Source organism: Pelophylax lessonae (assembly GCF_965119305.1).
Source record: "Pelophylax lessonae genome assembly, chromosome: 6".
NCBI classification, from domain to species: Eukaryota; Metazoa; Chordata; class Amphibia; order Anura; family Ranidae; genus Pelophylax; species Pelophylax lessonae.
Genome location: NC_138773.1, coordinates 170,461,480 through 170,533,568, shown reverse-complemented (window position 1 = coordinate 170,533,568; position 72,089 = coordinate 170,461,480). Strand labels below are relative to the sequence as shown.

The window sequence follows — 72,089 nt, the reverse complement described above, 5'->3', positions numbered from 1 at the left end:
GAAAGCACCTGAGTTAAATATATGAGTGTCACAGCAAAGGGTCTGAATACTTAGGACCATGTGATATTTCAGTTTTTCTTTTTTAATAAATCTGCAACAATGTCAACAATTCTGTGTTTTTCTGTCAGTATGGGGTGCTATGTGTACATTCATGAGGAAGAAGAATGAACCTAAATGATTTTAGCAAATGGCTGCAATATAACAAAGAGTGAAAAATTTAAGGGGGTCTGAATACTTTCTGTACCCACTGTATGTTTGGGGGTTTTATGTTATCTTCAGGCCTAAAATTATTTTTTTTTTAAATTTGCAAAAAACGCAAAAACAGCTCTGGCCGTAAAAGGGTTAAAAGATAAATTTACCTTCAGAAAAATGTTACATGTTCCACCCATAAGAAAGCTGGCTCCTAGGTTCAAAGCAAATTTGTCAAGCCCTGGGTTAGCAGGTGGGTTATGGTTAAAAAAAGAAACCTCAGTTTTTGTTTTGGTTGTGTCCTTGTGTCTTTTTGGGCTGACTTTGCTTCACATCCTGTCCCAAAGCACAACAGGAAGTGAGAGAATCTCTCTCCAAAGTAAAGCTGGCCATTAGAGATGGGCTCAGGCGTGTTCGGGATCCCAACTGCCCGATCCCGCCAGGAAGCCGACACCGCACATGGCTAATCACAGGCATTGAGACATTTCCTGATCTGTGCAGCTGTGGACCGGCTAATTTCTCACTGCTTGTGATTCGCCGTGTGCGGTGTCGGCTTCCTGGCAGGTGGGATCTCGAACCCATTCCTACTGGCCATACACCGATTTAATCCTTTGGGGGTTTGGGGAATCCTCCATCCACCTTATTTGTGTGGCTCGAGGAATCTGGTTGAAAAAAAAAAACACAACAGTGTATGGCCAGTTTTAGAGAAACCCTATCTTGAAAAGTTATCATCAGAACAAGTGTCCGCATTGGAAGATCATTACTGTTTGCTGACAACCCAAAATGAAAATTGTATAATCTCCCTCACTTTCAGTCCCAGTGACAATGTTAGCCAGGCAAAAAGATACTAGTACCTATCGGTGGGCACCTCTCCTGCCGCCAATAAAAGTAATCCCACGCCGAATCGGCCGCTGGGACCACTTTTATACTAAAGAGGACCCCTGGCCATGTAGAGTAATACTGGGGTTATGGCAGCTATTTAACAACAAAGTCGCAATGTAAATACACGGTGCGCGGTGCGGAAGTGGTTAAAGTGTTACCAAACCCACAACAGTAAAATCAGTCTGTATATGGAGTAAAGCATGCTTTGGTTAATCCTCGTCATTGTGTAAAAAGGCTTTTTGATCCTGTCTTCTCTGATTCTCCCCTTCTCTTACTGTTTCCAATCCATCTGCTGATAGAACAGAGCCCTTGGAGGCACTCTGCACATGCTCAGTTTTGATTGTATTGCTATAGTTTTTTTTTTTTTGGGAGGGTGCATGTGATCAGCACAGGACTAATCAGCACTGTCCACACGGTGGGTCAGGGGTCATGCAGCCTCATAGGACAGTCAGAGTAGAATGAAAACTTCTCTGAAAAGCTTTAAACAGTGCTCAGCCAGACACTGATAGAAGTCACAAGACTGCTATATACTGCTGATGAGAAAAGGTATTTAGCCATTTGTATTTACTAAAATAATTGCATTTCCATGTTCTGTGTACTGTGGGAGACCAGATATAGTGAATGCAGAGTCCTGGGTTTAGTAACACTTTGAGGTCATTTTGAGATTACATCTCCAAGACCACTGTATGCTATCTCTAACATGGGGCACCTTCTGTTTGGATCAGTGGGGGATCTCTCCACTGATCACCAGCTGATCGGAACAGAGCGGGTAGATGACAGGTCCATGTCCACTCAGTTTCTGCAGAATGTATATGGACAGAGCCCACTCTGCTCTATGGACAGTGGAGTCTGTTTACACCGACTACCCGTCAATCCAATCCACCTACACGGAGTAGAACGGATTCCCTTCAATTTGGTTTTAGCAAACAGGATTGGAGGTAGGCGAGTGTAAATGGACAAAGGTCCGTTTACACCCGCCAGTCCATAGTGGTGAATAAACCGTCCAATAAGGTTTGCCTGAAAAACTGACAGGTGGACAGGATTGGAACAGTTGTGGGAAAAGGGCCTAAGATTAAGCACTGGCAGGAAACTGCCATTACATTATCTCTCCTACCAAGAAAAAGCTTCTTTGTGTCCTGTCTGGCATTACGTTTGTGTTTTTATGGAGACCTCACCTCCTTCACATGAGACATTAGCCCCATGGACTGTACAATGAGTGTCTTATTTTATGTTCATTGGAAAGGCGGCCACTAAGATGCTTAGTGCTGTGTGTGTATGGGGTTTACCTTCCATCAAAATGAATGGGCCACACATCGAAGATGTTCACCTCCAGCTAAGGTTTACTGCAATGGCAGCAGACTGCGCACTCCCACCCAAAGCCACATCCCCCAACATGTTTCACCCTTGCAGGAGGCATGGCTGGGGTTTATGCCCCAAACCAAGGCTGTAGCAAAGAAACAATTATTTTAGGCGGTTATATATAGTCCAGGGTGAACAAAGTAGGCTATGCAGCATGGACATACGTTATCTCTTCTCGGGCAGCAAAATGTAAATAATTTTCATTTAAAAAGTGTCCCAAATGTTATTACTTTATACAATATATGATGGTAAGAAATGTGTGATATCCTTTTTTATCATGGCTCCTGACAGCATGTCTAGCTGCATTTACACCACTCTCTTTCCTGATATCACTTGGGTTAGTACGCTTCCTATGCTATCCTATGCTTTCAGCACACGTGTCGGATTTGCATGGGGAAATGTTTGCATACAACCCTAGAAGAGAACCAGGAATGACGTTATGCTATATTGGTGAGATTGAAACTTTATTGCATCAGGTGTAAATGCGTGCGCAAAATTGAGCACATTTTTCAATACAGGCAAACTTTTGCAATTCGCAACTTAGTGAATCTGGCTGTATGTGCATGCAAGTGTGTTGTGTGTACGGGAGGGATTTTTTTTTTTGTTTCTTTACATTTTACTGATTTTTACTGCTTTGGAGTTCTTTTTTTTAATGTAACTTTGGTAATAAAATGTACAAGTGCTGCGCAAAGTTAAGAATTGACAGATCAGATGAAAATTAATGTGAATTGCAAAAATAAAAAACCTATATGTATCCGTGATAAAGTGCATATATAGTACAATATCTGTTGTATGATAACTAAACATCAAAATTATAGATGAATAAATAAAAATTGTTGATAAATATATATAAAAATCCGTGAATATATTGAAAAACAGTCCCAATCACCAGTGCTCAAATTACAAATTGACAATCCGGAAAATGAAGTATGTGGATTGGTTTGTCAGACGCATCACCTCCACTCTTGTGACCCCCCCCCCCCCCTGTCATAGTGTGACCTCGTAATTAAGCTTGGTCAGTAACAGCATGAAACTCCAAGCTCAATTGCCAGGTCACAATCTATGAGGTTAGCACCCACCTAACAGGGGGGGGGGGGTCAGTCACAAGAGTGGAGGTGATGCATCTGACAAACCAATCCACATACTTCAGTTTACGGATTGTCAATTTGTAATTTGAGCACTGGTGATTGGGACTGTTTTTCAATATATTCACGGATTTTTATATATATTTATCAACATTTATCTATAATTTTGATGTTAAGTTATCATACAACAGATATTGTACTATAAATGCACTTTATCACAGATACATATAGGTTTTTATTTTTTTACAATTCACATTGATTTTCATCTGATCTGTCAATTTTTATCTTTGCACAGTACTTATACATTTTATTACCATTTATTTACACTTACCGAAAGGAGAGTGAGTAGTGTAAGCAGCATAGCCCATTGTTCCTAACAGTAGCTTACTACTAATAAGAATACTTATTTTATTTAATGTAACTTTATTACTATCACAAAAGAACTGACACACAGGATAAGGAAAGATCTGTTCTATAGCTGGCTATACACTAGTAGATTTTCAAACAAATGTTCATATGAATATTTGTATGAACATTTGTAAAAATAATTCTTTGTACATTTGATAATTGTGGTTAAAAAAAAATACTTCAAAAAATACTTCAAAACTTAATTTGCTTTTAACATTAGATTTTGGAATAATTGTAATTTCCGTAATGAAAACACCATTAGCTGTTAGAAATGTGTACATGTGAGAAATTTCCATCACTGTGGTCAAAAAACAAATACTGAGTTAACCTCACTAACCATTAGAAAATCAAACCAACATTCTTAAAACAAAAAGTTTTGAATGAAATTCTAGAAGTACAAAGCCAGCCTATGTCTCCCATGTGTGCTGATGCAGATGTAACCCTCAGTCTCCTCCTCCCCTGTCACTTAGAGGTGCACCGACCTTGAATATGGAAACTATAGTTAGGATAAAAAATGTGGTCTGTGTGTGAAATTGGTATTCTACATTTCCAAATCAGATTCATAAATCAATGTTTACTTCTGAACAATTAGACAATGTTGAAAGACAGAACTCTTTTTTAATCTTACCATTGCCGATTTCAAGTCCATAGTTTCACTCCTCTTTAATATCAGCGTATTAAAAAACGTCAAATCGGGTTTTATTTTGAATGAGTCCATTAGGGCAACAAGGGTAGCTTCTGACTGCAGTTCTGGTTTTATCACTTCAGCCATTAGTGTGAATGTTTTTATTGAAGGATTGACATTGTTTTCCTTCATCTTCTGAATAAATCCCTCCAGGTCACCAATCAGTGCAAATCTATCATAGGGGGTACCGACATTTGTCAGTGATACTACCGAATCAGTGTTTAGGTGAAGATCTAAAAGGTTTGGCACGTTACTGACAGCAAAAGATGGCTTGATGGCAACCTGAGATGTGTTTTCCACATCTTCCTGACCCCCGATAGATAACAAGTCTGTTACAGTACTCTGATGATGCCTTGAACCATGGTGCAGAGGTAGCCGTGCATGGAAAACAGCTTTATTCGATTCTTGTTTTGTTTTGGTTCCCCTGGTTGTCTCATCTTCCTGAGATTTTCCTGCGCTTAACATCAACACATTCAAATCCTTGGAATTTTGCAGTATATTTAACACTTCATTCGGCTTTCCAATGCCACAGTCTCTGGTGGCACGAAGAATCAAGTTATAGGTGTATATATCTGGCTTTATACCCAAGTGCAGCATTTGTCTCCATACCTGTTAGACGGAGATAAATAGTAATAGATAAAAAAAAGCTGCATAACTTTTTAACCAGTTGCCTACCTTTGGCACGTCCATAAAATCCCCTCCTCTGTACACAAGGAGTCTCCTGTACGTCCCGGAGACTGCCTGCAGTTTATTATCTCCCCTGCTCCCTCCCGTGCACAGCTTCATGAGACCCGGTGTCTAGAAAGATGAGCTTCCAATCCTACGGTTAGGAGCCAGTCAGATGCCTTCCTCATTGAATGATCACTGTGACAGCCAATCACAGTGATAATTCTGTGTAACATTTGTAAATAACAAAGTAACATACTTGTTTTCTTATCTCCTCGGTTCCCTGTCAGACAGCGATTTGTGAGTGAGAGAGCAGCAGCTAACATAGAAGAATGTTTATTGTGTGCACAGGGAATTACTAAAATCTTAATTAACCAGGACATGCCCTTATTTTATTACTTAACCTATTCATTTCAGTAGATCACCCTGTATAAGCACTATATAAAAGTTTCGCCTCCAGGTCCATGTTTCTATTTTAAATTATTTGTTGGAAAAAAAAAAAAAAAAAAAAATATATATATATATATATATATATATATATATATATATTATAAAACACATATATACATTGTTATCTTTAGGGGTTTAGTGTTAAAAAATATGTGGTTTATGGTATATCTGTTTAATTTTTAATCAGTGAGAACGAATGAGACAAATCAAATATATGCAAAAAAACAAACAAAAAACGTTATTTCTTTTGTAAATAATTTTAACACGATTTGTACCAAAAATGTAATTGAATGTTGCAGTAAACAGAACAAGCGGTAGAATAAAATGAATATGTTTTCCCCACAGTATTGGTACTTGTGTTCAAAATATTACTGATCAAATTTCAAAAACATTTTTTTTTTCCTTAAAATGCAAAACATTTTTAAAAATTCTCAGAGGACCTTCGGATCACAAGAAAGCCCTGTTTGCCCCCCCAAAAACAATATATGTATCATAAGTCATTACAAAGTTATAGACTCGTGAACAGACATATAACAGAAATGTGAAAATACGGTCTGGTCCATAGGGGGTAAACACCTGTGAGACCCAAAGTGGTTAAAATAAACATTTAACCCCATATGTGACTTCAAAACCTCACTCTCATTTTATCAGAGGTGCGGGCTATACACCATTCTTGGCCGAGCTGCTGCAGTGAAAGCACAAGGCTGTTTGCCCCATGATACCACACCAGATGACCCAGTGGTGGGGACACATTGGTCACTGCACCTGTAACAGTCTGTGCGTTTTTCAGTGCAGCTCTCCAAAGTAGAATGTACTGCCAACATTTCAATTTGCTGTACTCGGCTTTGTTTTAATTTGTTCTTCTACCACTGACACAAGAATGTAGTCTAAAACTTTGATGCACTTTATAAGACTAAGTCTCCATTCACACTGGTACGACTTGTCAGGCGTCGCGTCCCATAGTGTAGTACAGGACCGGTTCTAATAGGAGCGACACAAGTCGCTCCGACTTAGAAAAAGGGTCCTGTAATACTTCGGGGCGACCTGGAGCGACTTGCATAGACATTCATTTTATGTCGTGCCGAAGTCGCGGTGCACGCGACTTCACAGGTCGCCCCCTAAGTCGGATTGCCGTAGTGTGAGCCGAGACTTAACAAACGTGTAATTATAGTAAGGTCTTGAGATGACTTCTTAGTTTCAAAATATCACCATTATCAGTGTTGTAACAATTTCAAGTATCAGGCTGTATTCACACAGCAACAAAGCCCGACCAGAGCGATTGACAGAACTTTATTTGAAGTGTACAAAAAGTACAGCAGTGCGATACGCTTTGTTGCTGTACACTGCCATGCGATTCGTCATGGTGCTCTGTGATAAAATGCAGCATGTTTGCCTTTTTTTTTGCAGCACAGCCCTAGGCTGTGTTGCAGTGTGAATGGGACAAATAGGAAAACATTGATCCTGTGTGTCCATGTGGTAAAATGTCTAACTGCATAGTGTGAATTCACCCTTACTATTTACATAGATCACAGGGACCTGAAGTGAGTGTGATATCTGTCCAGTGACAGTGATTACAGATCCTTGCTGATCTTGTAGAAAACAAAAATACAGTAAACCCCTGTTATATCGCGGTTCAGTTTTTGCGGTCCCGGTATATTGCGTTTTTTTTCTGTAAGACCTATTAATATTATTTTACGAATTAAATCATTGGTAATTAAATATTTTTGTGTTTTCCATTGCTCTGTCTCTCAGTATCTTTTATGTGTTTAAATGGGTTTCTATTGTTTTAAAAGTGTGTTTAAAGACCTTAAAATGCTTTTAAAAGTACAGGCAGTCCCCAAGTTACGAACACCCTACTTACGAACGGATGTCAATTTCAGTCACTTGTGCTCCACGCTGGTCACAGTTACCGCTGAGCAGCCATCTTGCACCGCCAGACACATTACACACTGCAGTAGTGTATGTATTGCATGGCCCAAAGAGCCCCAGATAACATGACTGCACGCCCAGAAGCACCCGAAACATCCCACATCCCTGCACAGGCTGAAGTTGCACTTAAAAATGCACTGTTTCAACTTACAAACAAATTTGACTTAAGAACAAACCTACAGTCCCTATTGTATTTGTAACCCGGGGACCGCCTGTACAGTGAAAGTTGTAAAAACATGCCTACAGTGTATTTAAATAGGGTTTTTCTATTGCGCGGATTTTCACTTTTCGGGGGTGGGTCCGGAATGTAACCCCCGCGATGGAGGGGGGTTTTCTGTATATACTTTTGTAAAATCTGTGATCATTTGCTGATAGAAATCAATACTAACTCACTTACCAGAGCCCTAAACCAGTATTAACACTTATGCAGGGTAGTTTTTTTCTTCACATGTAAACACAATTTAAGCATTTTACAAGCTTTGTGCGAGCATTTTTGGAAGTGTATCAAGCTTCAGGCATTTGTTTCCTGGGCTGGGCAAGGGGAAGAGAGCAGTTCCGGAGAAGAAGAGCACTTCAAGCTCAAAAATATGTGTTGCATGCATGTTTACAGGCACTTCTATTTACCACTTGCCGACCTGCCCACAATGATTTTACTACGGGCGGGTGGCATGTACAGGCACAATCATGCACCTGTACCTTGACAGCTGCACATACGCACTGCCATCGGACACAGTGGATCATAGTGCTCAGTACCCTACAGCTGTGAGTGGCAGGGTAATGTGATTGCTATGACCAATCATAGCAATCACAATAACAATGTACACAAACGGTCATGAATGGATTTCCATTCATGAACAGCTTGTTTACAGTTGTGATCTGTGATTGGCCAACAGCAATCGCATGGTATTTGGCTACCTGTACCATGTGATTAGCTGTAGCTGATCACAGATCACAACCATAAACAAGCTGTTCATGAATGGAAATCCATTCATGACCGTTTGTGTACATTGTTTTATACTTCCTCACAGAGTAGTAGAGCGTCACTATGGCACTGAACTAATCTGATGAAAGTATGTAAAGAAAAAAAATAAACAGTAGAAAGAAAAAAAATATATATTTAAAAAATAAATAAAAACAAATTATTATTTTTTTTTTTTAAAACATACTGTCACCAGTCAGTATCCCTGATCATCGCCACATCAGTCATATAATGACACTGTACTGCACTGGTGACCATATTTAAAAAAAAATGTATTTAATTTGTTAATTTTCCAAAAAATTGGAACTTGTGACAAAAAAATAAAAAATCACAACTTCAAAAAACTCACCATGGCTCTTACTAAATATATTGGACTGTCTACTTCCCAAAAAGGGGTCATTTGAGGGGTTTTTGTACTGTTCTGGCATTTGAAGGGCCTCAGGAAATGAAAGACAGTTAATACATCAGGGCTGATGAATTTTCAAAGATATATACCATGGTTTGTAGATGCTTTAACTTTCACACAAACAAATTAAAGCGGAGTTCCGGGCACAGATGTCATTTTTTGATGAACATACCCCCGGGACAGTCAGGGCTAACACATTCCACAATGGCTAGCCTCTGATCTGTCCCGGTTCGCACTTACCTTTTAGAAGAAATACTTACTTAGAAAATTTCTTCCACAGCGTTTCCATCTCTCTTGTGGGCAGCTGAAGCCGGCGCGGTCCTCTTCTGCGTCTTCTTCCGCGTCTTCTTCTCCCAGAATGCGCCGCACCGGCCCCTCTCGTCACTTCCGGCGCAGCGCCGCATTCCTAAACAGCTTCTGGGCATGCCCAGAAGCTGTTTAGCAGGGGAATGCGGCGTCGCCCGGAAGTGACGAGCGGGGCCGGTGCGGCGCATTGATTCCTGGGAGCGATGACGTTTAGCTCCCAGGAATCATCGCAGCGCAGGAAGTGACGGGGTGAGCCGCGGCTCCGAGGGAGGAAGCAGTCAGAGGTGAGTATTTACGATCTTCAATAAAAAGGTGAGTAAACAAAAAAAATAAAAATAACTATCCAATTCCTTTTCAGGTCAGGTCTACCTAGCGGAGGGGCACAAAAAAAAAAATCGTTTTTGTGCCCGGAACTCCGCTTTAAAGTGGTTGAAATTCCGCTCATATACTTAGTGAAGTTTTACTTGTTTATCTGCAGTCTTCTCTTTTCTACAGCCGATCAAATGTGCAGAATTGTGATAAAATTCTTCATCATCTGTCAGTATCACAGAGGAGGGGGCGGAGAGCTGCAGTTACAGTGTGAGAGAGCTGATTGGAGGAAAGGGACCCCCCCTCCCCCTCTTCACCCCTACCCACATGGCACAAGAACAAAGAAAGTATACAGGGCTGTGTTCTGAATAGACAAGCTGTGTGCTGAGCTCTTCTCCCCCCGTCACAAATGTATCTCATGTGTCCGGAAAACTTCTGATACATGCTGATAACAGAGGAACAAAGCACCATAGAGAAACACTTAGGGCCGGTTTACACTAGGGCGACACAACTTCGGGCGGCTTGCAACGACTGCACATAATGGAAGTCAATGCAAGTCGCGCCGATGTCGCCCCGAAGTAGTGCAGGAACCTTTTTCTAAGTCGGAGCGACTTGAGTTGCTCCTATTAGAACGGTTCCAATTGCACAGCATGGTCCGCTACTTGTCAGGCGACCAAGTCGTCTGACAAGTCGGAACAGTGTGAACCGGCACTTAGAGTGTTGGGGAGAGACACTACAGATATATGTATGATGTTTACCACTTTAATATACACTTATTGGGATTTTTTTTATCACCGAAGACATGTGGCAGAATACATTTTGGCCTATATTTATGAAGAAATTTGATTTTATTGGATATGTTTTATAACAGAAAGTTGAAAATATCGGCTTTCTACTTTCTGTAGAAAGTTTCCTCTGCTGAGTGCCAACCATAGCAAGCTGTTTGCTTTGGGGGCACTCATGTGGACTTGGCCCCTCCCCCTTCGCTGGCTGTGATTGACAGCAGCAGGAGCATGGCTCCACCTGCTGTGTCGGAGCCAATGCTCTTGTGCACATCACTGGATCCAGATAGGACTGAGAGAGAGCTTCATGCTGAAGGTTTTGTACTTTAATGCATTAAGGGAAAAAACATTCAGGCTTTTAAACCACTTTAATGTTTTAACTACAGTGATCTATTCTGGAGATTTAGAATACGTAATAAAATATAAACACTATTTTACAATAGGCACCACATTATACATCATATCACTCCTCAAATGACTCCACCAATATAGAAAAAAAGCTTTGATCGCTGTACCTGTAAAGAAAAACGGAACCCCAGCTGTTCATCCTTTACACAGGCCATAAAGAGAATATTGAAAGCGTCAGGACTTGTAATGCTACATTTCTGTACAATTTCCTAGAGAACAAATAAAAAAATATATATATTAGCTTGTAGGATTTACGAACCCAGAGACCTGATATAATTATTGCCTGATTGACCTGATAATAGTTCGGGAGTATCAGTACCACTAGGGGTCACCACCTAACTGTGCTGACAATACCAAGCCAAATTAATTAAGGAAAAAAAAAATGTATTATTCAGGATATATTTCAAAGTTGTGTCAGAGTGCGTAAATATGTACATCTGGCAATTTACCTGTGCTGGCCAGTGCAATTTTGCTGACAAAATCATTTTCTGGATCCTGAGAGAACCACACCACTGGACAGCCACCTTCACATCACATAGGCAGTATTATGGGCTCCCAAAAGAGGAACCTGCCTCCCATACACAGAAGAAGATAGAAGACTTCAGACCGGAACATCACATGATCATTTAGATTTTTGTTTGCCAACCATAAGAGGGGAAACCTGAATTTCAGCAATTTACTATTTAAGTAGCCATTTCTCATTTAACCGATATGGAATGTTAAACAATCACAGCATGAGTAACACTTGGCACAAGGGCCTGCTCTGCTGGAATAGTCATAAAAAAAGGGAAGGGAGAAAGAGTAACTACTCACCAAGCTTGGTAGGTGTGGTGGATAAGGCCTACAAATCATGCTATTTATTGAATTATGACCACTGACTTACCTGAAAAATTTCCAAGCCACTTTGCAGTCCAGAACACACCGAGTAAGCTTTCAGTAGACTCCTATATGTAATTGGATTGAGCTGAATATTTTTATCCATTAGTTCTTTTCGCAGTTTAACAGCATACTGTAGACCTGAGTCCTTCCACGGTGATTCAGCGCATGCATTAAAAAGAGCCGTATAGGTGGCATCAGTGGGTATCAGACCTCTCTTCTTCATCTACCATTTAAAAAAAAATAAAACATTTTTTTTAATAAAAGTCTATACACATACAGGCACTTAACATAATAACTACAGCCTACAATATATCAGTCCTGAAAAAGGGTCCAGTGTTTTTTTGATGTATTTAACTGCCATATTACGTAGATAAGCAAAACCTTTGTGAATTATAGAACAGCCTCAGGCATTGCTTACTTGTAATTGCCTAAACTGACCCCAAAGAAGGAAGGAGAATGGACCCCATATTTTTCCATCTGTTTTCCACTAATATTAAAACCGGAATGCAACATAAAAATGGGATTTTTGACTTACTGTAAAATCCATTTCTCTGATGTTCATTGACAGACACAGCTCCTGATCTTATTAACCATTGGGTTATACTGCCCCTACTAGGCAGAAAAAATAGGCTACGCCTATGGGCAGTCCCAGGGGGTATACTCCCTCTCTCTGCTATAGGTACTCAGTTTTGTTACAAGCAGTGTCAGAAGATTTACAACTCCACAGAGGGGTCGGTGCCGTGTCCGTCAATCAACATCAGAGATTTTACTGTAACCATTGGGATGTCCCAAAGCAGGAGCCCCCACCAGGTACAGCCGATCGTCTGGTTGCCGGCGGCGCATCCCCCGCCCCCATCACCAGCATAGCACCCTGCCCCCAACCCAGGAGGTGGACCAGACCACCCCCACAGCCCCAGCATAAGTGGAGGGGCCCTGACAGGAAGGAGGGGAGCCCGGGGGTCCAACCGTTTAATGGAGGGGCCCACATCCACCCCAAAACCCTCCAGGGGGAGAGGGGGGACAGCTACTCACCATACCAGGAACCAGGCGGACACCGCTCCAGACAGGACCCCTCGCCATCGCAATGGCGGGGTCAGCCAAGAGGAATGCTGTAACTCGGGCCGAGACCCAGTCGTAGGTGACCTCGCGAAGCATTTAACTCGCAGGCCAGCCCCCATCCAGTGAGGCTATGTCACGGCCCATCTAGCACAGGGCTGAGGTCTGCGCGTGCTCGCTGGCCACTGGATCTAGATTTTCCAGCCCATCGCCCAGTCCGGCAGCTGATTGTAAATCTCACAGGAAAAAAAACAGTAGAAAAAAAATCTATCCAAAAAGAAAAAAATTGCCAGGACCAGAGATCCCAGTAAGGGACTAGGTCCTTACTCCTGACTAGGCAGAAAAAAAACTAACTCTACCTATAGCAGAGAGAAGGATTATACACCCTGGGACTGCCCATAGGCATAGCCAGATTTTTTTTTGCCTAGTGTCCTACTCCTGTAGGGGGCAGTATAACCCAATGGCTAAGAAGATCAGGAGCTGTGTCCGTCAATGAACAAAAGAGAAAAGAACTGCAGAATACTTTAATCTTTTTAACTCCTTCATGGCCAGAGGTGACTTAAGCTTAGATGCCTAATATAAATTTAGCAGCTTTAGTAAACACTGGGTAACTTGACAACAACTCTTTGACTAACTTGCAAAACCAAATTATTTTTACCCAGTTTTTTTGGGTCTTTATTTGGTACACTATTTTAATAAATACCCTGCTGTGCTAGTTTTTTTATTTTAAAGTTACAAATGTACATAGAGAATGGTACAGTGCCATCTGCAGACTTCAGAGGCTTGTTTGAAAACTGACTTAAAAGAGATGTACGATTTTACGTTTTTCCAGAATCATACTTACCTAGGTGGATGCAGCATCGGTCTGAACGACGCCGATCACTCCGTTCTCACAGCTCCGTGAGCAGAGCGCTGCTCTGCCCCCTCCTCGATCACTAGAGTGCTGTGGAGGGGATGGAGCGGCCGGCTCAGGCTATCAGAGGCTCACTGAGAGGCTTAGCAGGGTGTTGGACCTGGAATCTGGCGGATCCCGACTCAGTGGTCGTGATGATGCGGAGCCTGGACCAACTTCTGTGACGTCAGCAAAGAGTAGGCTTCAGCCCGCTGTCTGCTGAAAATGGGTCCACAGGAGTGCAGAGAAAACTGTACTCCTGTGATCCATAGGAGATGTACAGCCAAATGATCTTTGGCTGTACATCTCCTTTAAGCCTAGCATACCGGCCAAAATTCAGCAGCCAGCCAGCTCCTGATTAGCGCTCTCAGTCAATGGTTGAGAACGCTGACCAGTGTTTTTGGGGGGGCATCCCACTGTTAGAACACAATAGGACAGCAGGGGAGATCGCTGTACTAACTTAGGATTGTTAGTACAATGGCTCCGACCGGAGCGGTCGGGTTTTTTCCGTTCAACCAAGCAAAAAAAAAAACTAGTGGTGTGTACCAGACTTTACAGTGATTGGCTGTCATGGTTATTACATTATGAGGAACCACGCTGATTCGTGTTTACATCTGTTGTTCTCATACCTGTGGCTGTCAGTGATAACAAGGTCTGAGAACTAGGAGCACACATAGATGCCCATACTCAATTTATCTTAGGCCCCTTTCACACAGGCGTTCCGTTTTCTTCATCCATTCCGTCAGGATTTTTTTGTTAGAAAATCGGATGAAAAAAACGTAAGTTTTTACATTGGTTGTGTACATTCGTTTTCTAATGAATTCCGAGTTTTAGAACAATTAGAGTTTAAATCGGTCGAAAATTGACTGGTTGGAATTCATTTTGAAAAAATAGCTGGTTGTTTCAGCTGCCGCATCCTTAGCAACCGATAGGTAAAAAAACAAAAAAAAAAAAAAAAACAGTGTGGGGTCCCCCCAAATCCATACAAGGCCCTTCGGGGGTTCCTTCCCCCATGTTGAGAGCATGTGACCTGGTATGGTTTCCTGGCCGACTGGTCTTATTGCTCGGATAAGGGTCTGATATGGATTTTGGGACAGCATTTTCTTATTAAATTTTGGTGTGGGGTTCCCATTAAAATCCATACCAGACCCCAAGAGCCTGGTATGGATTTAGGGGAAACTCCACGTTTTATTTTTTACAAATTTTTTATTGCTGGCAATTATTTTTACATTTTCCGTTTTTTTAAATGGAAGAAAGTCCTATTTTTCTTTCATTTAAAAAATGGAAGCAGACCTAAATGAATGTCAAGGGACAAACGGTCAGCTTCTGCATCTGTTGTTAGAAGCTGGCACCAGCTGGCGTCCTAACAACCGATGACTCATTAGCTGTCAGCGGTGTTCCCTGCTGACCGCTGACAGCTAATGAGTCATCGGTTGTTAGGACGCCAGCAGGTGCCAGCTCCTAACAACAGATGCAAAAGCTGACCGTTTCTCTCTTGACATTCATTTAGGTCTGCTTCCATTTTTTTAATGAAAGAAAAATAGGACTTTCTTCCATTTAAAATAAACAGATGTTTCAAAAGGCGGATGATGATCGGCTTGCCCATAGAAATAGATGGGTGTCCGGAGTAAAAACAGGATGCCCATGTGAAAGGGGCCTTACACTTCTATGATCAAATATAGACCTGATTTTTTTTTTTTCTTTTGGATAGTTTACAAAACAGATCATTTAATTATGTAAAATGTATTTCTATGTACACAGCCTAAATCAGCAAAAACTACAGCAGTGTTTAGTTACCATATGCTACGTACATTTGAATATAACTGAAATGCTTTTTTAACATATCCAACTCTCCCACATCCTCCAATCAGTATAGTGTAGTTATATTCTTCAGGTTGCAATCGCTCCTCTTGTAACATCTGTACTTCAAAGAGCTCCAGGGCTTCTGCCAACTGAAGGAAAAAAAAAACACAAACAATTTACCAAACATAAGAAAATGACAATCTAGGACTGAAATTCCAGACTAAGACCCCATGCACACTGGACATTTCGCAAACTCCCCTAGAAGCCTTGCCTCCTGGAAGCAGAAAAATAGCCTGACACTTGTTAAAGTGTCTAAAGCTTTTACAGGCCTCAAGAGTTAGATGTTAAATCATTTCATCGACCTGAATAATAATTTGGGAGCAGCTTTAAAAACATCCAGTGTGCATGAGGCCCAAACAGGAGCATACATGTTATAAAGGAAAAACTAGATAGAACGTCCAGCAACTATGCAGTGCAAGTGCATTCAGCTCATATCCAATCAGGTAGGTCCTCACATTTTATAGTTAGTAACTCTAAAGGAAACTTCAATCTGGTAGAGAGAGAGCTCCTGTGATGGGGGGGCGAGCAGTAATGACAATGTCTTAGCAATGTCCTAGCAACGAGACAAGATGGAGAGATGCCATCACTGGGAGTTTTTCAGCCAGGCCTCAGGAGGTATGCAAGACAATAACAAGAGAAGGGCACACCGACCTCCAGAACACTTCTCTACTGCTGGATAGCGTTATGGCATCCACAAAGACCTGGTATGGCTTACGCGTTTTGAGGGAGAACCCTCATCCTCAGAGCCAAAATTGCCACTTATCCATCATATACTCCCAGGATGCTCTATACCCAGTCTGCACCGCCCCGCCCCGGGAGGGGCAAAGGTCAGGGATAAGTGTAGGTGTGAACAGATTGGGGTGCGTGCCCCAGTGTGCAAGTTCATGCAATAGATGGTGCAGAAGCGTCTATTGCATGAACTTGCACACTGGGGTACGTATCCCAATCTGTTTACACCTACACTTATCCCGGACCTTTGCCCATCCCGGGGCGGTGTGGGCGGTGCAGACTGGCTATATAACATCCTGGGAGTATATGGTGGATCATTGGCAATTTTGGCTCTGAGGATACGGGTTCTCCCTCGAAATGCGTAAGCCATACCAGGTCTTTGTAGACGCCATCACGCTATCCAGCAGTAGAGAAGTGTTCTGGAGGTCGGTGCGCCCTTCTCTTGTTATTGTCTTACAGTGTTTTTTGGATAGCTTTGGTCCTGAGGGGGCAGCAAGACCACCTTATCTGTGCCTAAAAAAAACACCTAGAACATTCACCTTCCCGCATACCACTTGAGTACAGGAGAGATACTGTTCTCAGGAGGTATGTAAATGGCCTACACCTAAATCAAGGGCATCAGTCCACTTTAGTCAAATTTTTTTTTTAATCTACAAGTACTCACATAGGCAGTTTTTTGGTAAACGTGAACTAACCTTTTAAGGAGCAATTGCAGGCAACAGGAATGTGTCATTGAGCTACTTATAGTAAGGTAGAACTACAGGTAAAACCTTTTTTTCCCCCATTTAGGATAGGGTAAGGGAAGGTTATACACATATCAGATTTTTTATTTTTTTTTTACTATCGGTGTCCCATTGCGGTGTTTTCCCTTCACTTCCTGTCCCATAGCCAAACAGGAAGTGAGGGGAGATCCCAGAAAACTAAGGGAAACCCTTGGGGACTCTCATGTCAGCAGAACCAGTGTCCCCACTGGAAGATATTACCTCTATTACTTTTCTGGGGACAGCCCAAAATTTGGGATTTTCCTTTACTTTCACTTTCAATGAGAATCAGGACAAATATAGAGGGTAAATCTTCCTAACGGGAGCCCAGACAGCAATAAAAACTGACAGGTGTTCTAATCCATATTCACTCTATCCAAAACTAAAAAAAAAAAAAGTGTTGCTTTTAGCTATACTTTAAATGCTGCAACAGTGCTAGAATCTAAAAGTTAAAAGGTGGTTGTAAACCTCAGACATGAAATATGAGCAAATCATATTCTTCTATAGTGTGTACACAGTTAAGAGTACGAAGTGTCATTTCTGTATGCTGCGTTCTTCCTCTGCTATCAGCGTGAATAATTTCTGACAAGTTTTCATGACACCAAGAGAAAAAAAGGGGACAGGGGAGGGAGCTCCAGCTGAGTTCCTGTGTGAAGGGGGTGTGTCCCTTACCTCCAATAAGCTCTCAGAGCTCTCCTGACTGAGCTCTGCAGTGTGTCATTTCAGCTCTCTGCCCCCTGCCTTCTGACAGCAGAGAAATCCGCAGATAAACAGGCACAATGTATGTGGGGGGGGGGGGGGGGGGGTCGGTTTCATCTCTCTGTATCACCTGAGGCCAGTCACTTCACTGAGTATATGTAAGGATTTACAACCATTATAATTTCATTTACTTTACTGGCTGTCTATTGCGAGTTCTTTTTGGATACATGTATTACATGATGGGGGGGGATGGTGAATATACAGTGCTGCAAAGAAGCATTGAATATTCTGTGCCTTAACCTAGATTTGGCGATAGATCTCTGCAGTTGTGCTAAAAGCAGACTTGCCTAGTTACCAACAAACCTACTCTTTCCATTCTAGCAATGTTTATGCATCTTCAGCCGTGAAGTGCTGTGTGTAGACAGCCAATTCATGTCTATAGGGATGCAGCGGCTGCACGGACACAGCCACTCGTCCCAACCTCCCAATCTGACAGCTATGTAGATGCACGTGAGCCGCCCTGCACACACTGAAGCCACATAAATAAAGTGCTTATTCACAGACTACGGGTGTCAGCATCCATCTGAATGAGACCTTTATGATACAAAATGGGGAATAGACAGCACGAGACAGATGTTGCCTATTTTCTTTTTTCTTTAAAGATTCGGCCCCCCTTCACACTGGTGCAATTTCAGGTGTGACATGCGATTTGCAAATCACACTGTAAGTTGAATCTAATGTCTTTCAATGGCACCATCTTAATAGTTGAAGTAGGCTGATTTGAAAAATAGTTCCTGCACTATCATTGGTTAATGCATGTGTGACTTGCATTGCCATCTGTGCATAAATTTGCACAGATGTCAGCAAGCCGTAGATGAAACCGCACTGTCCTGTGGCTTTGAAATCAGGCTGAAGTAGCGCCAGTTCAAAGCCGCATTCAGTGTGAACAGGGGCTCATTCCAGTTCTGTTGTGAAAATAAAACAATCCCCTCTGGGTGATCAATGTACACTGCACAAAAATATTAAAGGAACACTTTGAAAACACATCAGATTGGAATGGGGAAAAATATCCTGCTGGATATCTATACTGATATGGACTGGGTAACGTGTTAGGAATGAAAGGATGCCACATCGTTTGATGGAAATAAAAATAATCAACCTACAGAGGGTTATATTCAAAGACACCCCAAAAATAAAAGTGAAAAATTATGCTGCAGGATAATTAATTTTGCTGTAATTTCATTGCAGCAGCAACTCAAAATGGTACTCAGTAGATTGTATGGCCCCAGCGTGCTTGTATGCATGCCTGACAGGGTTAGGGCATGCTCATAATGAGACGTCAGATGATGTCCTGGGGTATTTTTTCCTAGATCTAGACCAGGGCATTACTCAGCTCCTGAACAGACTGATGTGCAACCTGGTGGAGTCAGATGGACCTAAACATAATGTCCTAGGCGTGTTCTATTGGATTTAAGTCAGGCGAGCTGGGGGGGCCATTCAATGGTATCAATTCCTTAATCCTCCAGGAGCTGGCTGCATACTCTCGCCACATGAGGCCGGGCATTGTCTTGCACCAGGAGGAACACAGGACCCACTGCACCAGCGTAGGGTCTGACAATGGGTCCAAGGATTTCATCCCAATACCTAATGGCAGTCAGGGTGCCATTGTCTAGCCTGTAGAGGTCAGTGCGTCCCTCCATTGATATGCCTCCCCAGACCATCACTGACCCACCACCAAACCGATCATGCTGAACAATGTTACAGGCAGCATTACGTTCTCCATGGCTTCTCCAGACTCTTTCATGTCTGTCACATGTGCTCAGTGTGAAACTGCTCTCATCTGTGAAAAGCACAGGGCGCCAGTGGCAGACCTGCCAATTCTGGTGTTCAATGGCAAATGCCAATCGAGCTCCACAGTGCTGGGCAGTGAGCACAGGGCCCAGTAGAGGACCTCAGGACTTTGGGCCACCCTCATGAAGACTGTTTCTGATTGTTTGGTTAGAGACATTCACACCAGTGGCCTGCTGGAGGTCATTTTGTAGGGCTCTGGCAGTGCTCATCATGTTCCTCCTTGCACAAAGGACCAGCTATTGGTCCTGCTGATGGGTTAAGGGTTCTACCGCCCTGTCCAGCTCTCCTAGAGTAACTGCCTGTCTCCTGGAATCTCCTCCATGCTCTTGAGTGCTGGGAGAGACAGCAAATCTTCTGGCAATGGCACGTATTGATATGCCAGCCCGGAGGAGTTGGACTGCCTGTGCAACCTCTATAGGGTCCAGGTATCAACTCATGCTACCAGTAGTGACACTGACCCTGGCAAAATGAAAAACTAGAAAAAAACAGTCAGAAAAGATGAGTAAGGGGAAAAAAGTCAGTGGCCTCCACCTGTAAAACCATTCCTGTTTTGGAGGTTGTCTCATTGTTGCCCATCTACTTCACCTGTTGGTAATTTCATTAACACCAAAGCAGCTGAAACTGATTAACAACCCCCTCTGCTACTTAACTGACCAGGTCAAAATCCCAGGAGTTTAATTGACTTGATGCTGTACTCTGATTAAAAAGTGTTCTTTTAATTTCTTTGAGCAGTGTATATTGCAGAGAGTTTAACAAAATTTATAAAGCTGTTTGTTGTGTGCAGGGTGAATCCGAATGGGAGTGACTTTTTCATGATTAATTATCTGATGCACTTGCAGTGTTCTAATGAGAAATTGGTAGGGTCTGCATCCCTTTAGAAGTCATTAACCCTTTGGGAGTATCTCACCAAAACTGACATGTTTGTTGCAGAGGATGCCTAAAATCTGATTTGTATCTTAGTGTAGACTTCTGGGAAAATCAGTAAGCCAATCACACAAGCAGGGAATTACATTTCTGGGGGTGGTCCATATATCAATGGTATACAGAATGCCTCCAGGTTGCCAAAATGCATTACATTTTATTTTAATTGACAGTGGCTGCAGTTTGAAAAGGAAAAATAATTTTTACTATCATTCAATTACAATAGGGTTTTTTTTACCAATTGTATAGGCTCTATTGTTCTTGTTATTTTTCCCTACAGAACTGGATTTACATCACTTCAAACTTCCTTTCCCTTCTCCCCCACCCCTCAACCCCCCCCCCACCTTTTTTTTTTTTTCTCTCTTCCCTTCTTAGCTTCCCTATTTTCACTTTTGCTCCCTTAGGGCCCTTTCACACGGCCGCTCCGTATGTCCGCAAATCATCCTATTTTTTTGCGGATGATTTACGGACATAATGAATGTCAATGGCATTGCGGATGTCAGCGGAATACCATCCGCTGACATCCGATTTTCTTCCTTTCAGTTCTGTTCCGTTTTTTGGAACAGAACCCTATTTTTGTTCCGTTCAAAAAACGGAAAGGAAGCAAAATCGGATGTCAGTGCTGTCATCCGCTGACATCCGCAATGCCATAGACTTACATTATGTCTGCATATCATCCGCAAACGGATGGGATGATATGCGGACATACGGAGCGGATGACACAAGTGTCATCCACTCTGTGAAAAAAAAAAAAAAAAGGACCGGAGCGGAGAATAAAAACTGATCGCCCGTGTGAAAGAGCCCTTACAGAATAGATAAAGGGAGTGGGCAGCTCCATACCTCTCTTTATGTGGTTTATTTTTTAGACTATGTATGGAAAAGCTAAATCCATACTGGAAATAATCTTGGTAATGTGTCCTTGGCGTGTATGTCTCTTCACCACTGACCGTATATCGTACTTGCTTATGTTGATGTCTATATATTATTAAAGTGATGTTCTGGATCTGCCTTTTCCTAGTTTCAATAAATAAAAGATTTAAGAAAAAAAGTGGCGTTAGGGTCCTTTGACACGGGCATTTTGCCCGGCGGACTCTGTTTTGCTCAGCGTGGATCGATCTGCCGATCCCCGCTGAGCAGGCGGATGACAGGTCCATCTCCGCTTACTTTGCAGACGGAGATTGGATGAAAAATGGACCGCCAGTCCGTTTTCATCCGATCCTCCAGATGGATGGAAAATAAGGTTTCCATCCGTCTGGATTTCACGGACAGAATCGGATCGGATAGCAGCTGGTGTCAGTGGACATATCACCCCTGACATCCACTGCTCCACAGAGGAGCATGGAGCATCCGATCAGGTCCGCCTGTCAGTTTTTTTAGGCGGACCTGATCAGTTGCTCCATGCACCCCAATGGAGCAGCGGATGTCAGTGGTGACATCTCCGCTGACACCCGCTGCTATCCGATCCTATCAGCCTAAAAAACTAACAGACGGACCTGATCGAAAACCTATGTGAAAGGGGCCTTACTCTTTTAATATTTTTAAGGTTTTCAGTTAGCAAGAAAACATAAAACAGGCAAATGACAGTTACCTTTCCCTCTTTGATTAGGGACTTGCACCTTAAGAAGTACCAGTATGGGGTGTTGGCTTTTCCTCTGTACTTCTTCTGCGTTCTCTTTGCCTTTCTGTCGTCTTCTTTATCCTCCTCATACTGCATGTTCTGAATGTCCGGGGAGGATTTTCTAAAAGATGTTTTTACAGAATACCTTTCTGACAATCTCCCAAAATGTACATCTTCCTCTGGTTGTTCAGTCCCGGCTTTTATATTATCAGAATAATTTCTAGTCCTTAAATGTGTCCCCTGCTGACATAATACAAGGCAGTGCTTTACACAAGTCCCTTGGTGAAGGACAGAGATTTGTCTGTATGCAGCCTGGACATGTAAGGGACATCCTGAAGCCAAAGAACGCAGCGGGAATTTAGCCAGTGCCTGCAGCATGATGAGGATAAACCTTGAATTCTTCACTTCATGTAACCTACAGTATGAAAAACATAAATTACAGCATACTCATACCCTCTCCCTATCTCTATATGGGCAGAAAATGTATAGAATGTATTCTCTGTTACTGCTACTGTACAGGGATTGGATATCAGTTTATTAGGAGTTCTATTTATAAAATCATTTCTATGAGCCAGTCAGGCAGGTGAGGATTTAAAGTGTACACCCTAGAAATGTCACCAAAGAACATGGTTCAGAACTAGTCAGGACCAGCCATGAAAGGAGAGTTGGGTTAGAGATTTCCCATCGCCTAGGGCTGAGGGCTTGTTGGCCCCGTTGGGAAAAACTTGAATATCACTTCATAAGAAAACCCATCTGTCACTGATCTGAGGAACAGAATCTATTCATAGTATGGAAAACACAGAGACAAACGTTTCCCTCAGTCAATGCCCATCAGAAGATCCAGGAATATATTCTATAGAATTTCATGTCAATCTTCACACTTTCAGCGTTGCCCTTCCCCCTCCCATCTACCAGGTTTTCCTGCTGCTCAGTGAAATACATGCTCCACGCCACTCCTCTGTACAGTATGTTACATGCTCCACTCAGTATACTGTGCTGTACATTACTATCTATCTCTACACTGTACTGTATTTACACAGTCTGATCTGTACATTGTGCTTAATGTTACACACTCTGCAGTGTACACTGTGCTGTACATTACACACTCCGCAGTGTACACTGTGCTGTACGTTACACACTCTTCAGGGTACACTGTGCTGTACATTACACACTCTTCAGGGTACACTGTGCTGTACATGACACACTCTGCAGTGTACACTGTGCTGTACATTACACACTCTTCAGGGTACACTGTGCTGTACATTACACACTGTGCTGTACATGGCACACTCCACAGTGTACACTGTGCTGTACATTACACACTGTGCTGTACATGTCACACTCCACTGTGTACACTGTGCTGTACATTACACACTGTGCTGTACATTACACACTCCGCAGTGTACACTGTGCTGTACATTACACACTGTGCTGTACATTACACACTCCGCAGTGTACACTGTGCTGTACATTACACACTGTGCTGTACATGGCACACTCCACAGTGTACACTGTGCTGTACATTACACACTGTGCTGTACATGGCACACTCCACAGTGTACACTGTGCTGTACATTACACACTGTGCTGTACATGGCACACTCCACAGTGTACACTGTGCTGTACATTAAACACTCCGCAGTGTACACTGTGTTGTACATTACATACTCAGCAGTGTACACTGTGCTGTACATTACACACTCCGCAGTGTACACTGTGCTGTACATTACACACTCCGCTGTACATGACACACTCCGCAGTGTACACTCTGCTGTACATGGCACACTCCGCAGTGTACACTCTGCTGTACATTACACACTGTGCTGTACATTATACACTCCGCAGTGTACACTGTGCTGTACATTACACACTCCGCAGTGTACACTGTGCTGTACATTACACACTGTGCTGTACACGGCACACTTCACAGTGTACACTGTGCTGTACATTACACACTGTGCTGTACATGGCACACTTCACAGTGTACACTGTGCTGTACATTACACACTGTGCTGTACATGGCACACTCCGCAGTGTACACTCTGCTGTACATTACACACTCCGCAGTGTACACTGTGCTGTACATTACACACTGTGCTGTACATGGCACACTCCGCAGTGTACACTCTGCTGTACATTACACACTCCGCAGTGTACACTCTGCTGTACATTACACACTGTGCTGTACATTACACACTCCGCAGTGTACACTCTGCTGTACATTACACACTGTGCTGTACATGGCACACTCCACAGTGTACACTGTGCTGTACATTACACACTCTGCAGTGTACACTGTGCTGTACATGACACACTCTGCAGTGTACACTGTGCTGTACATTACACACTCTGCAGTGTACACTGTGCTGTACATGACACACTCTGCAGTGTACACTGTGCTGTACATTACACACTCTGCAGTGTACACTGTGCTGTACATTAAACACTCTTTAGCGTACACCGTCACACAGCAGCACATAGTGCAGAGTTAAGCACACAGTGAGTGTCCGCTATCCTGGAGCACAGCCCTCCATACCTGTCCGTCACACATGGACATCACTGATCCCCAGCCGTCCTCTGACACTCCATATTACCCGGCATGCTCCTCTCCGCCGTGTGGCCGCCACTTCCTTCTTCCCAGCGTGCCTCGCGGCCCCTCGCTCAGCCTCCTTCCGGCAGCGGTTCTGATGGTTGGATTGTGTGTGTGGTTGGAGCTGCTCTCCGGGGAAGATGCAGGAGCTTATCGCCTGTGTGGATCATCTCCGCTTCGACCTGGAGCTGGCTGTGGAGCAACAACTGGGGGCCCAGCCGCTCCCCTTCCCCGGCATGGACAGTGAGTGGCTGTAGTGTGTATGTCTGATCCTGTCATCGGAGGGCGCTCTCCTATACTGACCTGTGTCTTCCCTTCCCCCATCTCTATCTATAGGGGTCTACCTATCATTAGATCTGTGCATTGTCTGTATGAAAACTTTGTAATAAAGGAACAAGCACTGGCCTTGTCTTTGGTTTCATGTGTCCTCCTGTTTGCTACATTCTCTTAGTGTAGAATTCAGAAAGCCCACTTTTTTCATTTTGCATGATGTGAGGGAGGTTTACCCCCCCCTTTTTTTTTGCTGTGTATGTCCCATTGAGGGGGATCTCTCTTCACTTCCTGTCTTTGAGACACAACAGGAAATGAGAAAAAATCCCCCCCAGCCACATTCACACTGGCAGGGTGTTCAGGAGGTGGTTTTGTTTTCTGTTTTCCGATCCCAAGAGTGATTTTTATATTGTAGTATCGTGCCACAACCAGGTGCCCCTGGGTTGGCACCCGGCTGGTTCCATGATTACAGCACACTCCATGGAGCAATGAGACCCCATTATAGGAGGGTGCCCTGGTGAAATGGCGGATGACACCGCTAAAGATTCACTCCAGTCGGAGATATCATCACCAGCACACAGTGTTCAGATAAACGGGGGGGGGGGGGGGCTTCTAAATGTCACTGCTTTCTGCTGGCGGCATTGATCGTCCCGACTGTTCTTTACAATACCTTTTTTATTAACCACCCATTTCTGACACTTGTTTACAAGCTAAAATCAGTATACACTTTTTTTTTTTTTAATAAAAATGAAAACAGTAAAGTTAGCCCCATTTTTTTCTATAATGTGAAAGATAATGGTACGCTGAGTAAATAGAGTTTAAGGCTAGAATTATTGCTCTAGTTCTAGCGATCATGGCAATACTTCACATGTGTGATTTGAACACTGTTTACATATGTGGGCGCGTTTTGCGTATGCATTCGCTTCTGCGCATGAGCTCGGAGGGACGAGGCACCTTCATTTTTTTTCTCCTATTTATTTTACCTTTTATTGATACACTGTCCTTCTCTTTTTTTTTTTTTTTTTTTTTTTTTTTTTTTAACAAGAAAACATTTTTTTTATCACTTTTATTCCTATTACAAGGAATGTAAACACCCCTTGTAATAGAAATAAGTAGGGATGCACCGGATATCGGCACCGATATGGCCATTATAGCTGGATTGGGGATCAGTAACATTGACCGATCCAAGGGCCGGTCCGTTTTTTGCTGAGTAACAGCTCAGCCATCCCTTACTTGGTGCAGTAGTAGTATGGGATGGAAGCCGCTACTTCCTGTAAAAGTCCGGCTCACAGGCGGAGTGATATCAGATGCACTCCGCCTGTGAATGGAGGAGCCGTACACATGAAGCAGCGGCTTTGCTCTGTACTGCAGCCGCATGCTTTGTGTGTAGCTCCGGATCGGTTCCGGTATCGGTATTGGCGATTTCACAACGCCAGATATCGGTAGGACCAAAAAATTCGGATCGGTGCATCCCTGGAAATAAGCAGGACAGGTCTTCTTTAATGTGAGATCTGGGGTCAAAAAAACCTCACATCTCACATCTACCCTTAAAGGCAAAAAAAAAAAAAAAATGTCATTCTTTTTTAAATAATTTTCTGCAGGAAAAAAAATGGGCCCTTTAAAGCCGTTGGGAGGAAGCGACGTATGACGTCACTCTGGTCCTCCAAGGCCATAGAGCCTAGTGGGTGCCAGCTTGCCCTCACTCTTCTTCCTGCCTGAGACATGATTGGATCAGTTTCCCCGCTACCAACGGCTCCGGTAAGTGGGGAAAATGACCGGGAAGCATTCCCGCCACCCATAAGTGTTCCCGCGGCAAATCCATTGCTGGGACCACTTTTATGTGAAAGAGGACCGCCCGCCCTGTTGTCCCCGTTAGATTTTCTCTCCATTATTTTTCAGGGGACAACCTAATATTTTGAGATTTCCTTTACTTTTGCTTTCAATGATAACGGTAAACGGGACAAATAGAGAGAGGGAATCTATCGGGGCACAGACAGCAATAGAAACGGGCAGGTGTTCTAATCCATCTCCACTCTATCCAAAACTAGAAAAAAAAAATTTGCCTTTAGTTATACTTTTAAGCATAGGCAATATACATACAGACAAGGGATATCCTGTGTTCATCTTCTAGTATTGTATATTAATAACACAAAGGTACAGTTGTCCGGCCTTTTCAGGAATAGAAGTAAGAAATGTTTACCACCCTATATAGATAACACCAAGCTATACAGTGGAATAACTTCCTTACAGGAGGTCTCCAACTTACAAGCTGACCTCAATGCACTGTTTCATTGGGCAACTATGTGGCAAATGAGGTTTAATGTTGATTAATGTAAAGTTATGCACTTGGGGGCTAAGAATTTGCATGCATCATACATACTAGGGGGAGTAGAACTGGGGGAATCCATAGTGGAGAGGGATCTGGGTGTTCTGGTAGATCATAAGCTTAATAATGGCATGCAATGCCAAGCTGCGGTTTGCAAAGCAAGTAAAGTCCTTTCTTGTATTAACAGAGGCATGGAATCCAGAGAGAGAGATATCATTTTGCCCCTGTACAAATCATTAGTAAGACCTCATCTGGAATATGCAGTTCCGTTTTGGGCACCAGTTCTCAAAAAGGATATCTGGGAAGTGGAGAAAGTGCAGAGAAGGGCAACCAAACTGTTAAGAGGCATGGAGGAGCTCAGCTATGATAAAAGATTAGAGGAACTGAATTTATTCTCTCTTGCGAATAGGGGATTAAGGAGGGGATCTAATCAACATGTACAAATATGTAAGGGATCCATATAGTGAACTTGGTGTTATTCGCTTTAAAGGTCATCACAGAAGACAAGGGGGCACTCTTTACGTCTAGAGGAAAAAGGATTTCATTTTCAAATACAGAAAGGTTTCTTCACAGTAAGGCCCATTTCACACTTGTACCACTCCAAAGTTGCCCTGACTTTGGAGTGCAACTTTGACGCAACTTAGATACGACTTTGGCTTTGACCAGTTTTAATGGACAACTGTTGCATACAAGTTGCATTGTATAACATTCAGGTATGATTTTCATGCAACTTCTGAGGGTTAACATTGAAGTCTATGGCCCTCAAGTTGCATGAAAGTCGGACCAAAGTACTGCATGAACTACTTGAAGTTGCTGTGATTTTAAGTTGTGCATATATGAATGGGTATTATTGGAAAACATGGGGAACGACATGTTGTGCAACTCTGATGTCCAAAGTTGCACAAACGTGAAAGGGGCCTAAGAGCTGTGAAAATGTGGAATAGACTCCCTCCAGAGGTGGTTCTGGCTAGCTCACTAGATTGTTTTAAAAAAAAAAAAAAGGCCTGGATTCTTTCCTAGGTGTATATAATATAAATGGGTTCTAATATTTATAGGTAAAGTTGATCCAGGGAATATCCGATTGCCTCTCGGTGGATCAGGAAGGATTTTTTCCCCTGCTGTAGCAAATTGGATCATGCTTTGCTGGGGTTTTTCGCCTTCCTCTGGATCAACTGCGGGTATAGGATTGTGTATATGGGATTGTATGGTTGTGTGTGTGTGTGGTGTGTGTTTTTTTTTTTTTGTTTTTTTTTTATTGGTCAAAGTAGATGGACTTGTCTTTTTTTTTTTTTTTTTTTTTTTCAACCTGATTAACTATGTAACCATATACGGGTTATGATTGTGACATCAGTTAAGATAAGTGCAATATTCCAGAATGAGAGCCCTTTTCCTATTCAATGACATGGAAACTTGGGACAATCAGAATATGTCGGTTATCAGTGCTCTCCACTTGCCATGTTAACAGGTTACCACTGGCTTATACCTTTTCCTTAATAGTTGTCAGCAGTACAGCACATTTTTCTTGAAGACAAGCCACGTCTGCTAACAACCAAAGTACAGCAAATGGTGTAGAGCAGGGGTCTTCAAACTACGGCCCTCCAGCTGTTGCAGAACTACACATCCCAGGAGACATTGTAAAACTCTGACATTCATAAACATGACTAGGCATGATGGGAATTGTAGTTCCTGACCAAATGGAAGGCCATAGTTTGAAGACCCCTGGTGTAGAGACATCAGAAAATTGTACAAAAAAATCCCACTTTCAAAACGATCATAGGATAATCTGATCGTCGGTACACAACTTTTGAGAGCCGATCACGATAGTTCATCCAATTATCAAGCACAAAATTTTTTCTCGCATGATTTTCATGTAATAAGTACAGTTGTTGTTGAAAAATACAATACATTACATCACTTAAGAGTTTTTATTCTGTCGTACGAGAATTTTCGTCACTTCTGTAAACTTAATTTTCAATGTGAGACTAGCATGCGAGAAAAAAGAAAACGGGCGCTCACTCATCTGATAAACTCATTGTGCATGGGCACGTTGAGGCCCCTTTCACATGAAGGGTCCAATTAGGTTCACCAGTCAGTTTTTGCGGCGGACTTGATCGGACCTTTCATCCACGCCTATGAACAGGCGGTTGTAAACAGTCTACCTCCAATCTGATCAGCTCCGCTAAAAAAACAGAAGACGTCCCCCTCCGTCTATGGAAATCGGATTGGAGGGCAGTTGCGTGTACACGAACAGCAGTGCCCTTTTACTCCTGGCTGCCCATAGAGTGGCCATATGGATGGACCTGTCATCAGACCGCTCTGCTCTAATCAGCAGCAGATCTCTTGCTGAGCAAATCGAAATCCACCTCATGTGAAAGGGACCTTCGACAAGGACCATTAAAAAAGTAAATGGAGAAGTTGGGGGGAAGTAGAGGAAAGAAAAGATGCCAGGGGATGAGTTCTTCACAGTGGAGGCAAGCTTCATCAATTTGTCACACAAGGATCTATCCAAATCTCTTGGAAGATAATATTGTATCCATGGAGACCAAATCTGCTCAACTTTACAGGACGTATCATTAAGAATTGTTGCCATTTTCTTTATAAATCCGATACCACGTAATGTTTTTGTTTCACTAGAGCAGTCTTTGGAGTGGAAGACCTCCACACATTTGCCAGGGTTTGTTTCATAACGTTAGGCGATGGAATTGTTTATTGGTACATAGGTGGTTTCCCATTCAGCATTGCTTTCATTGGCAACTTTCTGTCCTGCCTGTTTTATCTGAATGTGGTGTGCTGGTGATATCTAGGATTGACATCCGGTTATTGCAGGGTTGTTCTGATTTAATGGGCACATAAAATGGGATATACTAAGTTTGATTTGAAGCTCTACAAAGCATCACAGCAATATGAATAGACCTGAGTGGCTGCCATGTTTTTTTAGGTGGGCAGTTGAAAGGTTGGGGCAGTAAAAAGACAGAATAACCACACAGCCAGGCACCTTCCTGCATTTATTATGGACATGTCCAGAAATTCAGACCTATTGGATACAAATAATAAACTTCCTAGATGACCACATTGGGTTCACCTCTCCAACTAGACCCCAAACCATGCCTACTTGGTCTACTACCAGATATCAATGCAGATACGTTTTTTTGTCATATTCCTGCACAAAACTCTTTTCAGTGCCCAGAAGCTTATAGCGAGATCATGGATGCAAGTCCACCCCCCTACCACACAGGCTTGGATAACAGACGTAAACTCTACCCTCCCTTACAAAAAGATGATATATCACCATAGAGGCTGTCCAACCAAATACATTGGGGTCTGGAACTCCCGCAGGATGCAATTACTGGTGCTCCATCATATCAATATACCATGATAACCGGTCACTGCATTTTGATAGGATTGAATGTTATTTGTCCATGAATTTAATTGTTTTCTTTGCCCTGAAGTCACCAATGAAAATATCGTATCACTATGGTTGTAATACTGTCGAATGTTAATTTTTTGTATGCTCCTCCTGTATTATTCGCATTGTACTGTTATTATGCTTTCATTACAAATAAAGTTGGTTTTCAAGGAAAAAAGACAGAATAACCACCTGGTTTTACTGCCCTTTTGCTGTCTGTGTGAACTAAGCCTTAAAGCTCATTTACACTTTTGGTTGGGAAGGAGAGGGGTGGTAAAAACAGCCGTGTTTAGTTAGGCTGCATTCGCCCTCCCACTCCTTCCTAATGGGCCATATACACTATACAATTGCCAAAATATTTTTTCCCTTTAGATTTACCAAAACCATATACCGTGTATACTAGTGTATAAGCCGACCTGAGTATAAGCCGAGGCCCCTACTTTTACCACAAAAAGATGGGAAAAATGATTGACTCGAGTATAAGCCTAGGGTGAGAATGCAGGGTGGCTGGCATGGTACAGGAGAATGCAGGGTGGCTGGCATGGTACAGGAGAATGCAGGGTGGCTGGTATGGTACAGGAGAATGCAGGGTGGCTGGTATGGTACAGGAGAATGCAGGGTGGCTGGCATGGTACATTAGAATTCAGGGTGGCTGGCATGGTACAAGAGGTTGCGGGCATACTAGTGGCTGTGTTTTACTTACCTGTTCCAGAGGCGCCTTCATTTTAAAAATGGCGCCGCCCGGCGCCGACACGTCAATGTGCACGCGCCGCCGCTCGGGAAAGGTGGTATACGTTCGGCTATTCCCGGCCTGTCCTGAATGGTGGCGGCGCATGCGCGGTGACGTATACGCTGGGCAGCGACATTTTTAAATCTTAAACACGTCGGAGCGGCCGGGAACTTTTTTTTTTTTTTTTTTGACTCGAGTATAAGCCGAGGGGGACGTTTTCAGCACAAAAAAATGTGCTGAAAAACTCGGCTTATACTCGAGTATATACTGTAATAGGAGGTCAAATCTAAACACTTTCAATTTGTATGCAGTCAGGCCGGCCCTTGCACTACATAGTTGAAGGTAAATCTAAAGGAAATCTAACAACAAAAGTTGTATAGTGTGTATCCAGCCTTAAACTGCAAACAGGGTTGTACACATGCTGCTGCTGTGATGCTTTGCTTAGTGGGGAAAAGTTTAACTGTCTGTACTGCCTGCTGAATGCAATCCATTCAAAGGATTGGGGCTGCACCACAAGCATGTGCAATTCATGTGGTTGTGGTGCAGCATTTACACTTAAAACGAGCAGCAAGGGGCAACAGATCACCTCTTCACTACCTGTTAAATGCCTCCTGAAATGCGATCCACCACAGATCCTTTTTCAAACATGGCCTTAGGGCTCATTCACTTGTGCGACTTTGCTGCTGCCACTCTGAAAAGCCATCCAGAGTGGATGGCTTTTCAGGGAGTTTTTTGACAGGCGATAGGTCACCTCCTCACTGCCTGCTTTACCCCTCAGAGTGCCCACCCACTGCACTACCACAACATGCATTGCACAAGGTTGCATTCACTTGAATGGGTCATGTTTAGTAGTGGTTCCACCCAATGAATGCAATATGTCAACTAATTTTTGCCATGACAGCTACAGCATGGGTACAGCACTGAGCAACTTCATTTGCTGCGTTTAGGGGGCACCTGTGTGAATGAGCCCTGAGACACTTGTCACCTGGGCAGGTGTCCCCACAGGTATGACTTCCCTTTTCTTTTGGTGGTATTTTATAGTATTCGATTTTCTTTTGGCTTTCTGTTATGGTCATCAGGGGAAGAGGATGAATCTCCCTTACTGGGATACAAACGGCAATAAACTCTTGACTGGGTTCTAACCCTTCCACTCCTTCCATGGCAAAAAAGTGCAGTTTTTTGTTATACACTTTAGGCACTTGATCACACAATTGCATTGACTGGCACCCCAACAGCCCTGCAGGGCAGTGCACCACAACGCATGGTAATACTACCAAAATTGCAGCCTACGATTTATTTTTTTTACTCATGGTGGGTTGGACAGCCTATTCGAATGAATGGGCTGCCTGACCACAACACAGGTCAATGCCTGACATATTGCTTTTGCATGGAATGCAATGCAGTTGATCAGGCTGGTGTTCCCTTGAATGGCTCTTTGGAGCCTATGACAAGTAAAAATACTGAAACTATGTTAAATCAGGAAGTTTACCTTGTATATAGAAAATATATAAACCGCCACTATGAATAGCAAACTATTCTTGCAAGCCTATTCTGCTTCAGATCATCCTTTGACCATGGAAGTCTAATGCAATCTGTAATGTACATGGAGGTGATTGCCTCTTCAGAATCTTTTTTCCTGCACGTTATTTTGCTTTCGTCTACTCCTGCCAGTTTAAAAGTGAAGACACTAGGGGTCCTTTCACAAAGGCTTTCCGCCCAGCAGATTTGACGGGGATCGATCCGCTGAGCAGGCGGATGACAGCTAAGTCCCCGCTTACTTTGCAGAGACAGACCTGTCAGATCCCCGCTCTCCTCTATGGGAGATTGGATGAAATCAGACTGCCTGTCCGCTTTAATCCGATCCTCCAGACGGATGGAAAATACGGTTTCCATCCATCTGGATTTTATGGATAGGATCGGATAGCAGCGAGTGTTAGCGGACATGTCACCACTGACATCTGCTGCTCCATAGAGGTGCATGGAGCGTCCGATCAGGTCCACCTAAAAAACTGACAGGCAGACGTACCTTATCGGAAAGCCCGTGTGAAAAGGGCATACGACTCGGTTCACACTAGTTGATTCCAGAGTTGTGAATTTCAGTGCGACTTTGGAGTCCAACTTTGATAACATTTTAAACACGCTCTGTCATTGAATCTGTGTCAAAGTCGATACAAAGTAGTGCAGGAATATTTTCTGAAGTCAGTGACTTCAGGAGTGTCAGTTGGAACCGCTCTCCTAGAGATACACGGCATTTCACATGTCCTGCGACTTTGTCTCACAAATCGGATCCTAAGTCACACTAGTGTGAACCGAGCCTTAGGGGTCTAGTTTCAAAACATTTCTCAAGCATTCACTCGGTTGTCACGAATAATTGTGTGTTTTGCATAATGTTTTCCTTTGCTCATCCATCAACTCCCATTTACTAGCCATAGCCTTCGTTCAAATTGAACACTGTTTTGAAATCGTACGACTTCACCTAAACTCGCACTATTTCAAAGCCGCATTTCAGTCCTACTTCGTGGGCGATTCGAAAAACATCTGTACGGGTTCATGCATAGATGTCTATTGAAGTCGCCCCTGTAGTGCAGGAACTACTTTTGGAAAATCAAAGCGTCACACCGATTGGCATCGCCTTGATTTGAGGTATTTCAAGAAAAAAAAACTGCATTATGGCCATTAGATAGAGATTGCAAATATAGGAATTATACTTGATAGACAAAATACAGAACTTTTTGACAGCTGAGCGTATGCTCGAAACGTTGTACAGCAATATCTCTCTATACATAGACCCCTGCACATATATTTGGAGGTGTATAGGTTGACTTCTGTAAGAATGCAAAACCTACTTCAAGCAAACAAGCCTGTCAACACGAGTCCTAAAGCCTAGAACAAACTAGTAGTTTTTTTTTTTTTTTTTTGTTAAACCCAGCAGGGCTGAAGGGAGAAAAAAAAAAAACTGACAAGGGGCCGCTGTACTAACTATCTGACATTAGTACTGTGATCTTCCCTGTTGTTCTATTGCGTTCTGAAAGGGACAACAGAGAGTGCTGATCAAGAGCCGGTCAGCAGACCTTTTACCGCCATGCCCCTTCGACAGAAGCCGGCCCGACTTCTAGCAAGTAAAGAAAAAAATAATCTAGCGCATATAATTGCGACACAAATCGTATTGTTATTAAAAATGTACCTTTCCTTTTTAACTTGCAGCTGTTGTATTTTCTGAAATTGCAATACAATATGGATACCTGGAGCTGTTCTGTACACGGAATGTGTACTGACCACACCCCAGAAACATTTCCTGCTTGTGTGATTGGCTCACCAATTTTCCCAGAAGTCTGCCTGAGATACAAGTCAGATTTTCTGGCATCCACTGCAATATAAATCTCATTTTTGGTGAGATACTCCCAATAGGAACACGTCTAAAGAGATGCAGGCCCAGCAGAATTCCTCATTAGAGCCCTACAGCTGCCACAGCTGATAGATAATTATGAAACCACTCCCATTAGACCCACTCAGCACAGGGGAACAAACCATGAACTGTTTAGAATAACAAAAGGTAGGAATCTGCAAAAAAGTTTGTTAAAATCCTTGTAATGTACAGAGATCACCCAGAGGGGAATGTTTTTTTTTTTCTCAACAAAAGTGGAGTTACGCTTTAAGGCCCGGACACACGACCAGAAAATTGTACGAAAATGATTGGTTTCAATGTGATTGTACAATAATCTGATGGTTAGTACATTGCTTTCGAGAGCTTATCACAACAGTTCATGTAAAATTATACGATTGGACAAGCACAAACTTTTTTTTTTTTTTTTCTCGTACGATACCAGATTGCACGTATTTCATTTAATCAGTATAGTTGCCGTTCAAAAATACAATACCAATACAATAGATTATATCACTTTGGAATTTTTATTTTGTCGTACGGGAATTTTTGTGCCTTTGGCAACCTCTTAATTTTCAATGAGAGACTAGCATGCAAAAATAGGCGATCATTCGTCCTATAATTCCATTGTGTATATCAGGCATTAGAGTTCCTGTAGCTGCCAGCACTATGTTTGTGGTCACGTTTTCTGTTGACAGGTGTACTTTGAGTCCATAGAGCACTACAAAGTGTTACTGGAGGTGTACTTCCTAAAGCCTGCACTGTACCACCAGCTACATTCATACTGCCAAAGCAGGTTTGAATGTGATTAATGGCAGTGACAACTATATCTGACACTTTTTTATATATATTTATATATATATATATATTTATACTTGGGTAGACTGGTGCACTACAGTTATGCCTGGACAAAAAGAAAACTCCAGCCTTTATCAGCTGGTGCATTTCAAGGGTTAATTTCCAGTATTGACTACATTACTGTACTTGTGAAATTTACTTACCAGTGTCTTTTTTTTTTTTCCTCTTTAGAGTCGGGGGCTGCTGTTTGCGAGTTCTTCTTGAAATCAGCTTGTGGCAAAGGTAACTGTATAGAGACCTATTAACTGTGTGCAATATGGAGTTATAAACTGAGCTGTATTTTATTCAATGTCATTAAGTTCAGCATTGCACTATAAAAGCTCGGATTCTTGTTTTTTTGAGCGAGCCCCGCAGGAAGCTGTTCCCTGTATTGGCCCAATCATCTGCGGCTGGGGCATTCCCCCACCTGCATCAACCCACATTATTTCCTGCGGAAAACTGTTTGCTTAGGGCTTATTGAGACAGCAGATTAGTGCCATCCTATATGTAGACCCGCTGGCAGATGCGTGTGCAGGCTGCGCATAGAAGTGAATGAACACCCAGAGCCGGCATGTCAAAGTTTGAAATGCGGACAGGAGCGTGGCACGGATCTGAACGCAAAGGCTTGGAATTCATCAAGTCTGGGTTAATCCTTGTTACATTTGTCCCAACGTGTTTATATATATATATATATATATATATATATATATATATATATATATATATATATACATGATCCCATAGTTTAAGACTGTATAGTCATTTCTTTCTAACATGCATACAACTAAAGGGTTTGTAAATCCAACATTTCATACTACTGATATGTGCCTGCTGTACCATGTATTTGTATGAAAGTGTCTCCTGTTTTTGTATTGCTTCCTTTGTGTGAAATTCCTTGTGTTCCTGCCATTCCCTCTGCTTTCCTATTAACTGACCACACTATGCAGGAGAACACATCGTGGTCAGTTCTCTAGTCAGCCTTGTCCTGACACACCCCCCCCGCACAGCCTTTTCACTGGGAAGATCAGTCTGCTGCAGCTTCTCCTCCCCCCAGCTCTTATGCAGCTGAGAACAGAGGGAATGTGATCATTTATAAAAAGGGACAAAAGGTATTTATAATGTTGTGGTTTTTTTTATATATCTATACACAAATGTTTTGCCTTTTTTCATTTTTTTTTATTTATTTTTTTTTTTTCTTTATGGAATGGGTTGTTTTACAAGGTGATCGTTTACAACCACGTTAAGGCTAATGTACATTTTTCCATGCATGGTGTGGAAACTTTAGCTTTTAAATGGTAGCTAACAGACAGGATGACCCATCAGCATATTGTGAAACCAAAAATAATCAAAAGCCCTTTTATAAAGTAAGGTGCTGACTTCTTAAAATCTGAAGGTATTTCTGTACCATTACTCTCATTAACTTAAAATCTAGGATTTCACTCCAATATAAAGCAGCCAAAGTCTGCTATTACAATTTTCTAGATTCAATAACTGATTTTATTTTATTTGCAGGTGGAACATGTCCTTTTCGACACATAAGTGGGGAGAAAACGGTGGTCTGCAAACATTGGTTGCGAGGGCTTTGTAAGAAAGGCGACCAGTGTGAATTTCTACATGAGTATGACATGACCAAAATGCCAGAGTGCTACTTCTACTCCAAGTTTGGTAAGTGGTTTTGTTCACTTCACTATGTAATCTGTGTGTTTAGAGGTCATGATTTATGTCCAATCTTTGCTGCTTTTTCTGAAATATTTCAATGGATAATACTAAGATCCTCACTAAACAGCGGACACTATGTGGTAGCAGATTGTACCGGTTGTCATTACCGTAAGCATATTGGGAGTGCTGCTAAAGTCCCTCCAAAATCTCCTGTCTTTTAAGGTTTTGGCAGATTAGATATGGGCAGCAGGGTATGTACCTACACTTTCCGTACTCTGTACCTCTGGATATTTTAGTGGAGAACCCAGCAGTGCTTTTAGAAAGTCTGTATTTGCATAGGTGTCCTTCATGGGTATGGCTATTGAGAAAGGTGCCACATTGAACCATATGGTGCCTATTATCTAACAGGGAAATTGGTTTCCTTCATGGGTATGGTTATTGAGCACGGTGCCACGTTGAACCATATGGTGCCTATTATCTAACAGGGAAATTGGGGTCCTTCATGGGTATGGCTATTGAGAAAGGTGCCACATTGAACCATATGGTGCCTATTATCTAACAGGGAAATTGGTTTGTTATGGGTTTTTTTTGTTTTTTTTTCTTGTACATTAACCACCTCCGCTCCTGGAAGGTTTAACCCCATTCACCACCAGGCCTTTTTTTTGCTATTTAGTACTGCACTACTTTAACTGGTAATTGCCCAGTCATGCAATGTTGTACTCCAAATAAATTTATATAATTTTTTTTTTTACACAAATAGAGATTTCATCTTCTGGTATTTGATCACCACTGTAATGTATAAACGAAAAAAAAAAGATCGCACATTTTTTTGGGAAAAAAAGTTTACTTTCTGCTGCAAAACATATCCAATAAAAAAAATCAAATCAAATTTTTTTCATACATTTTGGGCATCTCTTTCCACAATTTCCTGGATTCCCTGCATGCTTTGCAGCTTCTCTGCTGTTTTACTTTCAATTTCTGAGGACTGCATATCCCATGGTACATTGCTGCCTGCAAGCAGTGATTCCTGTACAGACTCTGCCTCCTGAAACTATTAACCTGATTCACATATTAACCTGATTCTGCACTTCCGAGTTTTGGGCGTGAGTGCGCTCCGCCGGCTGGCACCCGCTGATCATTCAGTACACTGAAAGTATGCCAGTCTGTCTATGTAAACAAAGCAGATTGCCATTCTGTCAGTACATAAGACCTACATTCTGAAAAGCAGAAACCCTGATCCATGTATTCCACTAGTAAAAGCACCTCCCCCACTACTCTGAAACATTAGCTAGGCTGACAGTTAACCCATTGATCTCCCTTGATGTTAACCCCTTTCCTATCATGATCATACAGTGACAGTGCATATTTTTAGCACTGATCATTGTAATGTCACTGGTCCCCAAAAAAGTGTCAGGTGTCCAATTTGTCTGCTGCAATATTGCAGTACGCTATAAGTCGCTGATCGCTGACATTACTAGTAAAAAAAAAAAATATCCCATTGTTTGTAGATGCTACAACTTTTGCACAAACCAATCAATATACGCTTATTGGGATTTTCTTTCCAAAAATAGCAGAATACATATTGGCCTAAATTGATAAGACATTTTGATTTTTTTACTTTATTAATGTCTTTTCAAGCAGAAAGTAAAAAATATTGTCGTTTTTTTTTGCTTTTCAAAAATTGTGGGTCATTCTTTGTTTCTAGCGCAAAAAATAAAAACACAGAGATAATCAAATACCACCAAAAGAAAGTTCTATTTGTAGGGGAAAAAGGGCATACATTTTATTTGGTTACAGTGTTGCACGACCGCGCAATTGTCATTTAAAGTGACGCAGTGCTGTATCACAAAAAAATGGCCTGGTCATGAAGAGGGGTAAACCTCTCAGCGGTCAGGTGGGGTATTGAAGCCCACCCTCTTTGTGCTGCACATATGTTATGCGGGTGGCAAGAAGTTAATAAGCAGTAAGCTAGAAATAATTGAAATGTAGAAATATATGGTTTTACATTTTGACCATACACTTTATGTAAATCTGTTGTTTACTAGGTGAGTGCAGCAACAAGGAGTGTCCATTTTTACACATTGACCCAGAATCAAAGATAAAAGATTGCCCTTGGTATGATCGAGGCTTTTGTAAACATGGTAAGAAGCATGACCAGGCTGCCTGATATAAATAATGTTGTAATTTGTGGCTTGTACAAAATAACAGTTGTTTATGTGCTTCCAGGTCCTCTGTGCAGACATCGGCATACACGCAGAGTTATATGTGTCAACTATTTGGTGGGATTTTGTCCAGAAGGCCCTGGCTGTAAATTTATGCAGTGAGTTCCCTCTCCTCATCTTTGTTTAGGCGCTATTGCCAAAAGCAGCATAAAACCAAACCACTATGTAGAAAGTTTTTGTTTCATTTCAGATAATACATAGAAAACGGTTACAAACTGTTGAAAAAAATATTTCTCTTTTGTTTATTGACGGACACAGCTCCTGATTCTTCTTAACCATTAGGTTATACCGCCCCCTACAGGAGTAGGACACTAGGCAGGAAAAAGCTTGACTACGCCTATGGGCAGTCCCAGGGGGTATACACCGACTCTCAGCTATAGCGTTTTCTGCCCAGTCAGGGGTAAGGACCTAGTTCCTTGCTCGGATCTCTGGTCCTGGTGATTTTTTTTTTTTTTTTTCTCTTTTTAAATGAAATTTTTTCCTATCTTTGTTATTTAGTTTGAGCTGCTGATTTTATTCCAGTCCTCTCGAACTCCTGCCACGACTCCTGTGCAGGATCAAGGCAGAAAGGATTCCGGTCATTCTAGTGGCTCCAGACTGGCCTCGCGGTCTTGGTAGGCCAATCTGATACGGCTGGTTGCTGATGCTCCTTGGGGACCTCCTCTCAGGGAGGATCTGCTGTCCCAAGGACCAATCTTCCATCCTGCTTTACAGTCGCTGGCTTTGACGACTTGGCTGTTGAACGCCAGGTGCTGAAGGATAGAGGTTTGTCTGAGTCAGTTATTCCTACGCTGTTGAAAGCTAGGAAATCTACTTCTAGGAAGATCTACCGTTGAATGTGGAAGATGTACATTGCATGGTGAGAGTCTCCTGGGGTTCATCCTTGCTCCTTCTTGGTGGATCGGATCTTAACCTTCCTTCAACGGGGGTTTGAGCAGCAATTGGTCTTGAGTACCATCAAGGGCCAGGTATCGGCTTTGGTGGTTTTTACAACGACCTTTGGCCACACACTTCTTGGTGCGTACCTTTCTTCAGGGTGTCCGACATTTGGTTCCTTCAGTGCGGGCTCCGTTGTCGCCCTGGGCTCTTAATTTGGTGCTTTCAGCTCTACAGAAGCCACTCTTTGAAAATATTCTAGAGCTTTTCCTGCTTTCGCTGTGCCAGAAAGTGGCCCTTTCTGGTGGCTTTAACCTCTGCGCGTAGGGTGTCGAAACTGGCAGCATTATCCTGTCGTTCACATTATGGTGATTCACCAGAATGAGGTGGTGCTTTGCCCCTGTCCGTCATTCCTTCCTAAGGTGGTCTCTGGCTTTCATTTGACTGAAGACATTGTGTTGTCTTCCCAGTGTCCCAGGCCTAAACATTTGAAGGAAATTGCCTTGCATGCCTTGGATGTGTACCTGACAGCTACGGAGTTTTTTAGGAAGTCAGACTCTCTATTGTGCTCACGGACGGACCTCCCAAAGGGTTGTCCGCTTCCTCTGCGACCATTTCCAGATGGAACAGACAGACGGTGGTTCAGGTCTATTTCATCAAGGGTCAGGTTCCTCCTTTCCCTGTCAAGGCACACTCTATCAGGGCTCCTAGTGCCTCCTTGGCTTTCCGTCATCATGCGTCAGTGACACAGGTTTGCAAAGGCAGCCACCTGGTCGTTAATGCACATTTTTACAAAGTTTTTATAAAGTGAATGTGTTGGCACCTGCGGAGTCTTCTTTTGGCCGCAAGGTTATGCAGGCTGCTATTTAGAGGACCTGATCCTCTTTGAGGGTGTATTGTTTTTCAGGTGAGCTCCAGTTGTTTATGGTAAAGCTCTGTTACCTGATTGGCTATGGTTAGCCTCTGGAGTTTTTTTTTTTTTTTTTTTTTTTTTTCAGAGGTTTTTCCCACCCCTCATGTTTAACACTGCTTTGGGAAGTCCCAATGGTTAAGAAGATCAGGAGCTGTGTCCATCTCTGAACGAAAGAGAAAATGGGATTTATGACTTACCGTAAAATCTATTTCTTTGATGTTCATTGACGGAATCCTTCAAAGATAAGGATTGAAAGAAAGGAGAAAATAAGTAGTATGTAGAATATTCTGTGTGATGGAAAGCTCAATATCAAGATTCCAGGAGCGCCGTCAGGCCCCAAGAGTTTCCTGTAAGATAGGTGACCCAGGGTTCCTATGTCTTTTCAGACTGGAGTATTTTATCATTGAGGATGGTCGAGAGTTTCTAATTGACCATTATTCAGGAGAGTTTGGTCTTAATCAGATCAAACTGTATTGTGGGAAATTTCCACAACTGTGCTATTCGCGATGTGAGCTGCTAAGAGCTCAAAAAAGATCAGCCTTCTCACGTGCCGCGGAGCCTCTAAAATGGGTCGGCTTAATAGAGCCTGTTGTGGGTTGTTTTTTTAAGATTTGTGTCTTGTCAGAGAATATAGAAAATTCTAGACACAGATCCCCAGAATCTGCAAATTTTTCGGTATTCTCACCAAATATGAAGGAACGAGCCACCTTGGGCACAACCTCTATGTATAAAATGTTTTTATGAGATGAACATGACATCTAGACATTTTACTAGCTTGTGGTTTTACACAGGGATTTTCTGTGCCTGCCTAATTGTATATAAATATCAATTGGATAGTTCAGTCCTGATAGTTTTGGTAAGTGCAAGAGTTGGTTCACACTGGGGCGGCACGACTCTGTACTACTTCGGGGGCGACTTGTGCATTCCCATGCACCACGACTTTGATCGACTTGCATGGACTTCACATAATGGAAGTCTGCAAGTCGCTCCGAGGTAGTACAGGACCATTTTTCTAAGTCGGAGCGACTTGTGTCGCTCCTATTAGAACGGGTCCTGTAGACCGTGAGGGAGCGCGACTTGTCAGGCTGACAAGTCGCGCTAGTGTGAATCGAGACTAAGAGAGATAGTACAATTAGATTGTAACATGTATGTAGCTATGTATTTAAATGAGTTGATTCAGCCAATCCAGGTGTGGGCTTTCCCTTCCATATAAAAAGTAACCTAATTTTGGTAACCAAATTTATTGATATTCATTATGGTCCAATCAAAGTAGAAGTCCTAGCTTTTTTAAAGTGTATGAGGCTGGAAAAGGGGACAAAAGCATTTTTAAACTAGAGCTTCCATTTTGCTTAAGGTAGGCAAACTGTTTATGCAAAGTTGTTTTTTTTTTTTTTTTTTCCACCTAATCATATAATATTCTCCCAAAAGCCTTGAGGATTATCTAGATCAGCGGTGGTCGCAAGTGCGACCGCTGACATCACCAAAGGGCTGCATGTAACATATAGTAAATGTAAAACTATATAAAGCTTTTCGGACATGGTCAAAGCCTGAAACGCATGCTATAGAAGTTTTAGTTGGGGAGTCATAGGGGTTGATTTACTAAAGGCAAATAGACTGTGCACTTTGCAAGTGCAGTTGCAGTCATTTTCCCCAGAGCTTAGTGAACATGGTGAAGCTAACTTTGTAAAGAATACCCAGTCAAGTGCAAGGAGAAGAAAAAAACATAATTGGATGATGAAAATTAGCACAGCATCATCCCATTTCCTAATTTTCTGGGAAAAATTAGTGCAGCTTCACAGTGCTAAGAACATTCCTTTTTTCTTTAATAAATTAAAGTGGTTCTTAAGGCAGAAGGTTTTTTTACCCTAATACATTCTATACATTAAAACCTTCTGTGTACAGCAGCCACCCTAATACTTGAGCCCCATCTCGATCCAGCATGAGAGCCTCTGCTCTCCAGGGACTCTCTCTCCTCATTGGCTGAGACAGCAGCGGCTCCTTTTGCTCCCACTGCTGTCAGTCACAGCCAGTGAGCCAATGATGAGAGAGGAGGCGGGGCAGAGCTGTGGCTGTGTGTGAGAATGGGCACACACAACAGTGGCTTGAAAGCTGCTTGCTCTGAGGACACTCAGGAGTGCCTGCGGGACCCAAGAAGAGGAGGATTGGGGAGGTAAGTATAACATGTTTTTTTTGTTTTTTCTTAAATAAAATCCATTTAACCCCTTAAACTAAAGGTACAATACATGAGGCTGCTAGAGATCATTGCTATTGCAGCCCTTTACAAATCCGCTACTCCACAACTGTGTTCCAATTTTATATTTTTCTTAGATAAGGCCTATATAAGGGGATCAAAGGGGGAAAAAACATAAAAAGTGAAAGGATTGGTAGCACAGAAAAAAGTATGTAGTGGGAGATAAATAAAACAAGCAGTTTAACTACTAGGACCCAGTCTAAAGAATATTTTACCTTTTACTGGCCTTAGCAAGCACCCAAGACTGTCTACACGGGCCCCAAGAGCACCAGGGATCTATACGCTTTGGGCAAATGAGAGACAAGAATTTTTTCTTTTTTAGCAGGGAATTTCATATTGCAGATTTATGGACACCGACTTTTGCAGAGCTAAGAGAAATTTGTAGTTCTTAGGAAGTTTTTATTTTTTTTTAGTCACAAATGAAATATAATGCAGTTTACCAATACTTAGATGTTGTGGCTGAATTTTTTTATTTTTTTTCCTTTATATTAACCTATTCATTTGGCCAGTATGTCTTCTTTTTCAACTTCACCAGTGAGAGGGTTGAGATGAACAATTTAACACCAACAACGATCAGCTTCTGCTCATTTATGTAATTTTATGTAAAATCTTTATCCCAAAAGGAAAAAAAAAAATTGGTGTAACTGCTTAAACAGTGTTAGCTGGAATTCAACTTTAGTTCATCTAAATCTACAATTCCATCTAACCCCACCCTGTCCCCAGGAAGACAATGGCACTGTCCAATGGTGTCCACATTTCTCCTCCATAGAAAAAGTGGAGAAGGGTGTTACAGGCCAGATCATCCGGTAAAATTAAAGGGGGGGACTAAACTAAGAAAATGAATGTAGCCACCACCTCCTAAGCACTGGTAAGCTGCAATATAATAAAGTTTTGTTTTTGGATTTAGATTTACTTTAAGAAACTTTTTGAGGAATTTACACGATGCCGTTGGCAAGACAACCACTCTTGGGAAGATTCAATATGGTTGCATTATCAGTTTGGATGTTTTAAAGCTTCCTGTGATAAAAATCCAACACTTTTAATTAATTTTGTACCTCTTTCCAGACTGAATGTGTTTTCTGCTATGGAGGCTTCTTTTTATTGTGATGTTATAGGCTTGTTGGATTTTTGTGCTGCCAACTTTTAATTCCTGGAAGGTTTTAGAATATGTGAAGAATATTTTGAACAGGGCTAGCAATAAACATCACTGCCCTCATCTTGATTGCAGTGCTACATATACAGTATCTAAAAAGCCTGGGACGGGTGTCTATTTTATTTTATTACAGGCATTTATATAGCACTGTCAATTTACATGCTATTTATTTACACCATTCCCTGACCTCTGGGAGCTTACAATCTAAGATCCCTATCTCAAATGCACACATTAAATCCAAATAACCTACTAGCATATCTTGGAGTGTGAGAGGAAACCAGTACCAGAGTGAGAGTACCTGGAGGACACCCACGCAAGCACAGGTGGTGTCCTGGCCAAAGCAGGATTTGTCCCAGGGAACTCAGTGCTGCAAGGCATAAGTGCTAACCACTGAACCACTGTGCTACCCTATGTATGTAAGTCAGTTTCAGCCTTAGCCGTCAATGGCAAAGTTAAAAAAAAAAAAAAAAAACCTGCATGCAGCTCCCCCTCCAGCACCCCCTTATATTCACCTGAGTTAAATCTTGATCCACCAATGTGCACGAGAGCAGCTTCTCTCTCCCATCTCATTGATTCAGACACAACAGCTGGAGCCAGTCACTGCCAGCGGGGGGCAGAGCTGAGCTGTGCTTTGTGTCTATGTCTACACACACAGTTGGCTTGGAGTGAGCACACACGAGCAAACGCGTGGCTTGCTGTGGGAACACGTGGCGGGGGGGGAGAACTTGGCGGGGGGGGAGCACTGGCCGGGGAGCACTTGGCGGGGGGGGAGCACTGGCCGGGACCCAAAAAGAGTATGATCAGGGCTGTTCTGTGCAAAACCATCACACAGAGCACAGGTAAGTATTACATATATAGTGTGAATGTATATATAATGTATCCCTTCTAGATTGTACGCTCTAACGAGCAGGGCCATCCAATTCCTCCTGTATTGTAACTGTATTGTCTTCCCTCACATTGTAATGAGCTGCGCAAACTGTTGGCGCTATATAATAATAATAATATCCTGAATAAACCATACTGTTTGATTTTGCAGCCCGCGGTTTGAACTACCTATGGGAGCAACTGAACAACCTCCTCTACCTCAGCAAACACAGCACCAGCAAAAGGTAATTCTATCACATCAACTGCTAGGAAGTAGGGGCAGATTCCAACTAGAACACATTTATGAGAATGTAATAAAATTGCTACAGTTATACATTGCATACCTGCTGTAGTCTATAAATTCCCTGCTCTATTGCCAAATTCTGGGCCTTCCTAATATTCAGAAAGCTTGCCTGCACATTTCTATAGGGCAGCACGGTTGCTTATCAAAGTGATGGACCAATAGGTGTGGAGGGTGGCAGGTAGTGTTCGGAAACATCAGATCTTTGTCACAATGACCTAGCATTCCGCCATATTAGAGGTATATGTACCAAATGCCTACTTTGTGGTTTTTTGTTTTTTTAACTTGCCATGTTCAAAATAAATCTTGCCAATACAGAGCAGCAGTGATTTTGTACATGTAGTAATTTTTCTATTTTATTTTTTACTTCTTTTTTTATTTTACAGCAAAATAATATCCAGACATCACAGAGATCGTCCTCTCTCATACAGTTAACAAGTCAGAGCTCACCAGGTCAACAACGGTCTCCACAGACAATAGGAGTCATGCAAGTACAGAGCAACAATACTGGAAATCGGGGACCTAGGCCACTTGATCAGGTCACCTGCTATAAGGTCAGATATAACATGACATCACTTGTAAAGCATTTTGCTTCAATCCTTTTTGTATAGGTGTATATGACATCTGTGTGTATAACTGTAAGGTCTCATCTCATACACACGAACCACAGGAAAGAATGGATTCACTGGAGAAAAAAAATCATCTCATTTATAGTTTAAATTATCCAGATTGCAACCCTTGTAGTAATTTTAAAGCAGTATTATTTTTCCAATGTCTGTTATGGTTCTTTTAATTCATCAAACACTTTGGGTTTTGTTAAGAAAAAAAAAATGCAGAGCTATTTGTCCTTTGAAACTACACATTTGTTTGTGCAAATGAGGGCAAAATCGAATGTAACTCGGCTATTTTCTCCCCAGGTCAAATGTTATTTATGGAGAATAGAATTAATCGGAAAAATACCTCATTGTGGCCAATAGATGATCCTAGGAAATAAATACGCATTTCATATGCTCTAGTGGCCATTATGTGGTATTTTCTCAAACCACACTATTATAATAAATTAATAACATTTGATCTGGAGAGAAAATAGCTGAGTGACATTTGATTTTGCCCCTTTTTACACAGAACAAATGTACATGCAGTTTTCACAGGTTGAAACGCTCTGTTTATTTATATTTATAGATAGATATATATATAGATATAGATATAGATATAGATATATATATATATATATAGATATATATATAGATAGATATAGATATAGATATAGATAGATATATATATTGTGTGTGTATGGTTAGATAGATCTCTATCTATCTCTCAATTAGTCATTCATTTCGAATCATAAGTTTTACATTCAGTATGTATTTTGTAATGAAAACCTAGGGGTTGTGTTCCATATTTTTCTAAATTCTTTATAGCAACAATATGAACAAAATAATGTATAATTCAGACAATCGACCAACACTTCAGGTAACAGCAGTAATAACAAAATTAACCACTTAAGCCCCGGAAGATTTTACCCCCTTCCTGACCAGGGGGTTTTTTGCGATTTTTTTTTTTTTTTTTTTTTTTTTTTACTGCGTGACTTTAACGGACAATTGCGCGGTCGTGCGAAGCTGTACCTAAACGAATTTCACGTCCTTTTTTTCCCACAAACAGAGCTTTCTTTTGTTGGTATTTGATCACCTGTGCGATTTTTTTATTTTTTTTTTTTTTTTGATCATGTGCTATAAACAAAAAAAGAGCGTAATTTTTGCAAAAATAACTATTTTTCACTTTTTATATGAAATCCCCCCCCCCCCCCCAAAAAAATGTAAAAATAAATTTTTTAACATTTTCGGCCAAATTGTTTTATGCTACATATGTTTGGTAAAAAAATCGCAAAAAGCGTATTTTGATTGGTTTGCGCAAAAGTTATCACGTTTACTAACAAAGGGAAAGATTTTTTTCATTTTTGGTGTTTTTTTTTTTTTTTTTTTTTTTAACGAGTAATGGCGGCGATCTGCGATTTTTTTTTTTTTTTTTTTGCGGTACTGCGACATTGCGGCGGACAGATCGGACCCTTGACTGACATTTTTGACACTTTTGGGGGTACCAGTGACATTACTGCAGTAATCAGTGCTATATATATGCACTGTTACTGCAAAAATGACACTGGCAGGGAAGGGGTTAACTGTATTGGACAGGGAGGGGTTAAGTGTGTCCTAGGGGCGTGATTCTAACTGTAGTGGGACAATGCTATTGGTGTAAAAACAAAGATCAACGGTTCTACATAGTAGAACCGTCTGATCTTCCTTTTTACACAGGGGAGAATGACAGGCGGCTTGTTTACCCACGATCGGCGGACATCAGGTCCGCCGGTCACACGCCCGCACTCCTCCCTGAACGAGCCGAGGCGGGCGCACGCTCGCCCGCTATTGGCTCTAATAGCAGTGACAGGCGAGTGACGTAGATCTACGTCACTCTGCCTGGCCGGGGCTGACTGCCGCAGTAAATATACTGTGCGCAGTCGGCAACCGGTTAATAGGACAGAAGACAGGTGAAACAGTCCTATGGAATTCTAATTGCAGAGATGGAATTCATAATAAATTTGACCGGAGCAGAAAATGTATAAATAACATAGGTAATTGGCAAGGTGTGTGTTCCAAATTTTTATTTTTTTTAGAATTATTATCTATGGAGAAAGGGAGAAAAGTAAAAAAAAAAAAAAAAAAAATCAGTAAGCAGCTTTCAGAGACTTAGTTTTGCTGTAGATACAAAGTAAAATGTTTTATTTTCCCACAATACTTAGGGCCCGTTCAGATCTGTCTGTTCTTGTGCATTGTTTTAGGGCAGCCTATTAATTTTGAATGTGCTGCCAACAAACAAGAATTGACTAAAAAACTGACCTCAACACCGCAACACACATGTATTTGAGCTGCATTGCCTTAAGGAATTGGGGTGCCATTCAAAATAAATGTTAGTGCAATGAGTGAATGCACTGCATCACAAAACATTTTTTGGTATAATTTAAATATAAAGTAACTGTTACAGCCACCAGATTACTTCTGATTAGACGTCTATCAACCTTTGGGACTTGTTCATACTATTTGTGGAATTCGTAAGGAGTGTTGTAGAATTCTGCTACTCGCCAGTTTGACAAATGGTACAATGAGCATTGGGAACTCCTGCACTGTATAGAGCAATCTGTGTACACCAATACAGGCTGGTCTTAATTACCACCACTTTCCTTATTTCTGAACTGGTGACTTTTCTTAATGAATTTGTTGCAGCCATAGTGACATTTTGAAAGTGGTATAAATAAGAACTACCGGATTCTTTTGCACAAGTCAAAAATCTTAACAAAACTTTACCAATGCTTTCTGAATTAAGCGCAGGACTTTTTAAAGGGGCCATACCACCAGAAAAAGTGTTGCAAATGCTTTAAGTTTTTCTGCACACCATGAGGATCACAAGCGCATTCTGCAATTTGCACCAATATGGGATCGTGGTCGGAATCACGACAATTACGCCTGCGATTTGGGATGCCTAGATGTGAACGGACCCTAAAGCCTAGTACACACGCAACGATTATCAGCCGACCGGTCGTCCGTCTTTTGTCCAGAGTGGTGTTTTGTTGGTTGGAATGTGCCTAGACTGCACACAAATTTTCTCGCCTGACAAAATTCTACTTCAGAAGTGATGTCATGTGTTGGATTGCTTTCTTTGTGTTCTTTCATCTCTGAGCATGCCCAGACTTGCTCATTAGATTTTTCTCTGTCGAAATCTGTACTGACTGCAAGAAAATCGGCCGTGTTTTGACGGCGGACAAAAATTATATAGCCTGCACACCAGATTTTTTTCGGCCGAAAAGTCGGAGTCGGTTGTCGGAAGCATCATACTAACAAGCCGAAAATCGGCAGATTGGTCGTCGGACGAAAATTCCCTGCCGATTTTCGACGCGCGTGTACGGGGCTTTAAGGTTAAATTATGGACCACCTCAGTCCCAACGTTACACCCTATGTTTATCTTACAAATTCTGAATCAGAGGGTATGTGCCTTGCTATCCAAGAGTGAAAATGTTCCTTCTTACAACTTGGAGACTGAACAGCTTGCCGTTTGCCTAACACATACACTATATTACCAAAAGTATTGGGAAGCCTGCCTTTACACCCACATGAACTTTAACGGCTTCCCAGACTTAGTTCGTAGGGTTCAATATTGAGTTTGCCCACCCTTTGCAGCTATAACAGCTTCAACTCTTCTGGGAAGGCTGTCCACAAGGTTTAGAAATGTGTGTCTATGGGAATGTTTGACCATTCCCATAGACACTCCTAAACCTTGTGGATGGCCTTCCCAGAAGAGTTGAAGCTGTTATAGCTGCAAAGAGTGGCCAACTCCATACTGAACCCAACGGACTAAGACTAGGATAACCTTAAAGTTTGTGGGTGTAAAGGCAGGCATCCCAATACTTTAGGTAATCTAGTGTATATGTAATGCCAAGAATGGTGGGCTTTAACAATCATTGCAAGACATATGCATGAGGTTGTGTTCTGAGAATACACTCATTGCACAATCCCAATACACTGTCAGAGCTGTCCCTGACAACTCTTAGTTAAGCCTTCTGGATTGGAGACAGCAGGACTGGTAACCGCTATGAGAGCCTATCACTGAGGTCAAATGATACAAATGCCACTCTGCCTCCTGTGCGTTTAAACTGAACTTCAGGAATTCAGCCATTTTCTAAAATATGCTCGCTAACTATGGGTTAAGTCCAAAAAACTGCATGCATGCGTGGACTCATCTCTTTAATTTAGATTTTTACTGAGCACTAGGAGTACAGCCATCACTATACTTCTGACGCTGGACCTTAGGTTCTCAGCTTCTGCAGCTGCAGAGTTGTGTACAGCTGCTTTACCTGCTCCTCCCTTCCTTTTGCCCAATCACGGAGAGATTTGCATTGTGTGAACCTATCACACAACACAAAGATTTCTGTAAATGGACAGCGGAGGGAGGGGCAGGCAGAAGGGGCAGTTACTGGGTGAGAAAGCAGCATTGCTCTTGTCGGAGCGCCAGGAGTATAGTAATACAGTAGCTGTACTCATGGCATTCAGTAACCTTATTGCTTGTAAATTGGTAACATGCATGCAAGATAGGAACTAAAATTCTCAATCACTCTCTTGCTTACTGCTCATATGTGAGCGTGAGCATAGCTATGTAATTTGGAGGCTTTATTTTTTGCACATTTGAATTGTACAGGAACAAAATCATGCATTTTTTGCTCCATATACTTTTTTTTTTTTTTTTTTTTTTTTTTTTTTTTTTAAATGGGAGCTCCTGAAAAACATTTGCAAACATGTTTTTTTCAGGTACTCCCATTTCGCCTCGAGAGCTCATATACTTTTTCAAGCTTCACATGACAGGTGACAAGCAACATAAAGTTTAGGTGTAAACTAGACCAGTGTTCCTCAACCCTGGCCTACAGGGCCCACTAACAGGCCAGATTTTCAAGATAACTGAAATACATCCCAGGTGATATCATTTGCTGCTCAGTGATTGCAGTACTCTAGTCTGCATCTCCCCAAGGTAATACCTAAAATCTGGCCTGTTAGCAGGCCCTGTAGGCCAGGGTTGAGGACCACTGAACTAGACCATTGAGAAAATTGGTGTTCATCTTTAGTGTTGTCAAAAAAAACAAAATGCACAGGTGACAATGGGGGCTTAGTATGTATTGGTAATCTATATCTGTGCTGAAAAACGTAATCATTTGAGAAAAATTCTGTTGATATAAAAAAATTCTGTAAAAGCATACATGAATGTGTAGATTGAAGCGTTTCACTTTGTCTTTTGCAGTGCGGCGAGAAAGGACATTACGCTAACCGATGTACAAAAGGCCATTTGGCGTTTTTAAGTGGTCAGTGACAGGAGTTCGATATTCGTGGATCCATTCGTTTAAGGAATGCAGATGTTCTTAGATGGACACTGGGGTTTATTTTTTTACATATAATTTTAACTAGTCCTGGAACTACTACCACTTCTGTAAATAACTGGGCAAGCTTCTGATGATTACATTGAACGATTTCTAACAAAAACTTTTTGTTCGTCAGTTACCAAAAGCTATTTTGGCTATTACGTTTTTTTAAATAAATGGTGTACATTTACCCAGTGCTGTTTTCATTACATACATTTTTTATTGTGTACTTTATCTTCTAGTCTGTATTTTTTATTCAGGGGGAATTCTGTACAAATAGAAGTTGAATTTTGATGTAAGCTCAATTGTATCTGAAAGTTGCCATTCCCCCAGCTCCTACGCTGCCTGCATGTTATGGGGCTATCAAATTGATGAAGTAAAGCCCATGTGTGAGCTTCCATATGAGGCTTTCCCTACAGGTGTATGCGTAATGACATAAGCACTGCTGTCGCTATATTACACTTTTCAATTAAAGGGTTACCTGTAAATACCGTTCACGGTGCTCATCTCATGTGACACGGCTCCAGTCCTGAGAAATCTTCTGCTGAGGTCTGCATTGAAAGCTAAACTAATGATTTTTTTTTTTTTTGGGGGGGGGGTCAAATCTCAGACGACAGCCCCAATGGTTTTCTGTTGAAAATTAATATTAATCTCAATTGTTGATGTTTGTCTAATTTTTTTCAGTAGAGCTAAGGAAACTGACCCATAAGTAGTAGTAATATGCTTTTAAGAAAGCTATTTACCTTTGTTGTAATAAAATACAAACCATAGAAATACAGAAATTAGTGTCAGACCAAAATCAGATAAAGTCCAACATAATTTTAATTGTTGACTAAAAAAACACCCAAAACGTTTCAGGGGCAAAACCAATTACTTCAAAACCACAACTTTCATTAGGGCTGAATACAGGATAAAACTTGGATGGTCTCAAAGAAACGAGTGACCTCACATATCTATATTAGAAGCTGTATTAAACTCTCCTCGAAGAACGACGACCTGGCAGCAGTTACTAAGCAGCATTCAAGCTCAGATTTTGGTCTGGAGCCCCTTTTCTGTATTTCAGTGGTTTGAGTTACTATTGGGTGCCCATAGAGGGAAGCCTTTCTGAGTGGGAGCCACTTCGCCAAAGCTTATTGAGCTTGTTTGATGTGAATATGCTATTCAGGATTACAATACAAGAGATATTAGTGTTGATTTCCTAAAACTGGAGAGTGCACAATCTGGTGCATCTTTGCATAGAAACCAAACGGCTTAATTGAATCAGCTGAAGTTGGAAGCTGATTGGCTACTATGCACAGCTGCACCGAATTTTGCACTGTCCAGTTTTAGTAAATTAACCCCACAGCGTGCTACAAACATGCAAAATACACGCACACAAACCAACCTTTCCCAGCAAGAAAACAAACATTGACAATAGTATGTGTGCTGCAAGGGTACACTAAAATTCACTTGGCTTTCAAAGGCACTAAGCTTTCAAAGAAAGTATGCCCAGGGTTGGTATCTACCAAACCCTGGAAATGGGGATTTAAATGTGCCTCTTTATTTTGAACATTAAGAACCACAGGTTAAAAAGAAAATAACATTTATTTAAATGCACACAATACAAAATAAATTCATATAATTTCTTTACTCCTATAAATATAACATTGTATGTTATGTTAAGTTGGGATAATAGTCCCAAAAAAAAGTTGGGATAATAGTCCCAAAAAAAAGAAAACAGAAAAAGGGGGGGGGGACAAAACGGATAAATAACAACATAGGGTTGTGAGGAGTCCAAATGCAGTGGATCAAAGGGGGGGAGGACTTCAAACAGGTTGAAGGACGGGGAGAGGAAATGGGATCGACCACCCCCTACCATGAGCCACAACAAACTTGTCTACTTGCCAATCAATAAACAAAAAGATACAACCTTCTATGTATATGTAGATATATATGTGTGTATATGTATGTGTATGTATATATTTATATGCATGTGTATATGTACACCCTTTGGGCACCATCACTTGGATTTCTTATGGCATTTTGTTTTGTTTAACATTGTATATAATTCTAGCCATTTGATACACAGGTACTAAACTCATATCACCCACCATAATACCATGTTCGAAGGTTGTATCTTTGTATTTGATGGGTGAGTAGACAAGTTTGTTGTGTCTCATGGTAGGGGGTGGTCGATCCCATTTCCTATCCCCGTCCTTCAACCTGTTTGAAGTCCTCCCCCAACCCCCCCCCCCCCCCTTTGATACACTGCATTTTGACTCCTCACAACCCTATGTTTATCTGTTTTGTCCCCCCCCTTTTCTTTTTTTTTTTTTTTTGGGGACTATTATCCCAACTTTTTTTGGGACTATTATCCCAACTTTTTTGGGACTATTATCCCAATGTTTTTTTTTCTTCAAAATATAGTGGCACTTTTAAATCTCCATTGCCAGGGTTTGGTAGATACCAACCCTGGGCACACTTTTACCCAATATTGATTCCAGGGGACGGTGCCAGTGATGGGTTGGACCATTTCTCTCTATACAATTTCCACTTTCATAGGAAATCTGTATTTTGATTGTGGTCCCTTGTGGTGCAGCATTAGTGCCATCCTTTCAGATTGTGCTGCTGTCTTTTATTTGGAACGTTTAACCATACCCACATGGACCTAAGCTTTTCTGTTTCCTTTTTAGAAAAAGCTTCCCTCACAGAAACTGGTATATCTTCAAATTCTAGATGACACTGTAGTATCTTACATGCCATGTGTCAAAAGATCAAGCAATTATTAATCCTTATTGACACCCCTTGGGTCCAGTGTTTGACAAAAGCTTGTCTAAAACATTGGCAGTAGCTTACAATGTGTACATTGCCTGGTCAATTGTTTACACTGCTGGAAATATCGCAATGGTATTTATTTCCCAATTGTATTAGAAGGCTGCACACACTAGTCATGTGCTAACATTGTTCCAATGGCATTTGTTTGAGGGATGTTCTCACAAGGAAAATGAAAAACACAAATATATATATATATATATCACAGTATATCACAAAAGTGAGTACACCCCTCACATTTTTGTAAATATTTTATATCGTTTCATGTGACAACACTGAATAAATGACAATTTACTACAATGTAAAGTAGTGAGTGTACAGCTTGTATAACAGTGTAAATTTGCTGTCCCCTCAAAATAACTCAACACACAGCCTTTAATGTCTAAATTAAACTGCTGGCAACTAAAGTGAGTACACCCCTAACTGAACATTTCCAAATTCCCAATCAGCCATTTTCCCTCCTCTGTGTCATGTGACTCGTTAGTGTTACAAGGTCTTAGGTGTGAATGGAGAGCAGGTGTATTAAATTTGGTTAAATTTGGTGTTATTGCTCTCACTCGCTGATACTGGTCACTGGTAGTTCAACATGGCACCTCATGGCAAAGAACTCTGAGGATCTGAAAAAAATGATTGTTGCTCTACATGAAGATGGAAAAAAGGGGATGGAGGATGCGCTGATTTGAAAACAAATAGATTGCTGCACTATAAGTGATACATTTTTTTTGATTTTTATTTTTTTTTTTTTTTAAGATTCTAGCCTTGAAAATATATACCATGTGCAAATATTCACTTGATGTTAAGATAGCGCACTTTATTCACTTTTTTTCTACATAAAGATGACCTAGGCTATAAGAAAAATTCCAAGACCCTCAAACTGAGCTGCAGCACGGTGGTCAAGACCATACAGCGGTTTAACAGGACAGGTTCCACTCGGGACAGGCTTCGCCATGGTCAACCAAAGAAGTTTAGTGCACATGCTCAGTGTCATATCCATAGGTTGCCTTTGGGAAATAGACGTATGAGTGCTGCCAACATTGCTGCAGCGGTTGAAGATGTAGGGGTCAGCCTGTCAGTGTTTAGACCATACGCCACACACTGCATCAAAGTGGTCTTGGTGGGAGTGTCATGGACTGGGGCTGCATGATTGCTGCCCGGCACTGGGGAGCTACAGTTCATTGAGGGAATCATGAATGCCAACATGTGCTGTGACATACTGAAGCAGAGCATGATCCCCTCCCTTCGGAGACCGGGCCGCAGGGCAGTATTCCAACATAACCGCCCCAAACACTCCTCAAAGACGACCACTGCCTTCTTGCTAAAGAAGCTGAGGGTAAAGGTGATGGACTGGCCAAGCATATCTCCAGATGTAAACCCTATTAAGAAGCTTTAGGGTATTCTCAAATGGAAGATGGAGGAGTGCAAGGTCTCTAACCTCCACCAACTCTTTAATTTTTCCTGGAGGAGTGGAAGAGGACTTCAGCGGCAACCTGTGAAACTCTGGTGAACTCCATGCCCAAGAGGGCTAAGGCAGGGCTGAAAAATAATGGTGGTCACACAAAATATTGACCCCTAATTTTTACATTTTCACTTAAGGGTGTACTCACTTTTGTCGCAGGCAGTTTAGACATTAATGGCTGTGTGTTGAGCTATTTTGAGGGGACAGCAAATTTACACAGTTATACAAGCTGTACACTCACTACTTTATATTGTAGCAAAGTGTCATATCTTCAGTGTTGTCACATGAAAAGATATAATAAAATATGTACAAAAATATGAGGGGTGTATCCACTTTTGTCAGATACTGTGTTTTTTTTATATATATATATATATATATATATATGTATATATGTGTGTGCATCTCATAAAATTGGAATATCATCAAAAAGTAATTTTATTTCAATAATTTAATACAAAAAGTAAATCTCATATATTTTAGTTAGATGCGTTACACAGTGATATATTTCAAGCATTTCTTTCTTTTCATTTTGATGATTATGGCATACAGCTGGTGAAAACTCAAATTTCAGTATCTCAGAAAATGTTAATATTACATAAGCGCAATAAAAAAAGTATTTTTATTACAGAAATGTTGGCTTAGCAAAAAAGTCTGTCAATGGTACGGTACGGTACGGTATGCACTCAATACTTGGTTGTGGCTCCTATTGCATGAATTACTGCATCAATGCAGCGTGCCATGGAGGCGATCAGCCTGTGGCACAGCTGAGGTGTTATGAAAGCCCCAGGCTGCTTCGATAGCAACCTTTAGCTTGTCTGCATTGTTGGGTATCACCAGCTCTCATCTTCCTCTTGACAATTCCCCACAGATTCTCTATTTAGCTCAGGCGAGTTTGCTGGTCAATCAAGCGCAGTGATCATTAAACCAAGTATTAGTAGTTTGGGCAGGTGCCAAGTCCTACTGGAAAATTAAATCCACATTTCCATTAAGGCTGGTCACCAGAGGGAAGCATGAAGTGCTCTAGAATTTCCTGGTAGAGGTCTGTGCTGACTTTGGACTTGCTAAATCACAGTGGACCAACAGATGGCATGGCTCTTCTACTAACTGTGGAAACTTCACACTGGGCCGCATGCAACTTGGACTCTATACTTCTCCACTCTTTCTCCAGACTCTGGGACCTTATTTTCCAAATAAAATGCAAAATGTACTTTTATCCAAAAAAATAACTTTGGGTCACTGAGCAACAGTCCAGTCCTTTTTCTCCTTAATCCAGGTAAGACGCTTCTGATGTTCTCTCTGGTTCAGGAGTAGCTTGACACAAGGATTGCAACAGTTGTAACCCATGTCCTGGATACGTCTGTGTGGTGGCTCTTGAAGCACTGACGCCAGCCGTAGTCCACTCCTTGTGAATCTCCCCCAAAATTCTTGAATGGCCTTTTCTTCACAATCCTCTCAAGGCTGCAGTTATCCCTGTTGCTTGCGCACCTTTTTCTGCCACACTTTTTCCTTCCACTCAAATTTCCATTAATTTGCTTGGATACAGCACTCTGTGAACAGCCATATTCTTTTTCAATGACCTTTTGTGACTTAACCTCCTTACCCTGTCCATTACTGTCTTGTGGACAACTGTCAAGTCAGCAGTCTTTATCAGACCATTTAAAGGTTCAGGAAACCTTTACAGGTGTTTAGAGGTAATTAGCTGATTAGAATGTGACACCATGAGTCTACAATATTCAAATTTTCTGAGATTCTGAATTTGGGGTTTTCACTAGCTGTAAGCCATAATCCTCAAAATTAAAATAAATTCTTGAAATGTATCACTCTGTGAGTAATAAATCTATATAAAATTAGTTTCACTTTTTGAATTGATCTACATACATTATTGATGATATTCTAATTTTCTTTTATTTTTTTATTTTTGAGGCACCACATGAAAAATCACTTAATTTTTAACACTCCTATCTAACAATAATTAAAAATTGATATAACCCTTTCTCTGAAATTTTACTATTGAAAACATGTTTCAATCTAATGGTAAAGTTCATCAGAAACAAGTCCAGTCTTGCGACACATCAAAGGCCTTGCTCTCCATAAATGTTGTGGTCTTCTATCTCTTCATCAAGAAGCTGGTTTCACTAGTCTTCCCATGTATCAAATCGGAGAGAGCCTGTGGAGTGAAAAACAAAGGGGGTCAACTGTTCTTCCAAAAGGTAAGGTCGGCATCACCATGTATAAGCTCTAAAATCTTTTGTATTGCAATCCACAGGAGATATAAAATCTGCACACAGAGCGTTGACGCATTTTAACCCGGGTGCTACAAACTGTCATCTTGCTTCTTGCCTGGATCTCTAACCAATAATTGGCCACCTGCTTGCATTAATTTTTGATCCTCCCATAGAACATTAACCCCTTTGCGCCTGCGATATAGCCTAAAGATGGCTACAATGCAGGCTTAAAATGCTGGGAGGGCGTCCATGGACATCCTCCTGTGTTCGCGCTGCCCGTGTGCTGCACTCTGTTCACTAAGTCCTTTGGACTTTGCTGATTACAGATCAGAGTAAAGGACCAATCACAGCGGCCCTTTACCATGTGATCAGCAGTCAGCCAATTAAAGCTGATCACGGAAGCCGGTTATGTTTTTTTTTTTTTTTTTCCTTGCACTGACAGCGTGCAGATAAAAGAAGAAAATCGTTAACCTGCTTCTGTTGCAGGAACATGAGTCCCCGCATTGCTGACAAGTGCTGCTAATCAGTGCTTTCTCTATCGCTCATTGACAGACGTAGTCTTCTTGATTCTCAAGAGCTGGGTTATGTTGTCTCCGCAGGAGTAGGACTAGGCAGAAAGACAAAACGTTCTGGCTCCACCTTAGGGGCAGTCCCTGAGGGTATATCCTCCCTCTCTCTGCTACAGGGAATCAGTTTTTTTCTGTCTAGTCAGGAGTAAGGACCTAAGTTCCTTGCTGGGATCTTTTTGGTCCTGGCAAGATTTTTTCTTTAAAAAAAAAAAAAAAAAAAGATTTTTTTTTTTTTTTTTTAGGCAGTTTTTCTCCAGTGTTTTTTTCCTGTGAGATCTTCAAGCAAATACGCCGGACTGGGCGACACTAGTGGTCACCCCAGCCGGCCTACGAGCGCGCGCAGACCATTGCATTGCGCTTGGTCGGCCACGACACATTCAAGTAAGTATGCGGGGCCGGGCGACGGGCTGGGTGTTGAAATCCAGTGGTCACCCCGGTTTCTGCCTACGAGCGCGTGCAGACCAGAGCTCCCCGCTGGGTCGGCCGCGACGGAGTCCCAGTGGAGGGACTGACCTTGCGAGTTAAAAGTCTCGCTTGGACGCCAGGAACCAGAGAGTCGAGGCGTCCGGAGTGGTCCACAACCCCCCACCTTGGTGGAGAGGGTATTGTGAAGAGAGGGTGCCTGTCGGTTCGGTATGGTGAGTAAACGTTCCCTTTTTTTCCTCGTTATGAGGCAGTATGAATTATGGGCCCCTCCATACATGGTCAGTATATATCTGACACTAAAAGTCCCCCTTGTAAATACAGTATGTGTTTGGTGGGAAGTGGACTTGGTTTGAGAGCTAACACTCTACCCAGCAGACTGTAGCATTACAGCAGACATAGGAGGTATAATCCTACCTTAATTGTAGTGTATCTCCTGCAGATCAATAAACCGCCACCTAGCAGAGATGCAGGTGGATGTGCTGGGAAAAACGATTTCGGCGGTTCGCCGCCATTTTGCCGTAGACCAGGTGCATGTATGTCCTCAGGTCACGCCGGCCGCTATGTTTTTGGAGTCTATTGTCTCTTGTATGGGGGCGGCCATGTTTCTTGAGCCCAGCTACCTCGTGGAGAGCTGGGAACACCGGAAGGCGTACACAGGGGGCGGAGCCACGTCCTTCTACCTGGGGAAAAAGCAACAGCTCCTTCCAGTCTGTAAAAGACAGACGCTGACTGCAGTTGGTTGGAAACTTCACTGCATCGGTTGGTGAGCCTTGGGGGTCCCTCTCTCTCTTTGTGGGGATCGAGAAGCAGGTACTCTGAGGGGCGCTATTGCGCTAGGGGGAGACACATAAAAAAAAAAAGAGGTATTTTTTGTTTTTTGATTTAAAAAAAGAAAAAAGTTTTTTTTGTTTTTTCTGGCAAAGGTGTCCTGAATTAACATGGACCCTGCCACTCATGTATCTCCTCCGGATCCCCTTGAGGTGTCTGCAGGATCCTCCAGCACCCCACTAACGATTGAATCATTGTCAGCTATTATGGAAACTTTTGTGTCCCGGGTGGAAGTGGCTTGTCAGGGACAGGGCGCAAGAAAGCGACCCCCGCCTAACCCCTTATTATCTGAAACCTCGGATTCAGACTCTGAGCCTATTTCTGCAGTTGCAGGTACTTCATCTGGGATTGGTGTCTCGTGTACTGTCTCTTCAGACAGTGAGGAGGATGTTTCGGCATCAGCCATAGCCAGAGAGGAAGCGTTGGTAAACGCACTCATTGTATCTGTTCAAGAAACCTTAAGATTACAGGGTATTCCGTCGGAAATAGCTGAAACTGAAATCCCTTTTGGGACTAAAAAACGCATCAAAGTGGCGAAGGTTTTTCCATTGCCCAAATGTTTTGGCAATCCAATCAAAGAAGAATGGAGTCTGCCAAAACGCACCTCTGCTATTTCTAAACGCATTAACAGGCGTTATCCGTTTGAGGAAACCCTCATTAAGAAATGGACAGAACCACCTGTGGTGGATTCACCAATTGCTAGATTGAATAAAGCCACGGTTATTCCTCTAGAAGACACTCCGTCTTTTAAAGATCCAGTGGATCGCAAGATAGAAGCTATGTCTCGCACCATGTTTACCTTGATTGGATCAGCTTTCAGACCAATAATTGCTATTGGTCTGGTTTCGCAGACTGTAACTGAATGGACCAAGTGGTTACGCCGGGACTTAGAAGAAGTCCCTCAGGCGGTATCAGATTTGTTGGAACAAATGATACAGGGGTTACAGTTTGTGTGTGATGCGGCGTTAGACGCCACTCCATTATTGGCGCGAGCATCAGTCTCAGCAGTGGTTCTCAGGCGTACACTGTGGCTAAAAGGTTGGTTAGCCGACCAAGGTTCCAAAAAAGCATTGGCTAGTATCCCCTTTTTAGGAGAGCGTCTTTTTGGAGCCAACTTAGATGAGATCATTAAGGATCTCACGGGTGGAAAGAGCACCTTTTTACCGCAAAATGTTAAAGGTAAAGGAACTCGTCAAAAACGAGGGCCTTCTTTCTCTGCTCACAAAAAGTTTTTTCGTCCCGCGGGTGAAAAAAAATGGATTTTTGTAAAATCTTACCGTAAAATCCTTTTCTCTTAGCTCATTGACAGACATAGTCCTCGGTGATACAGCACCTTCGGGTTATGTTGCCTCCACAGGAGCAGGACTAGACAGGAAATTAAAATGCTCTGGCCACACCTTAGGGGCAGTCCCAGAGGGTATATACTCTCTCTCTCTGCCTCAGCAAATCAGTTATGTCACAAAAGCAGTCTTTAGAGAATTTAACCCAACCCAACTCAAAAAACAGAGGGGCGGGTACTACGTCTGTCAATGAGCTAAGAGAAAAGGATTTTACGGTAAGATTTTACAAAAATCCATTTTTCTCTATCGCTCATTGACAGACGTAGTCCTCGGTGATACAGCACCTTCGGGAAGTCCCAGAGCAGTATCACAAATGAGGGGTGGGAAAATGGAAATCAAATCCCAATCTAGAAGGCCCAACTGGTGCCAACTAGAAGTTTACAATGCTCATCCTTAATGATGAGACTCAACAAAAAGAAATTTTTCAAACAGAAAAAAACCCTCGAGGTAGACCACCGGTCTCCTCAAATTGCGGCCTGCAAAACCTTGCGGCCAAATGAGGCATCCGCTGATGCCATCACATCAATTTTATAGAATTTTGTAAAGGTATGTACCGACGACCAGGTGGCCGCCTTACATACCTGGACCACTGACGCCTGATGGCGAAAGGCCCAGGAAGTACTGAGCGCTCGAGTGGAGTGCGCCCTAACAGGGAACGGAGGACTCTGACCCTTAATAGAATAAGCCTGTACCACCGTCTGTCTAATCCATTTGGCAATGGTCGCGGCAGATGCAGGCAACCCCTTTCTGGGGCCATCCGTGATCACAAAAAGTGAATCCGTCTTACGGAATGATTCCGTAGCTTTCAGGTATACCCTGATTGCCCAAACCACATCCAAGGAATGCAACGCATGTTCCCGATGATGATTGGGCTGAGGACACAAGGAAGGTAGTACAATATCTTCATTCAGATGAAAATCTGAAACCACCTTAGGAAGAAAGGATGGCTTAGGATGAAGTACTACCTTATCCCTATGAATCACTAGGTATGGGGACTGGCATGATAATGCAGCCAGTTCTGACACCCTGCGAGCAGAAGTGATAGCCACCAAGAAGGCCACCTTCTGGGATAAAGTAAGCAAGGGAATCTCCCTGATGTTTTCAAAGGGAGGTCTCTGTAGAACCGACAAAACTAAATTAAGATCCCAGGGCGGTAAGGGCGCGCGGACTGGTGGAGCCAGGTGCCGCACCCCCTGGATGAAATTCCGCACCAAGGACTTGGTAGCTAAAGGTTTCTGAAAGAAGATTGCTAATGCTGAAACTTGACCCTTGATGGTGCTCAAGGCTAGTTTCTGCTCAACCCCTTTTTGCAAAAAGGCCAATATTCGAGTCACCGAATAGGTACGTGGAGGAAATCCTAAAGATTCGCACCACGCAATATACGTCTTCCATGTGTGATAATAGACCTTGCTGGAAGTCGCTTTCCTTGCTTTAATAAGGGTAGGAATGACTGAAGCTGACAACCCTCTGTCCTTCAGTACTTGGGTCTCAATGGCCAGGCCATTAAAACCAGCGACTGTAAAGCAGGATGGTAAATTGGTCCTTGAGACCACAGACATTCCCTGAGACGAAGTTCCCACGGAACGTCTGCGACTAGCATGTCCAAGTCGGCCAGGCCGGCTTGACGAGGCCAGCATAGAATTTCTAGGACCACTGGTGCTGACTGGATCTGAACCAGGCGTCCCTAGAGCTATCTGGCCCTGACCATCCGAGAAAGTCTGGTCGTTTTCTGTTCCCACACATTTATCAGATACCTGATTCCTATCAGGAAGGGTGATCTTTTCTGATTGAACCTCAGGGACCGAAGTCACCCGGCTAGAGGCTTCTTGGTCTGTCTGGTCAACCAGATCTGATTCCTGTGGGGAATAGAGACTAATCTTAGGAAAAGGTAAAGGAAAAGATCTATTCAGGGAACGGTGACTACCGCTCCCTGTAGTACTTAAATGTTGGAAGGGAAGAATCGCACCGGTAGTAGTAGTCGATGCTCGATCTAATGTCCTGAATACCGGTGAAAACGTCCCCCCACCCTCAACCCGGGTGGGGGCGCACCTTCAGGCTGTGTAATCCTTTGCTTCGGGTTTGGCTGAGTCGGTCCTCTGTCTGTCCGACCAGCCTTTCTTGAACCCTCCTGGAGGAGTCTTGCCTTTCCCGCTTGTTCCAGCCGGGCGTACGAACCCTTTATGGGCGGTAAAGAAAGGTCCTCGCTTGTTGCGAGGTCCCTTAGCTTTAGCAGCCTGTGGCAAGAAAGTGCTCTTGCCCCCAGTGGCATCCTTAATAATTTCATCTAGGGTGGCCCCAAATAGACGATTCCCCTGAAAGGGGAGATTCGTCAAGGTCTTTTTGGAACCTAGGTCAGCTGACCAGCATTTTAACCATAGCACACGTCTGAGGATTACCGCTGACATAGATGCATGCCCTAATAGGGGAGTGGTGTCCAAGGCTGCGTCACAGATAAACTGTAGCCCTTGTATAATCTGTTCCATCAAATCAGATGTTTCCTGGGGAATATCTTTTCCCCTAAGGTCTTGGCGTACCAATCTCGCCCATTCCGTAAGTGTCTGGGAAACTAGACCAATAACAATTACTGGTCTAAATGCTGACCCTATCAGAGAGAAGATAGTGCGGGACTCTGCTTCCATTTTCCGATCCACCAGGTCCTTAAAGGACGAAGTGTCCTCCACTGGGATAACCGTGGCTTTATTCAGCCTGGAAATAGGTGGATCCACCACTGGTGGTACCGTCCATTTCTTAATGAAGGATTCCTCAAATGGATAGCGTCTAGCAATACGCTTGGAAATCGTAAAGGTACGCTTAGAATGCTCCCATTCTCCTTTAATTTTATTACCAAAACACTTGGGTACAGGAAAAACCTTCACCGTTTTGATGGGCTTGTTCGTACCAAAGGGAATCTCTGTTTCAGTTGCCTCTGCCGGTAAAACCTCAAGTCTTAAGGTTTCCCGCACTGCCACAACTAGTGCGTCCACCAATGCTTCTTCCTGAATTATAGCGGGAGAAGGAACGTCCTCCTCACTGTCTGAGGGAGCTTTACCTGAGGTAACAGCCCTTGCAGAGGGACCTGCAGCTGCAGTGACCATCTCTGAATCTGAGTCAGAGGTGTCAGATAATATAGGGGTAGGCGGGGGTCGCTTCCTTGACCCCCGTCCCTGACAGGCTGCCTCCACCCGAGCCACCAAAGACTCCAAAACTGCTGTAAATGCATCCATACTCTGTGCACGGGCGGGTCCCGTGGCCCCCTCGAGGGAAACAGGTGGGGGAATTTGTGTGGCAGGGTCCATGATTATTCCAGTAACTTCCCGGATAATACAATTCAATTAAATAAAAAAAATTCTTTTTTTTTTTTTTTCCAGACCCCCAGCGCCACAAAAGCCCCTTAGTGTTACCTGCTAGGGATCCCTATCGATCGAGAGAGAGAGAGAGATAGACCCCCAGGCTCACCACTTGATGCTCAGAGTTTAACTGCAACAGGTTACAGCGCTGTCTTCACAAACAGAAAGTCTTTTGGCTGGCTGCCCAGGAAGAAAGGAGGCGGCTCCGCCCCTCTGCACGCCTTCCGGCGCCTCCCCTAGCTCCACGAGGTGTTTGGATCACCTCAAACATGGCCGCCCCCATGCTGGAGACACGAGGCTACGCCAAAATGGCGGCTCGTGCGATCCAGCAAAAAAAATGGCGGCGGCCTGTACCGAATAGCGGTGTGCTGCAGGGCACACAACACCTTCTCTGCATGGGGATTTGGCGTGGTTGGCGGTACCGGCCCTGGCGGACCGCATGGCCGTTCGGAAGGCCTGCTATAGCTGGAGATTTGACTAGGAAGGCAGTCTACATGTCCGTGGCTTCTGACTGGTAGGTACCTTATTATTATCACAGTAAGATTCCCAGACTGCCACTGATTACAATCTTTTTAACATGTACAATTAGATTGTTAGCTCCCAAACCAAGCCTCCTGGCTTTTTGCACATAAAATCACACTCAAAGTAGGGGCATCTGTGCCATGTTATAGGATAGAGGGGGCCTCTATCTTACCATACAGAGAGGGGCCCGCGTTCACCACAAGACCCGTCAGGGGAAAAGGGGGAACATACTACTCACCATACCGGAACCAGGCGGGCATCAACTCCTGACAGTACCCCTCTCCACCGGGGCGGGAGGGCTGTCGACCAATACGGACGCCGTGACTCATGGTCCTTGGCGTTTCAGCGAGACGTTTAACTCGCGGGGTCAGTCCCTCCAGTGGGACTATGTCGCGGCCGACCCAGCGCGGAGCTATGGCCTGCACGCGCTCGTAGGCTGAACTGGGGTGACCACTGGATCTCAACATCCAGCCCGTCGCCCAGTTCAGCTTTCTTGCTTGAAGATCTCACAGGAACACTGGAGAAAAAAGCTGTCTAAAAAAAATCTTTTTAAGAAAAAAATCCTGCCAGGACCGAAGATCCCAGCAAGGTATCTAGGTCCTTACTCCTGACTAGACAGAAAAAAACTGATTTGCTGAGGCAGAGAGAGAGAGGATATACCCTCTGGGACTGCCCCTAAGGTGTGGCCAGAGCATTTTAATTTCCTGTCTAGTCCTGCTCCTGTGGAGGCAACATAACCCGAAGGTGCTGTATCACCGAGGACTACGTCTGTCAATGAGCGATAGAGAAATTAAGTCCTCCAAAGCTCCTTCAGGAGGCTTCAGGGGATGTTGGTCGGGCAAGCAAAAGCCCGCCCCCTCCAGACCTGAAGATAAATCGTCCAAAGCCTGAAGGTGCGCCCCCACCCAGAACTGGGGTGGGGGGACGTCTTCGCCGGTTCCCGGATCCAAGGCTTTCCAGAATCCCGGACAAGTGGGTTTGCGAAGTCATAAGGTCAGGGTACAAGATCGAGTTTCGATCTCTCCCACCGGCGCGATTCTTCCCTTCCAATATTCGACTATCCCCGGATCGTTTAGAAGATCTGCGGAGAGCAGTCACGGATTTACTACAACAAGGAGTGGTAGTCCACGTTCCTTGGACAGAACGTTTTCAGGGGTTTTATTCAAACCTATTTACAATACCCAGGAAAGAGGGCAAAGTGCGTCCAATTCTGGACTTAAGGGCACTCAATTCTTTTGTCAACATAAGAAAATTCAGAATGGAGTCCATTCGCACAGTAGCGGCCTCCCTGCATCCAGGGGATGTCCTAGCGTCCATAGACATCAAGGACGCATATCTTCACATTCCCATTTTCGCAGGACATCAGCGGTTTCTACGCTTTTCCGTAGAAGAGAACCACTATCAGTTTGTGGCGTTACCTTTCGGTCTCGCCACGGCTCCTCGGGTCTTCACGAAGGTGTTGGCCCCAATGTTGGCACTACTGCGCCAAAGAGGCATATCGATTCTAGGTTACCTAGACAATCTTCTGCTTCATGCAGAGTCTCCTCAGACCCTGCTACAAAACATAGAAATTACTATAATTTCTTTACAGGAATTCGGGTGGCTGGTGAACCAGCAAAAGTCATTTCTGGTTCCCACCCAGAGGCTCAAATATCTGGGTCTAATTCTAGACACACTCAGGACAAGAGTTTTTCTTCCGGTAGGGAAACTCCGGAAGATTCAATTAGCAGTCCAGATGTTACTATCCAACAGCTGGTCTTCTCTTCGAACTTGCATGAGGGTTCTGGGGTTGATGGTGGCTTCCTTCGAAGCAGTCCCATTTGCCCAGTCCCATACCCGAATTCTTCAGCAAGAGATTCTTCTCAGATGGAATCGGAATCCGGAATCCCTGGACAATCAGATCCGATTGAGCAAACAGACCAGAGAGTCTCTGGTCTGGTGGCTTCGGTCTCCGATGCTCAGCCAGGGAAAGTCATTTCTGCCAATATATTGGACAATAGTGACCACGGATGCCAGTCTATCCGGATGGGGAGGAATTCTCGGTCAGTTATCTGTCCAGGGACTTTGGTCCCTGGAAGAATCCAGGTTGCCGATAAATGTATTGGAACTGAGAGCGATCAGATTTTGTCTGATTCACTGGACCGAGCAGCTCCAGGGCAGCCCGGTTCGGATCCAGTCGGACAATGCCACGGCCGTGGCTTATGTCAATCACCAGGGGGGCACCAAGAGTGTCCGAGCGGCCAAAGAAGTGGCTTGCATTCTTCGCTGGGCGGAACGATTTGTTCCAGCTATCTCTGCGGTGTTCATTCCGGGGGTGGAGAATTGGCAGGCAGATTATCTCAGCCGTCAGACTCTGGATCAGGGGGAATGGTCCCTCCATCCAGAAGTTTTCCACCAGTTGTGCCTACGGTGGGGCACCCCGGATGTGGATCTGTTGGCATCACGATTCAACAGGAAAGTACAGAGATTCGTGGCTCGCTCCCGCGATCCTCTAGCAGAGACCGCAGACGCACTGATCGCCCCATGGGGGCATTACCAGCTAATGTATGCCTTCCCTCCTCTCGGGTTACTGCCAAGACTTCTTCGCAGGATAGAGGAGGAAGGAATTCCAGTAATTCTGGTAGCTCCGGACTGGCCTCGTCGAGCTTGGTACGCCGACGTGGTCAGACTGGTGGCGGACGTCCCATGGAGACTTCCTCTCAGGGAGGACCTACTGTCTCAGGGACCGATCTTCCATCCTGCTTTACGATCGCTGGCTTTAACGGCCTGGCTATTGAGACCCAGGTGCTGAAGGACAAAGGTTTTGAGCTTGAGTTTCAGCTTCAGTTATTCCTACTCTAGTTGAAGCAAGGAAAGCGACTTCCAGAAAGACTTATCATCGTACATGGAAGTCCTACATTGCATGGTGTGAACCTCTGGGGTTCCGTCCACGGACTTATTCGGTTAGCCGAATATTAGCTTTTCTGCAACAAGGGGTTGAGCAGAAACTGGCCTTGAGCACTATCAAGGGTCAGGTCTCAGCATTAGCTATCTTCTTTCAGAAACCTTTGGCTACTCATTCCTTGGTGCGGAATTTCATCCAGGGGGTGCGACATCTGGCTCCGCCAGTGCGCGCGCCGTTACCACCCTGGGATCTTAATTTAGTATTGTCGGTTCTTCAGAAACCTCCCTTTGAAGATATTAGGGAGATTCCTCTACCTACGTTGTCCCAGAAAGTGGCTTTCTTGGTGGCTATCACTTCTGCACGCAGGGTGTCAGAACTGGCCGCATTATCTTGTCATTCCCCATATCTGGTGGTTCATAGAGATAAGGTGGTTCTTCGTCCGAATCCATCCTTCCTACCAAAAGTGGTTTCAGAATTTCATCTGAATGAAGAAATTGTATTACCTTCCCTGTGTCCTAAGCCCAGTCATCCTCGGGAGTTTGCTTTACACTCCTTGGATGTGGTCCGGGCGATCAGGGTATACTTGAAAACGACAGACTCGTTTCGCAAGACGGATTCACTTTTTGTGATCCCGGATGGACCCAAAAAGGGGTTGCCTGCATCTGCCGCGACTATTTCCAAATGGATCAGACAGACGGTGGTACAGGCTTATTCTATTAAGGGTCGGGAGCCCCCGTTCCCTGTTAAGGCGCACTCCACTCGGGCGCTTAGTGCGTCATGGGCCTTTCGCCATCAGGCGTCAGTGGTCCAGGTGTGCAAGGCGGCTACCTGGTCGTCGGTGCATACCTTTACAAAACATTATAAAGTTGATGTAATGGCATCATCTGATGCCGCCTTTGGCCGCAAGGATTTGCAGGCCGCCATTTGAGGAGACCAGTGGTCTGCCTCGAGGGTTTTTTTCTGTTGGAAATTTTTCATTTGAGTCTCATTCTTTGTTTATAATGAGCCTTTAAAACTTCTAGTTTGGCACCGGTTGGGCCTTCTAGATTGGATTTTGATTTTTGTCAATCCCACCCCTCATTTGTGGCACTGCTTCTGGATGTCCCAGCTCTTGAGAATCAAGAAGACTACGTCTGTCAATGAGCGATAGAGAAAATCGGATTTTTGTAAGATCTTACCTTAAAAACCTTTTCTCTTAAGCTCATTGACAGACGTAGTACCCGCCCCTCTATCATTGAGTTGGGTTGGGTTAAATTCTCTGTTACTGCTTTAGAACAGAACTGATTCCCTGTAGCAGAGAGAGGGAGGATATACCCTCAGGGACTGCCCCTAAGGTGGAGCCAGAACGTTTTGTCTTTCTGCCTAGTCCTACTCCTGCGGAGACAACATAACCCAGCTCTTGAGAATCAAGAAGACTACGTCTGTCAATGAGCTTAAGAGAAAAGGATTTTACGGTAAGATCTTACAAAAATCCGATTTTCTATCAGTTCCCATCAGTACTGCTGATCAGTGCAACCCATCAGTGTCACCTATCAGTGCTGCCTACCAGTGTTCATCAGTGAAGCCTCATCATTGCACATCAGCGAAGGAGAAAAATTACCTGTTGGCAAAATTTTATAACAAACTACAAAAACTTTTTTTTTTTTTTTTTTTTTTTTTTTTTTTCAAATATTCAGTCTTTTTTTTGTTCATAAAAGGCAAACGACAGCAGTCCCTTTACGACATGATCAGCTGTCTGCCAATGAAAGCTTATCACGCAAGTTCTTTTTTCAGAATGTTCGGTCTTTTTTTGTTTAGCTAAACATGAAAACCCCAGTGATGATTAAAAACCACAAAAAGAAAGCTCTTTTTGTGTGAAAAAAAATAATAAAAATGTCATATTGGTACAGTGTTGCATGACCGCGCAAGTGTCATTCAAAGTGTGACAGCCCTGAAAGGAGAAAATTTGCCTGTGCTGGAAGGGGATAAAAGTGCTCAGTAGGCAAGTAAATAGAAAGGAGAGGAAATAAAATGGAAAATTTCCTATCAAATACTTACCGTATTGGGTCAACCCCACCTTCACTCCTCCCCTATAGGACCCCACTCCCATAAAGCTTCGCTCTGAGCCAGAGGCCGCGTTCCATAACTGGCCTTCTCATGACTCTGGGAGGCCTCTCTGCTGCCATGGAGTCCATCAGGAAAGGAAAATTTCAGTAAGTATTTGATAGGAAATTTTCAGTTTTCCTGACAGACTCCATGGCAGCATACGTATGGGAAATAACTAGCCATACACATCTGGGTGGGGCAATTGCAGAACAAAAGAAAATTGACACTGAATTTGTAAACCAAAAATTAACAGAAGATAAAGAGGCCGGCTCTATACAATAATGAGCCATAAATGTATTGATCGGGGACCACAAGGCCGCCCTACCGATTTACTTTGGGAACCACATGCTGCAAAGCCACCCAGGATGTGGACACACTCCTGGTCGTGTGAGTGGTCACCATCCCCAAGAAACCAAGCTCTTGGCTTTGTGAGCTTGTCAGATGGACCGGACATGCCACAATCATCCTAGATGAGGCACATTTCCCTTTGTCCTTTCTGGCAAAAAAGATGAACAGGCGTTCTGAAGCCTGAAGGAAGTTGTAGCTTGTAGATATAACTTCACAATATCTGAGAGATTCCTAGAACCAAAGGAAGGCACTGCTGAGAGTCAAACTCAGGATTCCCTGTTTACTAGACATGCTCTTTAACCAACCGAGCCACAGTGCGACCTCTCTCACGTGTAAAGAACGCAAGTTAGTTCTCCAAAGGTTGGCAGAGCAATTTCTTGTTTCCCATGAAAGACTGATGTACCCTTGGGAATTAAGTCAAGCATAGGTAAAATAACCATTCGAACTGGAAGAACATTAAGAAAAGTTCTCCATGACCAGTGAATCAATCTCTGAGTCTTTTTATGCCTACATGATAGCCAGGAGAAAGGCGAACATGATAGAGAAGCCTTTAACGAAGACCACCCTAGAACACTCCGCTTCAATTCTCGAGAGGGAGTTGAGAACAAGAGGGAGATTCCATTTGGAAAACCTCTGCTTACGCTGAGGTCTGAACCTAGTTACTCCCTTTAAGAATTGTTGGAAAGGAAAAAATGCCTAGACCTGGAAACACCTGTGAAGGCCAATAAAGCTGATACTTGTACTCTTAAGGAGCTGATAAATAAAGCCAGATCTAAATCCGACTGGAGGAAGCCCAGAATATTTAGAACTTCTAGATCAGTACATGATCTGTCAGCAGCAGACATGTATTGCACTGACTTTGACCAGATTCTCCTGTAAACTTTGTGTTCACTCTCCTAGCATTAGAGAGAGAGAGAGAACTCTGGGGGAGCAGCCGAGGACCTCCAATCTCAAGAACCAGACCATCAGACGTAACTGTGCTGGACATGATTGTAGAAGTACACCCAGTGACAGAAGGTCTGGCCTAATGAGAAGGAGCACTGGGTTCCGGTAGCTCAACAGTGCTAGCAAGGGGAACCATGGCCTAATTGGCCAATTAGGCATTACTGCCACTTCCTCCACAACTTCTGTTCAGGGTTTTCATAGAAACCAGAGGATGACCAGGACTTGAAGAAACGCACAGGACCTGCTGCATTTCCAATGATTCATCAGGCCATCTGTGGCTGAAAAACCTCCACATGTAGGGACCATTCCTTGTTGTCCAACTGGAAAGAAAGTCTGTCAGAATATTCTGGACTGCGGGGAAATAGGCCTTTAAGATGGAGGTTTGATTCTTCTGAGTGCAAGACATAATTGGCTCCGCTTCCTGTAATAGAGAACAGGCTGCGAGTCCCCCCTTGTCT

At 42.9% G+C, this 72,089-nt stretch overlaps 2 protein-coding genes across 3 annotated transcripts in view; one reads left to right on the top strand and one right to left on the bottom strand.

The window, feature by feature from the left end:
• Positions 1–22,491, bottom strand: part of LOC309558687 (pentatricopeptide repeat-containing protein 1, mitochondrial-like) — a gene marked incomplete at its 3' end in the record, with an annotated part of 28,228 nt that extends 5,737 nt beyond the window's left edge. Inside the window, exons 1-5 of the mRNA XM_082261744.1 lie at positions 22,083–22,491; positions 15,482–15,622; positions 11,727–11,945; positions 10,951–11,052; positions 4,552–5,217 (exon numbers count right to left, since the gene is read on the bottom strand). Coding sequence (XP_082117870.1) covers positions 4,552–5,217; positions 10,951–11,052; positions 11,727–11,945; positions 15,482–15,622; positions 22,083–22,490 — 1,536 coding nt within the window. The 5' untranslated portion in view covers position 22,491. The remainder of the gene's footprint in view (positions 1–4,551; positions 5,218–10,950; positions 11,053–11,726; positions 11,946–15,481; positions 15,623–22,082) is intronic.
• A 2,265-nt stretch (positions 22,492–24,756) lies between these two features.
• Positions 24,757–52,056, top strand: CPSF4 (cleavage and polyadenylation specific factor 4). Of its 2 annotated transcripts, none has more exons than XM_082261343.1 (8): positions 24,757–24,945; positions 35,846–35,896; positions 37,166–37,318; positions 39,358–39,453; positions 39,539–39,632; positions 45,764–45,836; positions 46,324–46,446; positions 51,728–52,056. In XM_082261343.1, the coding sequence occupies exons 1-8, from the start codon at positions 24,843–24,845 to the stop codon at positions 51,794–51,796; spliced, it is 762 nt and encodes a 253-aa protein (XP_082117469.1). In that variant the 5' UTR covers positions 24,757–24,842; the 3' UTR covers positions 51,797–52,056. The 2 variants fall into 2 exon arrangements, with proteins under 2 accessions (XP_082117469.1, XP_082117468.1); XM_082261342.1 differs by having other exon boundaries at positions 46,279–46,446.
• Positions 52,057–72,089: the final 20,033 nt, after the last annotated feature.

Coding starts and splice junctions, on each gene's coding strand:
- CPSF4 (XM_082261342.1), top strand. CDS start 24,843: ATGCAGGAGCTTATCGCCTGTGTGGATCATCTCCGCTTCGACCTGGAG. Junction 37,319..39,357: donor CTACTTCTACTCCAAGTTTG/GTAAGTGGTTTT, acceptor GTTGTTTACTAG/GTGAGTGCAGCAACAAGGAG. Junction 45,837..46,278: donor AAACACAGCACCAGCAAAAG/GTAATTCTATCA, acceptor TTTATTTTACAG/CAAAATAATATCCAGACATC.